The 72,089-nt window shown below is 36.1% G+C and overlaps 2 protein-coding genes across 7 annotated transcripts in view; one reads left to right on the plus strand and one right to left on the minus strand.

Annotated features, from left to right (window-relative positions):
- The window catches only part of LOC138713786 (arginine kinase), a 436,319-nt gene extending 421,640 nt beyond the window's left edge, over positions 1 to 14,679 (plus strand). For all 6 annotated transcript variants that reach the window (XM_069846207.1, XM_069846216.1, XM_069846233.1 and 3 more), the window contains 5 exons: positions 190 to 368; positions 4,633 to 4,872; positions 8,008 to 8,142; positions 10,143 to 10,340; positions 13,172 to 14,679. In XM_069846207.1, coding sequence (XP_069702308.1) covers positions 190 to 368; positions 4,633 to 4,872; positions 8,008 to 8,142; positions 10,143 to 10,340; positions 13,172 to 13,321 — 902 coding nt within the window. In that variant the 3' untranslated portion in view covers positions 13,322 to 14,679. The remainder of the gene's footprint in view (positions 1 to 189; positions 369 to 4,632; positions 4,873 to 8,007; positions 8,143 to 10,142; positions 10,341 to 13,171) is intronic.
- Positions 14,680 to 27,641: 12,962 nt separating this feature from the next.
- Positions 27,642 to 54,348, minus strand: LOC138713819 (RCC1-like G exchanging factor-like protein). The gene is made up of 9 exons (XM_069846261.1): positions 54,018 to 54,348; positions 53,616 to 53,794; positions 51,420 to 51,580; positions 49,267 to 49,369; positions 46,864 to 47,158; positions 42,900 to 43,072; positions 35,425 to 35,583; positions 29,864 to 30,123; positions 27,642 to 27,780 (listed from the first exon to the last, which is right to left on the minus strand). Exons 2-9 carry the CDS (start codon positions 53,785 to 53,787, stop codon positions 27,703 to 27,705), a joined length of 1,401 nt encoding a protein of 466 aa, XP_069702362.1. The 5' UTR covers positions 53,788 to 53,794; positions 54,018 to 54,348; the 3' UTR covers positions 27,642 to 27,702.
- Positions 54,349 to 72,089: the final 17,741 nt, after the last annotated feature.

The raw sequence follows: 72,089 nt of genomic DNA on the forward strand, positions 1-72,089 counted from the left end.
AACGCAGATTCTGCTTAGAAATCAACACGCTACCGCCAGAATTACGACAAGGGCCGAACAAGTCTTAGTAATGTGAAATTATACCAAGTTCACATTTCAGAGGGTGTGCTTCTTTTTGTAAGTTATCAGCAAGAATGGTTCGATCGCTGAATAGTGAGAGTTGAATGTGTTTTGTTTGTGTGTGCGCAGGTCTCGAGAACCACGACTCCGGCGTGGGCATCTACGCTCCAGATGCAGAGGCTTATGCCGTGTTCGCTGACCTGTTCGACCCCATCATTGAGGACTACCATGGTGGCTTCAAGAAGACCGACAAGCACCCTCCCAAGGACTGGGGTGATGTGGACACCCTGGGCAACCTGGACCCTGCTGTAAGTATGCCTGGAACACGACAGTAAATGCTACTTAAATCGTGATTATGAGTAAATGCTACTTACATCGCCTTATGAGTAAATGCTACTTAAATCGTGGTTATGAGTAAATGCTACTTAAATCGCGATTATGAGTAAATGCTACTTAAATCGCGATTATGAGTAAATGCTACTTAAATCGCGATTATGAGTAAATGCTACTTAAATCGCGATTATGAGTAAATAGTATTTATTTAGTATTTATTTATTTAACCTGGTAGAGATAAGGCCGTCAGGCCTTCTCTACCAGGGGCACGATACAAAATTTAACAAATTTCTCACATCACAGTCAACTCTGTCAAAGCGTATTCATTTCCATATCCTACGTGCAAGTGTTTTTATTGAAATTCATAACTACAGTTTCGACACAATTGAAACCTGGAAAATGAGTAGTACACCTTCATGAACGTGACGTTTAGAATATATTATTGTTTTTTAGTTCAGCAATTTAAAGACAACCTTCCTTCGTAATTACCCACTTCTATCATTTTCGCATGTTCTTATAACAAGAGTTCTTGTGCAGTCTTGGTCACTGGGTACAGATGGTTTTTAAATGTTTCTGTAAGGTCATAGTACTGCATAAAAATACCAGAACTTTCCGTTCTGCGAAGAATTATACAACTTTACCTTTGTTAGGATCAATTTTCTGCACACTTAAAGCAAAAAACTAAAATTATTTCAATCATTTATTATCATAATACACTACTCTCTTAAATTTACTGAGCATATTGGGAATTAAATCAATGGCTTTCCAAAAACACGTTTATGTTTATCTCGAAAAAGAAGCAAAAACGAGCAAAATTATATTTAACTTTTTTGTTTGAAATATCTTAAAAAATGACCCTCTGAAATTGATGATATTAGTTATGGTTCACCCTGTATAAATTGTCGAAATTTGGTGAGCTTAGCAAATGTAGATCATGATACGGATGGCTAAGAAGTGATACAGGTATCTACAAAAATTGTCACTTAGTTTAACTACATTATTATTATTATTATTATTATTATTATTATTATTATTATTATTATTATTATTATTATTATTATTATTATTATTGAAGAATTTTTCTCATGAAATTTTGGCCAGTGTATTGGACCGTGTATGGGCCCACCCAGCATTATGATGCACTTGGGGAGCTACGATAGGTAGCGAAATTCGGTTGCGAAAGCCAGCTATAACGGTTGGGAGGACCATCGTGCTAACCACACGATACCTTCATTCTGGTTGGATGATCGTCCACCTCTTCTCCGGCATGTGAGCGTGAGGCCAGCAGCCGGTTGGTCGGTCTAGGCCCTTCACGGGCTGTAGCGTCACATTATTATTATTATTATTATTATTATTATTATTATTATTATTATTATTATTATTATTATTTTCACAAAATTGGACAGTGTACGAATATTTTTTTCCTCGAGTAGAAGATCTTGCAAAGCACAAACATATATAAAAAGTTTGTGTAGTTTGAGAAAAAATTAATTTTTTCAAACTGTTTCTTGATTGAATAATTTCAAGGGAAAAATTGTTCCGGTGCCGGATATCGATCCCGGGACCTTTGACTTAGAGCACGAACTCTCTACCGCCTGAGCTACGCAGGAACTACACCCTATATCGTCTCAATTTTTCCCTTTATATGGACACACCTCAAGTGGGTTGACAAGACGCCAGAAACTCAACTTTGAGTGCACACAAACTCTGTGTGACTTGAATTGTGGTTTTCTGTTAACGTACCTACAGCGAAATATATTATGCAAATCTGGCTTTCAGGTTTGCCAGCCCATTAAGTGTGTGTCGGGTGTAGTTCCTGGGTAGCTCAGTCTGTAGAGCGTTGGTGCGCTAAGCCAAAAGTCCCGGGATCGATACCCGGTCCCCGGACAATTTTTCCCCATAAAATTATTCAAGTCTGCTTCACAGGGAGCTATACCTGAAAGCCAGATTTGCAGTTTTTTTTATTTACCTGCAAACTTACAGATACTAGGTATCACTTCTTAGTAATCGATATAGAGAGGAAGATTTCAGTTGAATTGTCAGGCATCAGTAAAGGAAGTGATTTCTCTCTGTGAGAAATCTGATCGTTTCAAGGTCACAGCTAAAGTCTCGCTTTTTTATCCCTACTAGTGGCTTGTGCAGAGAATGCTGCAAACTAAGTTCATTAGACGTTCAAATAAACTTTTTTCAGATCTATTTTCAATGAAGAATACCAGACATTCTGAAAGTTATTTGCTTCCATAATGATGAAAGATACTCTCTCTCGAGCCAATACTGAAGAGAACCACGCATATAAATATCTACACCACACCGCCATTAAATATATGAAAAAGACCCAACCCCACTTGATTAATAACTATAAAAATATTTGATTTTTAATAATATTATTATCTTACGTAAGTTTTATAGCTTTCAGTAACATATAGGCTTCTATATATACTATATAGTCGCCACTCAGTAAAATATAGAAATCAAAATCTAATTAAAGTTATTCTCCAAATCTACTTATATAACCCCAAAACGTTTCACTTTCATATCATCAATATAGCATTAATATGTATAATTAATGAAAAATACTCGCATCACGGCATTAACTACAACAACATTTTATTCCTGATAGTAATAATGTCATCAAACCACCTCAAGTTTTGTAGTTTTTAATATCCAATACACAGCTGTGTCCAGAAAATTACAAACCACAGAATCGAACCTGTAAATTACTTTTAGTAAGTTAATTTTTTAATAACCAATTTAATTTGAGCTCTAAATATGTCAGCATTGTTGCAGATCATGGCCTTCGTGTAATATTGTTTACTGTAGTGTGTGTTTTGTTTTATTGTGAAATGCAATTAGCTAGTTCTCAAAACTGACGACATGGATTTTGGAAAATAGGAAAAATATGTTGAAAAATTGACATTTCACTGAAAACTACTATTTTTCTGAAGAACTTTGAGTTCCAAGCTTCAAAATGAGGGGTCATTTATTAAAATATGTTCAGCCGTTTTCTCGTAATTTCCATTAACAGTTCAAATTATATATATATAGACTAGCCGTACCCATGCGCTCCGCTGCACCCGTTAGAAATAAATATAAAGTAATTACATAATTAAAATAGGACATTTGATCCAGGGAACATTCGTGTTTGATAGAAGGATAAATCGTTTAATATGTTACTTAATTTAAATTGCATCCAAATAATTAAAATGCGATCATTTTGGCCCAGAGACAGTCATTTGGTGCAATGACAATTCCTTTAACATGTTTCTTAATTTTTATTACATTCAACCATAGTTTAATGAAGATTGGCATCATTTAGATTTAATGTGTATATTTTATTTTACTTGTTATAGGTTTCCATTGAATTATGGTAATAACTTAATTTTAACCCTTGTTTTCTACGTATTCAGTAAATGGCGCTTGGCCCACTATGGTTGTGAACCCTTCAAATAACTTATATTATGTTACATTACATCAGAAGTTACTGTAATAACATTATAGCATTATGTCCATCTAGAGAAACTACACTTTCCAATGGTGAAATAATAATTAATTATACAAATCGGTTAATTTAGCTTCCGATATTACTTCATACAAACACAGAAACATTGTCTGTAGGCTATGTTTCATAGCTTTCGATTGTTGTGTCCAAGGCCCCTTATAGACGAAGTCATTTGTTTTTTAATTCATTACACGGCCTTAGATGGCAGTAATTTTAATTTTAAAACTCATTTATCTCATTAAATATCAGTCGTATCAAAATTTTTCAGGGAATAAAACTTATCGAAAATTATTTTTAAAGAAACTTTTGTTATGTAACATTTTTCACAAAAATCAATAATAAGCGAGATATTTCGATTTATTTAATTAAAGCCCCCTTATAACCCCCCTTTTAAATAATGTATTTTGAATGCCATATAGCCTAAAATCTAAGTTACAACGAACTTAATTTATATTCCAATTTTCATCGAAATCCGTTCAGCCATTATCGCGTGAAAAGGTAACAAACATACAGACAGACAGACATACATACAAACAAAAATTTCAAAAAAGCGATTTTCGGTTTTAGGGTGGTTAATTATATATGTTAGGACCAATTATTTTTGGAAAATCGAAAATTACCAGAAAAATTTCGGCTACAGATTTATTATGTGTTTCTATTGCTTGGAAAACAAAGAGTACCTGATGATTGTGAGAGAAGTGTGGAGTGTCTGTACTGAAGTGAGCATGTTCTGTCTGCAGGGCGAGTACATCATCTCCACACGAGTGAGGTGCGGTCGCTCCATGCAGGGCTACCCCTTCAACCCCTGCTTGACTGAGGCCCAGTACAAGGAGATGGAGGACAAGGTGTCCAGCACGCTGTCCGGCTTGGAGGCTGAGCTGAAGGGCCAGTTCTACCCCCTCACCGGCATGACCAAGGAGGTCCAGCAGAAGCTCATTGACGACCACTTCCTCTTCAAGGAGGGCGATCGCTTCTTGCAGGTACGCGGCCTCATTTAGATCTTCATAACACAAGGTTTAATTCTAAGATCTGTCCACTGCTGTGGCATCCCTGACCGTGAAACAAGCGGGCTCGGGTTCAAATCCTGGCTGGGACAGGGTTTCCCCTCAACCCATTAAGAGCAAATGCTGGGTAACTTTCGGCGTTGGATCCTTGACTCATTTCGCTGGCATTATCACCATCTCTGTCAGACGCTAGATAACCTCACAATTGAATAAGCGTCGTATATCACACAATTTTAAAATTTAGTTAGATTGCGTTTTAAAGATATCAGTGCAAATGTTTTGGCTAATATTGCATATTGCACAGTTAATTCCCGGTTTACCACGAAAATCATCTGTAGCTGCATTTAGATTGGCAACAGGCCATGATTGTTTGGCCAAACACCTGCATAGAATTGGAATATATCAGTCCCCTAACTGCCCATTGTGCAACTCAAACCAAGAAATGGATTCGGAACACCTCAAAATCTGTGCTTCAGTGGCTGGTCATGATAATATCTTTGAAAAATATTGGAGTGCAAGAGGTCAAATGACTTTATTGTCAAACGCCTGGCATTAGAAAACAACAACAACAACAACAACATATTGCATAAAATCAGTACACATTTAAAATTCCTGTATTTAATATTTTCTGTAGGTACTATAAAGATTCGATCAGTAATTAACAATATACCTGGAAATATAAAAATTGGAAATTTATCTTTTGAAGAGGTGGAGAAGTTCAAATATCTTGGAGCAACAGTAACAAATATAAAATGATACTCGGGAGGAAATTAAACACAGAATAAATATGGGAAATGCCTGTTATTATTCGGTTGAGAAGCTTTTATCATGTAGTCTGCTGTCAAAAAATCTGAAAGTTAGAATTTATAAAACAGATATATTACCGGCTGTTCTTTATGGTTGTGAAATTTGGACTCTCACTTTGAGAGAGGAACATAGATTAAGGGTGTTTGAGAATAAGTTGCTTAGGAAAATATTTGGGGCTAAGAGGGATGAAGTTACAGGAGAATGGAGAAAGTTACACAACACACAACTGCACGCATTGTATTCTTCACCTGACATAATTAGGAACATTAAATCCAGACGTTTGATATGGGCAGGGCATGTAGCACGTATGGGCTTATCAAGAAATGCATATAGAGTTAGTTGGAAGGCCGGAGGGAAAAAGACCTTTGGGGAGGCCTAGACGTAGATAGGAGGATAATATTAAAATGGATTTGAGGAAGGTGAGATATGATGATAGAGACTGGATTGATGTTGCTCAGGATAGGGACCGATGGCGGGCTTATGTGAGGGCGGCAATGAACCTCCGGGTTCCTTAAAAGCCAGTAAGTAAGTAATTAACAATATACCGAGCTAAGATGTTGGGCGTCTGGCCGCGAAACCAGGTGGCCCGGGTTCGATTCCCGGTCGGGGAAAGTTACCTGGTTGAGGTTTTTTTCCGGGGATTTCCCTCAACCCAATATGAGCAAATGCTGGGTAACTTTCGGTGTTGGACCCCGGACTCATTTCACCGGCATTATCACCTTCATCCCATTCAGACGCTAAATAACCTGAGATGTTGTTACAGCGTCGTAAAACAACCTACCAAAAAAAAGATGCTATTTTTTTATTTTATGCTATTTTATTTTATTTATAATAGCTTTAACTGCAAGGCCATATTGCGACTCTGTTATAAATGGTACGTTGAATTTCCATTTTCCTGACTTTTACTTGCTAGTCCGCAAACTTGGGTTGCCATCTAGCGGCCATATCTGAGACATGTCCACCGTTTGGCCTTGCAGAACGTACCTGTACCCTTGGAGTGAAAGTGGGAACCAATATGACATTTGCCTTACGTTAAAAATAAATAAATATATATATATATATATATACTTAATATTTTAGGAGAAAAATTCGCTCCGGCGCCGGGGATCGAACACGGGTCCTTGGTTCTATTTACCAAGCGGTCTGACCACTGAGCTACGCCGAATTCAATCCACAGCACCGGATCGAATTCTCCTCCTTCGATGTTCGATCCGGTGCTGTGGATTGAATTCGGCGTAGCTCAGTGGTCAGAGCGCTTGGTACGTAGAACGGAGGACCCGGGTTCGATCCCCGGCGCCGGAGCGAATTTTTCTCCTAAAATATTAAGTGTCAATATTACAGATAGATTCTGTAGGACAAATTAATATCTAAACATATTTATCTTCAGTGGAAACAACTATAACTTGTCGTTCTACAAAGGAATTTTACAATGTTATATTTGTTCGGATCAAATTTCTACACATTTAAAGGAAAAAACTAAAATTCTTTCAATCATTTATTATCATAATACATTGCTCTCTTAAATTGACTGAGCATATTGGGAACTAAATCAACGGCTTTCCCAAAACACGCTATGAAATGTTTCATATAAAACAATTTTTATTTAGTAAAGGAAGCAAAAATGAGCAAAATTGTATAAACTTTGTTTGAAATACAGTGGAAGCTCTTTAGTTCGACAGAAATAAAGTTCGACATCCTATAATTCGACTGCTTACGTAGGAGAATTAGACACACCCCAATACGGGCACTAAGAAATGGGTTTGCCATTTGAATGGGAATTGGTCCTGTGTCTTGTAGTGATACTTTTGTTAAAGAAAAACAGAATATTTTATTAAATAGGACATCTATATTGATCACTAATTTTAAATTAATGAACTTCTCTTTTTCTATTTGAGAATTGTGCCGTTTGTGAGACGGAACTGTCGGAACCCACTGTGGTACTAGAAGCGCATACACAAGGCTCGGGCCGGGCAGGAAATGCAAGTACAGTACTGTATTCCTTGATGGATAACCAATAAGAATTTGTATTCATTTCACCTGCCACACCCACTGTCTTTATTGGACTGAAATTTCAATTCTGTTCAGTCGAACTTAGGAGAGTCCACTGTATCTCAAAGAATAACCCCCAGAAATTAACATTACTTACCGTTTACCCTGTACAAGTAAGGCTTTTTTTATTGCTACAGTATTGCAGACAATATATTATTTAAGTTCTGTATAACGACATTAATAAGATTCTGGTAACATTTGTTGTAATCGATTTGAAGGTTCTTAATGCGTGGTTTTATTGGTTGCAATGCGCAGGCTGCCAACGCATGCCGCTTCTGGCCCACTGGACGAGGCATCTACCACAACGACGCCAAGACGTTCCTGGTCTGGTGCAATGAGGAGGATCACTTGCGAATCATCTCTATGCAGATGGGCGGCGACCTGGGACAGGTGCGTTGAACAGCCCGAGTTGAAACTGTAATGTAACAATGATTTACTCCACATGTCAGACCAAAAGAATTCTAATCAAATTTGGACTACTATTATTATGTTTTAATTTTTATTTTAATAATTTCACTTCTCTGTACTTCTGGCAGTGTATTTATTTTATTTTACACCTCTCAACTTCACACTTTCCACAACCCTTTCTGTGTAAGTTCTTCGTAATTGAAGACACTTCCTAGAATAAAAGTGTAACCAACAAATCTATAATTTTCGTTCCGGGAGAAAGGAAAATAATTTTAGAGCCGTATATCCTTAAGCCTATATTTACTATTTGACTAATCAAGAATAAAAATTTATTTAGCTGTTGAATGCAATAATTTATTGTTATAAATAAATCCTTCAAACTTACTTTTTCCTCCTAAGTCACATATTTCATTAATTTGATGTTACATCCTTTTATCGGGTAGGTCTTCAATTATATTATAGAGTTTTTACGTTGATGTGATTTAAAATTGACATGGTGTCAAGCCTCTATACCTAAGGCAACACAAAATATGACGAACGAATTAATGTCCTTGTGTGCGGTTTTAGAACCCACATTCCCGAATTCCTTGTGGGTGATGGACATCACAGTCCATAACTGCACAATGCACGGTTACTAATCGAACATCCATGGCGTCTTTCGGGAAATTAAGTGAATGTTCCTTTCATTCTGGAATGTCCGATATAATTAAATACAGAAAAAGTTAATAAAATTACAAATATTCGCAACAATCCATACCCACAAAGCTTAATTAGTACACCATTAAAATTACTGATCCTGAAATTGAACATAGCTTTTGGGTAATCACAAATTAACTAAAGATATTAACATTTTAACTAAAAATGCTAGAATTATAAAATTCATTTCAGTTGAACTTTGATGAAAAATAAAACAAAAACCTTAAAATTATGTATTATCTGTTACGTACAGCCTCTGAAATAATTGACGTCGCACAGATATTTTGCAAGTCTCAGAAAGGAGGCACTGCGCATGATCAGAGGACGAACGACCAGGTTCAAAAGCGAACCACTAATTGGGATAATATAATATTCGTTCTGCTTCATTTTATGTCGTCCCTAAGTAGCTAGAACAAGTGCCGGGGCGGGGAGGAGGGGAAATTAGCTTAAAGAAGTAGTACCACTAAGAGTAGCGTCATCAATTGTTTCTAAGACTGTACAATATATAGTTCAATAATGCCTCTGTATACTGTACGTTATTGAAATTAATAATTATAAAAATTATAAAACAGTTATATTACCGGTTGTTCTGTATGGTTGTGAAACTTGGACTCTCACTTTGAGAGAGGAACATAGGTTAAGGGTGTTTGAGAATAAGGTGCTTAGGAAAATATCTGGGGCTAAGAGGGATGAAGTTACAGGAGAATGGAGAAAGTTACACAACACAGAACTGCACGCATTGTATTCTTCACCTGACATAATTAGGAACATTAAATCCAGACGTTTGAGATGGGCAGGGCATGTAGCACGTATGGGCGAATCCAGAAATGCATATAGAGTGTTAGTTGAGAGGCCGGAGGGAAGAAGATCTTTGGGGAGGCCGAGACGTAGATGGGAGGATAATATTAACATTAATTTGAGAGAGGTGGGATATGATGATAGAGACTGGATTAATCTTACTCATGATAGGGACTGATGGCGGGCTTATGTGAGGGCGGCAATGAACCTCCGGGTTCCTTAAAAGCCATTTGTAAGTAAGTAATAGTAATGACATAAATGTCCTGGTAATTTCGGTAGCAATTTGTGAAGTAATAAAAAATATCTTTAAAAAAATGTCTGCTTAAATGTTATGTGATAGTAGTTACAGTAAAATAAACTGTGTAATGTATCTGAATATTATTGCAAAACTCTTAAAAGTATAAGAAAGTGTGTACAATGTCTGTCAGATTCATCATGACATTGGTGAAGTGTGTATATAAAGGGTTTGCTGGCGTGGCTTGTTGCAGGTGTACCGCCGTCTGGTGACGGCTGTGAATGACATCGAGAAGCGCATCCCCTTCTCGCACGACGACCGTCTGGGCTTCCTCACCTTCTGCCCCACCAACCTGGGCACCACCGTGCGTGCGTCTGTGCACATCAAGGTGCCCAAGCTGGCTGCCGACAAGGCCAAGCTGGAGGAGGTTGCTGGCAAGTACAACCTGCAGGTCAGTGCCTTTTCTCTACTCCAAATCTGATATTTTAATGCTCACAAGGTGGCAACATTGCGGGGTAATTATTTCCTTTAAGAACTTCACAAACTCCCGCCAAGGTTTGCTACTCCTTGAATATTATTTAAAACGCGCACAATGTGGCAACACTGCGGAGCAATGATTTAAGGCAACATGCTGCTGAGTTTTTGTAATTTATAAAACTTTCTCAAATTGTTATGTTTAAAAAATATGCCCAGAAAAAAGTTTTTGGCATCTTTGTAATTATTTACAAATAATTATATTTTTTAGTAAACATTTATTTGGGCCTCACATAAAGATAAAAATCAATTTCCTACAATTTTAAAATGAAGGTAAGACTCCCTATAATGAAACGGTGCATGGCTTTTTTTTTCATGGTCATTATACATTTTTATTAAAAAAAAAAATTACTTTGAATATTTGATTCTTTTAGCTTTTCGACTTCACTGCCAGACATAAAAAAAATCACAGCATTCGTAACAATAATCTTAAATGTACGGAGATGGATTACGTTTATATTAATTATTGGATTATTATTTGGAATTTTATTATGAAATTGGATTTAATTGTAATTTGGTGAATTTCATGCACAGACATGTAATTCAGCAGATACCTTCTTTCTAGAAAGTTAAAAAGTAAGAATTCTGATCTGCTGTAAAATCACTTTAAAGTTTATACTATGCATTCTGAATATAGCAACCACTTACACGGGAAAAACTGAATTTCTAGCGTAGAATAAAGAAATCTTTACACAGTGAAGTCTTCACTGCAGTATTCTTCAAGAAACTGTAGATTTTATGACACTGTATTTAAAAGTGAAGAAAATGACCAAGCCACCGGCATGGCTCAGTCAGTTAAGGCGCTTGCCTCCCGGTCTGAAGTTGCACTCGGGTGCGGGTTCGATCCCCGCTTGGGCTGATTACCTGGTTGGGTTTTTTCCGAGGTGTTCCCTAACCGTAAGGCGAATGCTAGGTAATCTTTGGCGAATCTTCATCTCGCTAAATAACCTAGTAGTTGATACAGCGTCGTTAAATAACCAACTAAAAAAAATTACCAAAATTGACCAACAATCAGTAGGTCGTCCCTTTACTTTAAGAACTTTACAAACGCCCTCCTAATTATTTTATTTCGTTCTTGTCAGAGACCAATATGATACCACATATCAGGGTATCAGTCAAGTGGGTAGAAGATTGCAAAGAAACTGATCTTCTCTCTGGATTGCGATATGATCCCAGACTAGGATTTCTTTAAGTTCACTGTAAATTTTTTCTTTTCTTTTTTGTCGTCTTTTATTTCCTTCTTTGATATTACAATCCAAAGTTCTCTCGATAAGTCTATTATCTGAAGTAGTTTTGAAATTTTTTCTTTTGCGTCTTTCCCAATTTAATAAGCTATTGAGTCCACACCTGTGGAGTAACGGTTAGCGCGTCTGGCGGCGAAACCAGGTGCCCCGAGTTCGATTCCCGGCCGAGGCAAGTTACCTGGTTGAGGTTTTTCCGGGGTTTCCCTCAACCGAATATGAGCAGAAATCCAACTTCAGATATCACAAAATGAATTATCTCAATTTATGAAAATTTGTGACTTGATCCATTTTAACTCTGAACGCCTCATACAGGGATGGGCATCGTGCCTCACTTGTGAAATAATGCCTCACTGACCTTCACAGAGCTTATCGCTCCGAGTGACATCACCTTCACAGTCCCCGTCCCTCCCTCTAGGCGTGGGCAGGTTCTATATCAGTTTCATAAGCAATATCAGTGGTGGCATAGTGGCATTATCAAAGCAGTGTGTACGCGTTAGAAAACGATTATTTCATGAGAAATGGGAGGAAGAGTTTTTTGCTGTTTAGAAGGGGAGAACATACGATGTATTTATGCTCGAAAATCCTATTAGGCATTAATAAATTTAATATACAACGACATTACTCCTTATGTCATAAATAACGTGCTGAATTAGAAGGTAAGACAAATTAAATGTTATTTTTCGTACTATTCCGAAGAAAATTTATGATCTTAACATTTGCATAGTATACTAAATACGACATTATACCTTAAACACGCTGCATTAAAAGGTAGCCTACGAGGAATTAAATGTTGTTTGTAAGTATTATTTCCAAAAGAAATTTATAAAAAAAAAATATCAAATGTGCGTAGAAAACGAAATATGATTTTCTGAAATTATTTTAGGTCGAGAACGTGCAAATCTATTAAGTAATCTTGATAAACGCCAGAATATTAAAAAAAAACAAACTTAGACAACATGATGGAATATTATTGGCTAGTTAACGAAATTTCTCGCCTGTGATTTAAATCAATTCAAAGATGGAGGAATAGCAAAGAGGTTTATGATTAAAGCTGCCGAATTAATTTGCCAAATTGAATAAAAGTTTTCGAGAGTCTCACGTTAACCAAGCGCTTTCCTAATAATCCGCCACTGACCGCCTTAGCGATTACGATAAGGTGACGGAGGTCACAGCAGTTTATATTTCCCATCCTACTCTGCAGTCTCCTCTCCTAGTAAACAAACTATTTCAAATAGAGTGCCTCACGTAACCGAAAATTCTGCCCATGTATGGCCTCATATATTCATTTTAGTGAATTATTGTATCGTGGAATTTTTTTTCTCAAAATTTGGGCCCCAACATTTATTTTTTGAAAAAGTAATCTCGAATTTAAATTTGTGCAGCAATGATATTTCTACATACTGTCACAAATAATGAGAGCTATGTATTAATTAGTAAAAAAAATCCAATTTAATGAACCTTTCCCCACAACTGTTACGTTAGCTGAAGGGCACGTGTGTTGCAGGTCCGTGGCACCCGTGGCGAGCACACAGAGGCCGAGGGCGGTGTCTACGACATCTCCAACAAGCGGCGCATGGGCCTGACAGAGTACGACGCCGTCAAGGAGATGAACGACGGCATCGCCGAGCTGATCAAGCTGGAGAGCTCGCTCTAAACTGTGGACCAACCACTCTCTAATATACTACTATACTATTCACTATAAGGCTGTCCCTTGAGTCAAGGGGGGTCACGGATACGAGAATTCATAACCATTCTGCAACCCATATCCTCTTGACGATTACTGTTTCTCTTCTTCATTTACCTATCTATATCTTTGATGCCCATTATTAAGTTAATGCCAGTATTGATTTCAAGAACGGATAAGAAAATGTGTATTGTATAAGCTGAAACTCAAAACCAATCGAGGACTAGCACACAAAGTGCGAAGATAATGCTCTAATCAGTATTGTGTAAAAAAAATCATTGTAATGTTTAACTTATGAGCAGCTGTGAGTCTTTTTTATACAGTTGGTTTATCATCTTAATACTAAAAAAAAATTACACTTAATTGGTAACCACATAAAATATACTCGGAGGGAATTTTTCCCCCACCCCAACAATGGAGATGGTTTAACTGTGGCAGCAACAATTAGAATGACTGAAGGGAATGGATGGTATGTCTTAATCTGTTACTTTTCCGCATCTTTCATTTCCATTTATTATATTTTTCCTTCGTGAAGGAGGAATCATTCTTGAAACGTCTTTGTCTGTTGCAAACATCTGATCTTTTAATTGCTAGTTTTAAAGGATGTGGGGCGCGAGATGTGTTGAAAATGTAGACAGCAATAGTTTAAAAGAAAAATAAATAAATAAATTCAGAAATCATCAAAGAGATTTCGCTGTTGCTTATGTTTAGAAGGGAGCTAGGAGGTTGCGATGGCTGCAGACACATTTCCGTCTGTTCTAGTCATAGCGATCGAGTATTCTATGTTCTTAATAGCACAGCAGCCCGTAAGGTAAAGCGTAGCTGAAGTTGTGTACCAAATAGTTCCTCTCGCTTGGATTGGGTTACCATTGCCGTCTTCTGGGCTGTCGCTACCACACAATGCAAGCTGCCATGTCGTGGGTGTAGTGATGAGTATAACTGTGGCTTCACGTCACTTAAAAACCACCTTCGCTCCCTTTTACAGTTCAGTTTTAATGCATACACGTACACAATACATAATTTGGGAAGCTTTTTTTTTTCTTCTTTATTTTTTGAAGGTTTATAAAAATATAAACACACCCGCATAAGGTGGGGTATATCTGTTCAGCTATCTTCATGCTTCTAGTCCTTTATTGTGAAAGATTATTATATGATTTATTATTTTTTTTGCCATTTCATCGAACAGAAACTTGAGATTATCATGAAAGACATGAGACTATCATAAATGCACAAAAAAAAAGAGTACCATTCCCAAAGTATGAAGCAGTTATCAGTTCCACTGTTTGAATAAACGAGGCGAATAAAATTAATAAAAAGACGTTAACATATCATGTTGTTTTTTATCTAGTTCTAGTGGAAATATCACGAAACTGTAACAAACTGAAAAATTAAAACTATGTTCGTGAAGGACTAAAAAGAATTTCAATATTGACTCCAATGTATTTCTTTAAATTCGATCAATTGGACGGAGTTACGCAATAGGAGTCCAAGCGCGTTAGAATGTAACGAAGAAAATTATTTTCATACAACCTGTTACAGTTTGGTGGTGTACAAGAAAGCCTTTACAATACCGAGCCTTCAATCCTCTTATTTCACTCCTGTGTAGCTTGTTAAAATGTCTTGTCTACAGGGTTGCCAGATTTTCTTATCAGAAATCGAGGACATGTGTTGATACTGCATACCACAGTCTAGTATATACAGTCACGAAGCTCATTACGTAGTAAATATACATCCATAGATAGTTGCTAACCACTAGGATCGCTACTATCACCTCATTACAGACAATACGAAATAGTACCTGCACAGTCTGTTGTTTTAAGTACCCCCATAAACTCCAACTTCGTGACTGTATATACTAGGCTGTGGTTTATCTTGAATTGACTACAATTTTAATTAATTACAATTCCAAAGCATCTAATTTTATATATTTTAACTAAGGGTCGTATTCATTAACTAGACTGTGGACGAAGACTTCCCAAAGTCTACTTTCATAATAAAGTTTAACTTTGTTGAAAGCCCTATTCATAGACATTATTTCTGAGAATTTTATTTTGACTTTGATAAGTCTTGATTTGACGATTTTGTTCCAATTTTGGCAATCACAATCATGGCTTCTAAACGAATTAAATTAATGAATAGCTGAAGTAGAGTAGACATTGCCACAATCAAAGCCATCTTTTGAGTGTAAAATCAGTGAAACAATTGAACATCGGCAGACGTTAAGCGATTGTTCTTGTAATGTTAAGATTGATAGTAATCTAATATATTTGTTTACATTTTGACTGAGCGTGAATGCCGTTGCGAATGATTTTGCGCCCAACACATACCAATACATAACAGAGTAACGGACGACTGCTGTATCGAACAAAGTAAATGACAGTTTATTATTTTTCCACAAAGTTACTCAAAAACCAAATTTCTTTCTCGTACAACCATGACAGTTACAGAAAAAGACATTATTTGACTTTTTTCTTCGAGTATCTATGCTTTACCATCAGTATTTTTTTGGCAGTTTATATAGTGTACACCCTGTGTTTTGCGTAGGACGTCATGTTTAGTCAACTGTCCGTAGACAGGTCTGAACTTCACAAGTGATACCAAGAAGGTACCACTTACGAGGAAACTAAGCTAGGAGATAATGGGGTAGGGTAGCCAGTTCGTTTCCCCCCTCCATTGCACACCACCGACTAGCTACATATTTCACTAGTCAGACTTCAGATGCATACAAACAATTCGTAGCTTTTCCGGAATACTGTTGCAACGGAAAGAAAACCTGTTTTGTACAGGAGAGCGTATTTTAATTTTTCCAAAACATCATTTGCTTCCCGTTAATAGCGATTCATCTGCCACCTAGCGGCAATTGGTATAACTTAGGAGATACAGCACTATTCCACATAAAAAATCTATTGTTTTTGGAGCAATTCACATGAAAATCTCAATTTTCATTTTTTTTTTAGTTACAACAGTATTCCGGAAAAGCGATGAATTGTTTTTCCTCTGCCATATATCGTCAAGTGAGATGTACTGCCTGATAGTAGATATACAGTAGTGGCAAAAAAACCGGACCGACGGAATAATCAAAAGTCCCCGAAATGAGCCACTGCGCATGACACAAGATAGCGAGTAATCTATTGAAATTGTTGTAGTTTCGACTGCTGACGTAGCCTATTTCGAAAGCCATTAGAAAATAAGCTGGTAAAATTTATGTTCTGGAAATAATAAGTTAATTAAGTAGTAAAATATCGCTGCAATCGAAAAGTATTGGGAATAAATTTGAATAAGGAACAAAAAAAAGTTTCCTTCCCAGGCAGGATTCGAACCACGAAAGTCTTAGTTGCCAGTCTATCGTGCTCTGGAGTTAAGGCTCTGAAATCAGCAACAAGATTCGGTCCGGTTTTTTTTTTTTTTTTTTTTTTTTTTTTTTTTTTTTTTTTTTTTTTGCCATTACTGTGCATATCAGCCAGAACCTCGACCAGAGAATGGACATTATATTGGATGATAAATAAGTAAATTTTATTTTGAACGAAAATAAATTTATTAGACAGTCTGAGAAAAAACAAGTTTGTGATAGTTGAAATACTAATATAAATTTTACAAATAACTTTCGATAGATTTTTTACACAATGTCTCGTATACAACAATTTCCAAGAGTTCTGGCAACAGAAGGATCAAACATAAGCCTTGGCAGTTCTAGCCGCAGTTTCTTTCTGGCGCTGGCGCTGTTGAAGCCGTTGAACTCTCTGTGTTACTGATTTTGGGCTTGCTCGATTCCTTTTGACCTGCCCATGCTTCCTGTTGAGATTTTCGAGTGGTATTGGATGGCATCTGAAAAATATACAAAATTATTTAATTTCACAATAATAATGTTGTTTAGTCAACAGTCCGAAGACAGGTCTGAACCCCACAAGTGACACGAATAAGGCATCACTTATGAGGCAACTAAAGTAGTAGGGTGGCCATTTCATTTTCCTCTCCATTGCATACATCGCTGAAGAGTAACATATTCCACTAGTCAGACTTCAGATGCATACAAAGAATATTGTTCTTCCTCTGACATATTGCCAAGTGAGATGTATTGCCTGATAATAGAATGAAGTAAATTCGTGTTTCACTAGGTAGATCTCTTTGAGTGTTTTACAGCGACACCAAACATGAATATGTTACGTCAACCGAATGCCGAGATAAACTGAGTGAAATGTTCCGTGCGGCTGAAAAAGGAATCATTTTTAGGCGTTGCCCAGGGGAAAGAGATGCGCGCTCCTCACTATATAGTAACATTACAGTATCATCGTTGTAAGTCTATTACTTTAAAAATTATAGTGGTTTTTTTCTGTACTATTATTTGCATATAGCTCTAAATTCATAGGCGTCGAAAAGAATATATTTACTTATTTTTACTTATTATTTAATCATTTTATAAGTACGGTAATGAAGAATTAGATGCAATACAGTTCGTAATCCATCACCTGCTATACAACGATTACAAATTGGACGGAGTTACGCAATAAGAGTCCAAGCGCCAAAAACCTATTTCGAGATATTATCCATTGAAATAAATTTTTTTTATATAAAACATTTTATGCAAGAAGTATTATAACGTTCATACTATTACAAAAAAAAGCACAAATAAAGGCTAACCGATTTTTAATAAGACACCAGGAATTGAATTAATATTTCAAAGCGAAATAAATAAATGTTATACAATAAAGGAATTTTAGCCACCGGCGTAGCTCAGTCGGCTAAGGCGCTTGCCTGCCGATTCGGAGTTGCGCTCGGGAGCAAGTTCGATTCCCGCTTGGGCTGATGACCTGGTTGGGTTTTTTCCGAGGTTTTCCCCCAAACCGTAAGGCGAAGGTCAAGTAATCTATGGCGAATCCTCGGCCTCATTTCGCCAAATACCATCTCGCTATCACCAAACTCATCGACGCTAAATAACCTAGTAGTTCATACAGCGTTGTTAAATAACCAAGTAGGCCCTAAAGGAATTTTTGCTTACAAATAGCATCAAAATTCAGATATCGCATTCTTGATTTTTTCCCTAGTCAAATTAGCCTGCCATCAACAGATTTCTGCAAATATCTTTTTTTTTCTTTCTTTCCTTTCCTTTTTTTTTTTTTTTTTTTCAAATTTTCGGTTGGTTTATTATTGCGTAATTCCGTCCAATTAACAATGAATATGACAACATACAGAGTGTTCTGGAAAAAAAAAAAGGTTCCAATATTTAGAGAGGAGGTAGTATGCATCAAAACAAGAAATAAAAGTCCTACAAACACGAGACTTATGAGAAATGATCAAATGTTTACCATCACTGTACGGGTTCGAATCCCGGTTGGGGTAAGTTACCTGGTTGAGGTTTTTTCCGGAGTTTTCCCTCAACCCAATATGGGCAAATGCTGGGTAACTATCGGTGTTGGACCCCGGATTCATTTCACTGGCATTATCACCTTATCTTCATTCAGACGCTAAATAACTTGAGATGCTGATACAGCGTCGTAAAATAACCTACTAAAAAACCATCACTGTAAGAGCAGCATATCTTCCACTGTGAGCTCTTTGACAAGAAACAAATGAGGAAACAAAATGAAGACGTTTGTCACTATGTATTACGCAGCATACCTTTGTTTGTGTTGTATCAAGAGGACGCTTAAATGGACGACAGCACGTTCGAGTTTGTAATCGTACTATTGTACGTAAACTGATTCTACATTGCACTGCACCAGTCAGGTTAGTTTGAATCAGACATGGGTCATAAAATGAATATTTTCTGAGAAATGAGCAAATATTAACGATCACTGAAAGAGTAGCATATCTTCCACTGTGAGCACTTTGGCAATAAACAAATGAGGAAAAACAATATAACCGTTGTCGCTACGTATTGGGGTTGTCTTATAAATTCGTTCGCTTTGTTTCAACTATTAACAACGCCTGAGAACACTGCACAGCTCAGCACAGCTACGACAGAGAAGTTGCCGAACAATCTCGGGTACCATATGGAATTTATTTACAAGACATTAAACACAAATCATTCAAAGCGAAGAGGCAGTTAAGACGTGTAAAGAAACTTTATTTTAAACTGTATGAACCATTTTTGTCGACAATATATTCCCATTTCTCTGGAAGTTTATAAATTCCGTTCCTCCAAAATTTCGCGGTTTTCTGATTGATGAACTGTTCCATGTTGAGTCTGTAGTCCTCCAAGGAAGTGAAGCGTTTGCTATTAAGGAAATTCTGCTTGGATCTTAATAGATAAAAGTTGTAAGGGGCAATGTCAGGAGAGTAGGGCGGATAGGGTAACACATCCCAGTCGAAATTAAAGAAGATTTTATTTTATAATTGATAATCAACGGTGCTTAATTATTACATTTTATTTTTATAACAATATTAATATTTAATTAATTATATACTTACTTAGTTACTTACTTACTGGATTTTAAGGAACCCGGAGGTTCATTGCCGCCCTCACATAAGCCCGCCATTGGTCCCTATCCTGTGCAAGATTAATCCATTCTCTATCATCACATCCTACCTCCCTCAAATCCATTTTAATATTACCTTCACATCTACGTCTCGGCCTCCCTAAAGGTATTTTTCCCTCCGGCCTCCCAACTAACACTCTATATGCATTTCTGGATTCACCCATACGTGCTACATGCCCTGCCCATCTCAAACGTCGGGATTTAATGTTCCTAATTATGCCAGGTGAAGAATACAATGCGTGCAGTCCTGCGTTGTGTAACTTTCTCCATTCTCCTGCAACTTCATCCCTCTTAGCCCCAAATATTTTCCTAAGCACCTTATTCTCAAACACCCTTAACCTATGTTCCTCTCTGAAAGTGAGAGTCCAAGTTTCACAGCCATAAAGAACAACCGGTAATATAACTGTTTTATAAATTCTAACTTTTCAGATTTTTTGACAGCAGACTGGATGATAAAAGCTTCTCAACCGAATAATAACAGGCATTTCCCATATTTATTCTGCGTTTAATTTCCTCCCGAGTATCATTAATGTTTGTTACTATTGCTCCCAGGTATTTGAATTTTTCCACCTCTTCAATAATAAATTTCCAATTTTTATATTTCCATTTCTCGTTACGAGACATAATCATATACTTTGTCTTTTCGGGATTTACTTCCAAACCTATCTCTTTACTTGCTTCCAGTAAAATTCCCGTGTTTTCCCTAATCGTGTGTGGATTTTCTCCTAACATATTCACGTCATCCGCATAGACAAGCAGCTGATGTAACCCGTTTAATTCCAAGTCCTCTCTGTTATCCTGGACTTTCCTAATGGCATATTCTAGAGCGAAGTTAAAAAGTAAAGGTGATAGTGCATCTCCTTGCTTTAGCCCACAGTGAATTGGAAACGCATCTGACAGAAAAATATCCGATATAATATCAAAATTGCAGCTGAGCAGAGCATAGGTTATTATGAAACTAAGGAAAAGAAACCGTGGTTTGATGAAGATTGTTGCATGGTAGTAGAAAGAAGGAAACAGGCAAAATTAATTATATTATTGATATTAATTTTCGGGATCCTCGTGGTGTCATCCTTAATTAAGACGGGACGATTTATTTTTCTTTAAGTCTCTCTCTCTCTCTCTCTCTCTCTCTCTCTCTCTCTCTCTCTCTCTCTCTCTCTCTCGTTGGGTCACCATAGAAGTTGTGGTCTATCGTTGTCGTGCTGGAAAGACGATTCCACCACTGATGGCCAATTCCGATATTTTCTCTTCGATGGCTGCCTTAAGACAATAAATTGAGAACAGTATTTGTCTCAGTTGATGGTCGCAGGCAGAAATTCGTAATACAGAATTTATTTCCAATCTGACTAAATGCATAGCATATCTTTCCTTGGAGGAAGCCCTGGTTGGGAACTGATAGTGATGGATTCCCGTTCTTGCGTCATGATTTTCTCCTTCGGACATTGTCTACACTGCACTTTTCATCTCCTGTCACCAGCCGTTTCAGAAAAGTATCATTTTATTGCGTCTTATTAAGAAACCACGGCTGTAAACGAGCTAAACCAAACATTTCGCGGATTCAGCAGTAGGCAGGCAGTGACGTAGGCAGAGGAGGGCTGACCAGGTCAAAGCCCCCACACTCATTTTTCAAGAAATATTCTAAATTTCATCAGATTTAAAACGTAAAGAAATAATCCACCATGCGATACTGAAAGAAAAAAATATTTTTTCTTTGATTTTGTTTATTTTAAGATGCTTTATCAACTGCTATGGTTATCTGCCGTCTAAGTGAGATGAAGGTGATAATGCCAGCGAAATGAGTCCAGGGTCCAGCGCCGAAAGTTACCCAGCATTTGATCTTAATGGGTTGAGGGAAACCCCCGGAAAAAACCTCAACCAGGTAACTTGCCCCGACCGGGATTCGAACCCGGGCCACCTGGTTTCGCGGCCATACGCGCTGACCGTTACTCCACAGGTGTGGACGTGAAAGACTGACAGTGCAGTTGTGAATGTTTCTAATCTTCTGTAGTGCCTAAAAACTATAATATTTAAATCGTTCATTATGAACGGAAATCAAATGGGCACCTTCTGTGGTGTTCCTGTTGCACCAACCCAATCAATTTTGAATAGAACATCTAAGGCTGAACAGTCGTACAAAAACGAGTTATAATTTATTGCAGTTTTTATGTTAATTTGCCTCTCTCAAAACAATTTTTGTTTTTTTTTTTTCTTTCATTAATTTAACATCACACAGAATGAAATGTACCTAATTTTTATGTTTTCTTATGTTAATTTATACTCGACCATGCCGAAATGTAGTAATTATACACCTGGTAGCAGTCCTTTAATGCATGTCATTGAAGTACACCTACTCATTAAAGTTCAGGTCTTCAGCCAATGATAACTCAGCTTACATGTGTTCAGCCAATGACAAGTCAGCTTTGTACCGTTATAAAACCGCAAGTATCGATTATTCTCGGATATGCAATCGAAAGAGAATTAGCGAAAAGTCACGGAGGCTGGAAATCCAATACTGTCGCAGAAGGTTATGTTCTGTTACTATAATAATTAGCGTTAATTGTAAATAATATTCAAATAAATTCAATTTGTCATCTCGTTTTTCAATGTCGAATTCAAAAATCAAGGTTATAATATTATAATATTATCAAGTTTAACGGGACTACGCCAAGGTCAATGACATTATTGTTCCTCGGAAAAAATCAATACTTTCGCGTCTGCGCACTTCTCACAATTCACGACCTAGAACAAGGTCACTTCCGATCTTGTCAGATACAAATAAAATGTATACATCTGAATGCCGGCAATTTCAAGTTAGAAATATGGTCGAGCATAAAAAGTCGTATGAAACTCGCCTATAATGGTAATTAAGAAGCTCGTATGAAAATTATGAAACTCGCTTGCGCTCGTTTCATAAATATCCATACTCGATTCTTAATTACTATCATTATAGGCTCGTTGCATAATGTACTATTATCAAAGAAATAAGTATCTAGAAGATGTATTAAAGTTACATTATATTACTGACAACTTTGACAGATGTATACCATATTTTGGAACAGAATTAATGACATCTTTCTATACCATATTTTGAAACGGTCGCACAAGAAAGCTCTGTTTTCTGCGGTTTGTCTCTTTGGCACTTTCAGCCATTTTTATGTCCAGTATTCAATTTGTTCTTAATTTTTTATAGTGTTGAACAATAATTATTATGTCTTTTAAAGAGCTTGCTTGTAATTTATGTGAAAATTTGTCAAGTGGTATTCCAAAACTTGGCCCCGATCTTAAATTCCTGGCTATGCTATCTGATTGCAAGTTATCCCAGCTTAAAATGAGATTGTACTGGGCTTTATGTTACTAGAATAATTTTATGGTTTAAATAATTTAGTGTCACACTGAATGAAGTAAAGGTAAATAGACGTAATTCTTTGAATTAATGTAGGCAAATATGCTATTTTTAAGGGTATAGTGCTCTACAATTATTGATTAATAACTACACATCCTACATACAACACAGGTTTCAGAAGTGCCTTGGTTAAGATGGGAGAAGTGGTAGATGTTATTCCTGGCCCAGCAGACAACTTTGGATCGATCTGCTTTCTCGAAAAATACGGACTCTGTTTGCTCAACATGTTACGCAAGAGTCTGGCATTCATCTCCCTGACTCTTGGCCATCCTCTTCCAAACAGTTACACAACCTGTGATGATTTCCGTTGTATTTATAGCTCGACTTGGCAATAACTTCTGAAGAACAAACAACATTTTGTGCACTAGAACTGATCTGTTTGCACTCGATACACAAGATATGAACTGAATTAGCTGGGACTTGCTTCATACCTCAGGCCGCTTGGGTAAGGGTGCAGATAGATGGGTCACTATGCTTTTTATTATATGAATGTATTGTGATGCCATGAAACAACGATTTAGAGATTTTTGCGGAAATACACGTGTTTTTGGCTTTGATACTGAAAAAGTTAAATAAATGGTTTGACATAAATAAATATGGGTTATGTAATTTACTTATTCTAATTTATTTATGAATTCATGATAAAATTGTGGACTGTTTCAACAAAACTCAATGCTATTTTTTTTTGGGGGGGGGGGATATTTTGAAGGACTGTGGTTCTCTGTAAACAGTCTCACATGATGATATATCCAGAAAATGACAAAACTCAACATTTTCTGTTAAAACAATGGCCTAAATATCACAAAACTTAACATCTCCATTACTCTCAGATTGTTTTCAGGTACATGTGGTTTTCAGAATGAAAATTATGCAATTATGGCTGTGTTTGTTGATTGTCTGGAAGGTTCTACAGTTAAAAATAAAAATTCAACATTTTTCCCCTATCTGTAGCCATAGCTATATACCTCCAGATCTCGTATAGCACAGTATCAGAATAACCCTATAGGTGTATCACAATAGCCAACAAGGAAGGCTATTATGATAGGCTAGTTTTGTTTTAGTTTTATCCATTATTACAAATAAAAGATAAATTTAACTTAAAATCCTCCATATATGTCTAAAGTAGCACATGAAAATTTTTTCAAGTTTGTTTATACTTAAAGATTTTTGTGTTTTTCCAAAGCATCTGGTATGTAGTTACCAAAATGTACCTTCCCCTAGGTATAGTTCCAGAACTTGCCTTCTCCAATTTAAAAATTTAAATGAAAACCTTAGTGAAGAAAGAAACTTAATGAGCTTCTATTCCTGACCTATATACTATAAAATATAAAAAATTATTATTTTAAATAACAAATGGGAAAAATGGTTTTCTTGATTTGTGAAAAAACATCAAAAGTGGATAAGATATGTTTTGGAACTATAGAACTCATATACGATAATTCTTGTTAAAAACAGATATCGTGAATAAGTCAGGATTTCGTATTTTATCACTACCATAAAATTACGTATCAATGGCCAGCAGCCATTAAAATACTTACTGCAATTTATTTTTTTTACACATTTGGCATTTTCGAAGTGCCTCTACATATAAAATATATGTATCAGACAGGATCTTGCAGTTGTGTGATGAACCAATGTTACATTGATATAAATATTAGAAAGAAAGTTCAATTGAAATGAGTGGATACGTTGAGTTTTGTAAAAATCTAAATTTTTTCTCCAAATAAAGAAAATTCGTAATTAGTTGTACTTGACATCAATCAGTACGTTTACGACAGACAAATAATACCTCCAAGCTTTCGACGGCTAGCTCTGCCATCTTCTTCAGGGACTTCGTCCCTGAAGAAGATGGCAGAGCTAGCCGTCGAAAGCTTGGAAGCTAATCTCCAACTCACCTGGCTGAGAACCCGAGAAGAGTTATTCTACATCAAACGCCGGGAAAGCCTCAAGTCATACAAAAAATGCCTGTTTTTTATTTACATATTTTATAATAAAGAACTTTGAACTAACTAAAAAACTTTCCTGTAAAACTGACAAAATGGCATTAGTCGAATTTTGTCCTCAATGCTGGGGAAGAAACTGTTGAATGATTAAAACGCAAGCAAATGTTTTACCACACACAACGAGTAAAGGATATGTTGTTCCCACAACTGTTACTGATTTCCTACCAAGCAGAACTGTGCAGTTGCTATAAATTGCGGTTGTCATAGAGACGTACACATGTTTGGCTGCAAAACAGGAATAACTAACCATCTCCCGAAATCTAGGTGATCAAAACTGAAAATGTAAACTGATTGCATTTCAAACATATTGGAAAATTGTCATGAATGAATCCAGAGACGTCATAAATAAGATAATAAAAATTAACAATTGAGTAGTAGTACTAACGAAAAAAATGTGAGAATCGTATTTTTAATATGTCGTTAACTAATGCTGAGTTCTTGGCAATGAAGCCATTAACTCTCTTGTTCTCCAATATTTCTCACACACAGTGGGTTTAGAGGAAAGGGCTGGACATAGCTGAAGATGATTCTGATCCATTTCTTCCTGAAGACTGCACAATTGACAAAGTGGTGAAGAAATAATTCCAATTTTGTTCAAGTGTTTTGACAAACAATTATGCCCTCTTAGTAATGGAAAAGATGTAACTGTACTTTTCCTTGAATGCTCAGCAATGATATTTTATTGTACATTGAAACACTCCCATCTTTTATTATTCGAAATTGTATGATATTATATTATATTGATACTAACCATACACATGTGCTTTGTTGTGCTTGCTACAAATAAATAGGCCTATAATTTTTTCTCAGCATGGCTCAGTAACTTATGGTACGAAATGGATTAAGCATTTTTTACTTACTTACTTACTGGCTTTTAAGGAACCCGCAGGTTCATTGCCGCCCTCACATAAGCCCGCCATCGGTCCCTATCCTGAGCAAGATTAATCCAGTCTCTATCATCACACCCCACCTCCCTCAAATCCATTTTAATATTATCTTCCCATCTATGCCTCGCCCTCCCCAAAGGTCTTTTTCCCTCCGGCCTCCCAACTAACACTCTATATGCATTTCTGGATTCGCCCATACGTGCAACATGCCCTGCCCATCTCAAACGTCTGGATTTAATGTTCCTAATTATGTCAGGTGAAGAATACAATACGTGCAGCTCTGCGTTGTGTAACTTTCTCCATTCTCCTATAACTTCATCCCGCTTAGCTCTAAATATTTTCCTAAGGACCTTATTCTCAAACACCATTAACCTCTGTTCCTCTCTCAAAGTGAGAGTTCAAGTTTCACAACCATACACAACAACCAGTAATATAACTGTTTTATAAATTCTAACTTTCAGCTTTTTTTAAAGCAAACTAGATGATAAAAGCTTCTCAACCGAATAATAACAGGCATTTACCATATTTATTCTGCGTTTAATTTCTTCCCGAGTGTCATTTATATTTGTTACTGTTGCTCCAAGATATTTGAATTTTTCAACCTCTTCAAAGGATAAATCTCAAATTTTTATATTTCCATTTCGTACAATATTCTGGTCACGAGACATAATCATATACTTTGTCTTTTCGGGATTTACTTCCAAACCGATCGCTTTACTTGCTTCAAGTAAAATTCCCGTGTTTTCCATAATCGTTTGTGGATTTTCTCCTAACATATTCACGTCATCTGCATAGACAAGCAGCTGATGTAACCCGTTCAATTCCTAACCCTGCCTGTTATCCTGGACTTTCCTAATGGCATATTCTAGAGCGAAGTTAAAAAGCAACGGTGATAGTGCATCTCCTTGCTTTAGCCCGCAGTGTGGAAAAGCATCAGATAGATCATCCCCCTTAGCCACAAATAATTTCGTAAGCATCTTATTCTCAAACACCCTTAACCTCTGTTCCTCTCTCAAAGAAAGAGTCCAAGTTTCACAACCATACAGAAGAACCGGTAATATAACTGTTTTATAAATTCTAACTTTCAGTTTTTTACAGCAGACTGGATGATAAAAGCTTCTCAACCGAATAATAACAGGCATTTCCCATATTTATTCTGTGTTTAATTTCCTGTTGAGTGTCATTTATATTTGTTACTGTTGCTCCCAGGTATTTGAATTTTTACACATTTTCAAAGGATAAATTTCCAATTTTCTTCTTACTACTTCCATTTCGATAATAATCACTTAATTCTCTGTCATTGTTTCGATTACATTTTCGTACGTGGTATTTATGTCGAGGGGGCAGCACTTTTTTAAAGGTCCTGGGCAGCAAAAATGTTAAATACAGCCCTGAGTTGTGGTGTTAGTGGTAATGGTATTAGGGACACTGCAGTGATAGCATGGATGGGATGGTGATTGTGGTTATAATGACAGTGATAGATTATGTTAAGGAGTATACTAAACTCTCAACACACAATCCAATTGTGAGTATAGTAATTTATTAATAATTATTACAGCTATATAGTTTGGCTTCACCTTCAGACAAATGGGAGGCAGAGAGCCACAGTATGATCAACACCACAGCTCACCTTCTTCACCCTGGCTCCTACCGCAACCTGAAACAATTACATACAGAAATATAAATTTTTATTAAAAGCAATCTCCTGACTTTACAGGCTGCCACTGAAGAGAATGTAAAAAGAATAAGTTTCAATAAAAGAAGGAAAAGGAAACCATAATTAAATCTTTAAAGGAAATTGAAATATGACTAAATTAAGCATTGGTTTGTTCGTCCAAGTGAAATTCGTAATGACAAGATTCTATCTAAAACTGGTTTAACAATGTGTACACATCTTCCAGGGCCCAATATTCTAGGACTTATGAATCCAAATATCTTGGAGTTATTTTCGACAGTAAGTTAACATCTAACAACCATTTGAAATACATTTCTGAAAAAGCTCGTAAAAGATTCTCCCTTCTGAAAAGACTAGCAGGAAAGAAATGGGGATGCTCTAGGAATACTTTGAACACTACATACAAAATGTTTATACAGCCAGTGCTGACATACTGCGGAGAAATTTTAATTACTTCACCTTTCATAAACGAAATAGAATATGTTCAAAACTAAGTTCTTAAACTCATTACTGGTGGAATCAAAACAACTCCAATAGATTCTATGAGATTCCTCACTAATATTAACAGCATCAAAATGACAATAGAAGAAAAAGCACTGATTCAATATGAAAAACTTATCAGATTACCAGGAAACAATTGGCATTCATACAGTCCTCTCTGTAGATTGAAAACTCAGAAAAGTTTTATGTCCATGGTTCAAGAATTAAAACAGAAAATCAACGTCCCGAATTTAAAAGAAAACTTACAAATTAAACCAAACCCTTTAACTCTATTAAATATAGAATATAATCTAAATCTAACACAAGAAATACTGAAGTAAACACTGAAATAATGAAACAGTTGTCTTTAGAGACAATTAATATTAGGTACCCTCCACAAAACTGGCTTCATTTATACACCAACGGATCCTTGATCTCCAGAGAACAAGGTGCGGTGCAGGTGTTACGTGCTGTCTCTTCTCGCTTTATAGATCTCTTGGATATGGAACAACAAGTTTTGATGGTGAAATCATTGCAATAAGTGAAAGTCTCAGGAATCTTCTATGCCACATCAATAAATTTAAGAATGTAGTTATATTGTCAGACTCCAAAGCAGCTATTCTATCAATAGTCTCTAAACACATACCTTCATCTCAAACATCAGAAATAACTAAAATGCTCTCTCAATTAATATCACTCAATAAAAGAATTGTATTCCAATGGATACCATCCCATTGTGGAATCCTGGGAAACGAGAATGCGGATGCTTTAGCCGAAAGTTACCCAGCATTTGCTCGTATTGGGTTGAGGGAAAACCCCGAAAAAAACCTCAACTAGGTAACTTGCCCCGACTGGGATTCGAACCCAGGCCACCTGGTTTCGCGGCCAGACGCGCTGACCATTACTCCACAGGTGTGTACAATATGATACATTCCACACAAAGCACTTCACTAATGTCTTCCTTAGTTCTTTTTCCAGAGGTCCACTGGAGATGCTCCTTTTTCTATTAAAAGTTTGCTTTGCCATTGCTATCCTCATTGAATGCTTGTTTTTAATACCCCATATAAGTTTATTCATTTCCTCAGTAATATATTAAGAATGTATTTCACGATAATAATAATAATAATAATAATAATAATAATAATAATTAAAAAAAGATAAAGGTATCCCCGTAACATGCCATGAAGGCACTTGGGGGGCATGGAGGTAGAGCCCCATGCTTTCCATGACCTCGGCACTAGAATGAGGTGGTGTGGTTGGCACCACGCTCTGGCCGCCTTTTACCCCCGGGAAAGACCCGGTACTCAATTTTATAGGAGGCTGAGTGAACCTCGGGGCCGTTCTGAAAGTTTGGCAACGAGAAAAAATCCTGTCAGCACCTGGGATCGAACCCCGAACCTTCCAGTCCGTAGCCGCTGCTCTACCAACTGAGCTACCCGGCCACCTCATAATAATAATAATAATAATAATAATAATAATAATAATAATAATAATAACATTAATATAAACAGTTGTTTTTTGTTTAAATAATTATCTGTTTGATGTCTACTTATTCACTCATTCATATCACGTATACTGTAGGTACCTTCAGAGGGAAGTACTGGTCATTAACATGTCCAATTCCCAGACAGCCTCCTTTGTTGTGACCCCACATGTACAGATCACCATAATTGCTGATGGCACCAAGATGGCTGATGCCCGCACTGACTGCAGTGACTCGGGATTCAGGCTGGAATTCATTGCGGCCAAACAGCGTGGCTGGAATCTGTGTGGGTTCCTTGGAATGGTCAACTACTGGACCTTTACCCAAGATGCCATAGCCCCACACAAACACGTCGCCGTCCTCTGGAAACAAATGTAAGCTGGCATGAGGTAAAAGTATGTTGGCATGTCATGTTGTTATGTTATGTTTTATTTAACGACGCTCGCAACTGCAGAGGTTATATCAGCGTCGCCGGATGTGCCGGAATTTTGTCCCGCAGGAGTTCTTTTACATGCCAGTAAACCTACTGACATGAGCCTGTCGCATTTAAGCACACTTAAATGCCATCGACCTGGCCCGGGATCGAACCCGCAACCGTGGGCATAGAAGGCCAGCACTATACCAACTCGCCAACCAGGTTGTTGGCATGTCTCTAACTATAAAACGATGATATTTACCCAGAGCCAGATTGATGGAGACTGTACACTACTGATAGTTACAAATTAAAGCTCAAGGAAACACTAAAGCAGGATTTTATTGTAAGGAATTTGCACATTACATTGAGGTTCTGTCTGATATGTACATCTACTATCAAGCAGTACATCTCACTTGACTATACCTTCTTGCCTTGTTATAGCTTGATCATGGTACAGTATACCGGAATATGATTATTTAATAACAGTACATTATGCAACGAGCAATGGTAGTAATTAAGACGCGAGTATGTTTGTTTATGAAAATAGCGCAAGCGAGTTTCATAATTTTCATACAAGCGTCTTAATTACCATTATAGGCAAATTTCATACGACTTTTTATGCTCAACCATATCTCTAACTTGAAATTATTCATAAGTATTCATGTTATGGTTATCTAAGTGAAGAGCGGAACTGACCTTCTAAATTGTGAGATGTGCGCAGACGCGAAATTGATTTTTTCTGAGGGACGAACGTCATTGACCTTGATATAATCTAGAACATAACATGAACATTAATATTGATAGAACCTGGAAATTGATTTAGAATTGAAAAACGAGATGACAGATTGAATTTATTTGAATATTATTTACAATTAATGCTAATTATTATAGTAACAGAACATAACCTTCTGTGACAGTATTGGATTTCCAGCCTCCGTGATGTTTCGCTAATTGTATTTCGATTGCATATCCGAGAATAATCTATACTTGCGGTTTTATAATGATACAATGGTGATTTCTCATTGGCTGAACAACTGAACTATAATGAATAGGTGTACTTTAATGAGGTGCATTAAAGGATTACTACCAGGTGTATAACTACTACATTTCGGCATGGTGGAGCATAAAGGTATTTCTGAGGGCATGTTTCTTACAGTGTTACATCCACAACCGTGATGTTTCGGACCGAGTTGTATAGGGCTTGAACTGTAGGTCTACTACAAATTATAACAGGGCATAACTTAAAATAATCTCCTTCTTTTTCTCTCTCGTGTAGAAACACATGCATGCATCAATAAAACTACGTAACAGTGCTAACAGAAACTTTTTTACATGAAGTTTACCTTCCTGAAGATATCTTATGAAATGTAAACTCTAATTATTTTATTTAATCTCGTCTTTAAGTTTACACATTATACCGGGATCACTTTTCTTTTTTCTGCATTGTTGTGCAGTATGTTATTCATATTTCTCCAAGTGGCGGCCTGAATACCTGCAGACTTCTAACACATGAGTACAGGCTGTTACAAAAGAAACATTACAGTGCTTCCATTCCTCAAATAAGGCATAGAAATTCTTATACTTACTTACAGGCTTTTAAGGAACCCGGAGGTTCAATGCCGCCCTCACATAAGCCCGCCATTGGTCCCTATCCTGAGCAAGATTAATCCAGTCTCTACCATCATATCCCACCTCCTTCAAATCCATTTTAATATTATCCTCCCATCTCCGTCTCGGCCTCCCCAAAGGTCTTTTTCCCTCTGGCCTCCCAACTAACACTCTGTATGCATTTCTGGATTCGCCCATACGTGCTACATGCCCTGCCCATCTCAAACGTCTGGATTTAATGTTCCTAATTATGTCAGGTGAAGAATACAATGCGTGCAGTTCTGTGTTGTGTAACTTTCTCCATTCTCCTGTAACTTCATCTCTCTTAGCCCCAAATATTTTCCTACGAACCTTATTCTCAAACACCCTTAACCTATGTTCCTCTCTCAAAGTGAGAGTCCAAGTTTCACAACCATACAGAACAAATATAAATTCTTATACATTAAAAAATTTGAAATAAATATTATAGTCCAGACACATGATCTAAAGACATTGATTCATCAATTTAAGCACAGAAACTTAACCATAAACAAAAGTAAGAAAGATTTTTTGAATTCAATATTTTCTAACGTTAATAGAAGAAAAAGAGTTCAGAAAAGTTTGGGGAGGTAGTGTCTCCCTATAACTCCGCCTATGCTATATTTGAAGTATGTAATATCAAAAGTAACCTGAAACAATAATTATGTTGCCATTACTTTTTGAATGCCCTAATGTTATTACTTTATTGCTTAAAGATGTTAGGTTATGTGTTAAGCTAGGGAGTAAGATCAGGTTTATAATTTCTTAATAACCAATGACCTGTTTAAAGATTTTAAAAACAATATGTCTGTGCTACAACTATAAACCCTTTAAAATGAAACACACAGGTGTAATAAAACGTGGTGAACTGAACATAGGAGGGATTCTACAGGTAGTTTCTGAATTAGAATAATTTCGAGGGAAAAATTGTTCCGGAGCCGGGTATCGAACCCGGGACCTTTGCCTCGAAATTATTCAAATCAACTTTACAGGGAGTTATACCTTAAAGCTTGATTTGCAGTTTCTGAATTAATTTCTAAATTTATAAGATTAAAATTTTGGTACATGACGTCACCTCTGGGAACAGAAACATTTAGGCTCCACTTGCAATAGAATTTAGGCAAGTGAAATTTCCGTCACACTAATATTTACAATTTCACTGCACAGCCAATGACAAGAAACAAATTTCATATCTCAAAGCAACAATACCATTCAGTTTAATTTTTTTATGGTTAAGTTAATTGCAGCAGTCAAGTTTCTCAAAAGAAAAATCTGAAGGACATTAATATTTCTATTCAAGATCAATACTTACGTAAATGGGAAACTACTAAATTTCTGGGTGTTACATTTGACGATTGTTTGTCTTGGAGACCCCATTGCACAAGTTTAATTTCTAAACTCAACAGTATTTTGCAAATCTAGTCTTTCAGGTAAGGCTCCATGTAAAGCAGATTTGAATAATTTCAAGGGAAAAATTGTTCTGGGGCCGGGTATCGATCCCGGGACCTCTGGTTGAACGTACCAGCGCTCTGCCACTGAGCTACCTGGGAACTCCACCCGACACCGTCTCAACTCTTCCCTTTATATCCACACAACTCGCGTGGACTGACAAAACGCCAGAGACCCACATCGAGTGCACACAATCTCTGTGTGACTTGGAATTGTGGTTTTCTGTTAACATACACAGTGATGTATATTCAAATCTGCTTTACAGGGAGCCTTACCTGAAAGACTAGATTTGCATAATATATACGTCACTGTGTACGTTAACAGAAAACCACAATTCCAAGTCACACAGAGTTTGTGTGCACTCGATGTGGGTCTCTGGCGTTTCGTCAGCCCACACGAGTTGTGTGGATATAAAGGGAAGAGTTGAGACAGTGTCGGGTGGAGTTCCCGGGTAGCTCAGTGGCAGAGTGCTGGTACATTCAACCAGAGGTCCTGGGATCGATACCCGGCCCCAGAACAATTTTTCCCTTGAAATTATTCAACAGTATTTGTTATCAAATCAGAATTTTGAGGACGATAATAAATCACGATGTATTAATGTCTTTTTATTTTGCACACGTTGAGTCAAGGCTTTCATATGGTATTGTCAGATGCATAGCGGGCGTTGACAGTAGGACCTCTTATAGGGAATATTTTTTACAGTATAATATTCTCACTGTTTATGGTATATATATTTTTAATGTTTTACAACTAATTTATAAAAATCTGTCTGATTTTCACCAAAATAGTGACTTTCCTACTTATGATACTCGTAACAAAAATATTTTAACTATTCCAGTACACCATCTTACAAATATTAGCAGAACCTATTTGGTCTTTGGTATCAAAATCTACAATAGTTTGCCTGAGGACATCAAATTTACAAAAAATACTCACAAATTCAGGAATTATATAAAAATGAAATTAATAAATTTGTGTCCCTACAATCTAGAGGATACACGCATGGGCCCTTGAAATGAATAATGTATTTTATATTTGACATATTTTTAATTTAATGTAATGTACATATTTGACCATGTCTATGCATATATTATGCCTTCGACAATAAAAGTTCTATCTATCTATCTTACCGCAGTTTATGGTATGGAAAATATTTTATTTCAGAGGAAAATAGGGAGGTAATGATATACCCTATAACGTCTTCCCTAAAAAAATCTTGTTGCCTTCCATAAGCAAAGGTTGAAATGAAGCTCCTGCCATAGAGATAGCAATAACAAACTTGATTACTGGTACCAGAATACATAACTTCAACAAGCTTAGTAAATGCTAAGGCAATAACAGAAACAGTTGCATCAAATAATACACATTTAGAGATATGGAAGCTAAAGTTGAGAAATTACAAGAGGAAGTAGGAAATGTTGGATTAAAGATAAACTCCTCTAAGACAAAACAGTTGAGGGTAAATTGTAATAATAAAAATAAATTGACAGTAAATGACATAGAAATAGAAGAAGTGGGTACTTTTCTATACCTGGGAAGTGTGGTTACAAAAACAGGTGGAGCGGAAGAAGATGTGAAAAGACGTATTCGGCTAGCAAATGGAGCATTTGTACAGCTATATCCCATATGGCGGAATAACAACATCTCATTGAAGACAAAGCTCAGACTGTTTAAAATCAGTCCTCCTCTATGGAAAATTACGGATGTAATAAATAAAAAGATACAGACGTTCGTCAACAGATGTCTGAGACGTATTCTAAATATAAGATGGCCGGAAATAATAGCAAATGAAGAACTGTGGAGAAGAACTAACCAATTACAAATATGTTACCAAATAAAACAAAGAAAATGGAATTGGACAGGCCACACACTGAGAAAGCCAGATGGAGCTATTGAGAAGACTGCAATTGATTGGAATCCACAAGGAGTAAGGAAGAGAGGACGGCCTAGAAAAACATGGAAACGATCAATAGAGGAGGAAGTAGAGAGATGTGGGAAAAGCTGGAAAGAGGTGAAACGGATGGCTGATGACAGAGTACGCTGGAGGAACTTCACTGCTGACCTATGTTCCACCTAAGAATAACAGGATATAAGTCAGTAAGTCAAGTCAAATAATACACAACTTTCCTGTGAGAACATTCAGTTGAGAGTACAGACACTTTAGAATACGTACCATTGCAGATAATGCAAAATGATCCCCCTGCAGCCACATCCACAATTTTGCCAAGACTCCGGCATTTCTTCAACTGTCTGGCTACATTTATCTGTTGAGATTCCTCATGGAGCAGCTGGCTGTATTCAGAGTTGCCCCATCCGAAGACTTCACCCTTATCTGCGAAATAAAGTAAGTAGTCTAGATACTATGGATGGAACTATTTAATGAATTTTGCTGTTTCAAATGGCTTCATATTACAGAAACAGAACTCTCTTGGGAAAGTGTTGAGAAATGTTTACTTTTTTTTTATGGAGCAAGGTGTATCCAAACTGATGACAGTGAATATTTTTAAAAGACATGTTGGTTCAGAAAAGTGTGAATACAATTAATAATTATATATGATAAATAAATTTTCAGTCATATAAACTTTTCAGTTTGTGAGGTCAGATAATCTGCGTGCTCTCCTACCAACAGCATTTGCATCACAGCTTTCTCCATCCCTTTTAAATTTATACATTATATATAACATTTTAACATAGTTAATATCAAATTGCATAAATTTAATTTTAATGATATGACCTAATGAGAATCTTAGCCTTTAATTGTGTAAGGTTAATATCATGCAGTGCCTTTCCTTGTTTTATATACATACGAGAATCTAGCATCAGTGTTCAGCTTTACCATGTACAGTTTACTCAAGAGGCACGAAACTTACATACTTGTAAATGCCAGCATGTGCATTACTTACTATATTATTAATTGTTAGATCAACTATCACCTAATTTAAAATTGTTTGCTTCTCATGCACCTGATGATGACTTTTTAAAGTCGAAAATATTAGTGACTTTGTATTAAATATTGTGATGTAACAGATTATCTGACCTCACAAACTGAAAAGTATATATGACTGAAAATTTATTTATTTATTATATATAATTATTAAGTGAATATTTGGATCAATTTTACAGTTTGAAGAAATTTGTCACTTCAAATGATGGGAAAGCAGAGTCAAGCCTAGAAAAATAGTGTGATCATATTGAACTTTACAAAAGTGAAGAATGGTATACAGAGATTGTGAAGATGGCTCAATTCCTTTTTGCAATACCAAGCCACTGTGCCAGCATTGATAGGCTCTTTTCTCTAATACAAGTACTGTAGAAAAAGGAAAGAAACAGACTTACCATCGATTCTATGAAAAGACTTGCCTTAGTGAAATTTAATTTTAGACATTTTACATGTGCGTGTATGTTTGAGTATTTGTATAGTAACAAGGAACTGTTAAAGAAAACAGTTGCAAAATGATATAAATGGGGAAGTTAGTACATGGAATTCGTTAGTGGGAGGGATATGTAAGCATTTTCAGATTTCCGAGTATGGTAACCTTAACAATATACATTGCACTTATGTTTTCTTTAAGTTAAAAATTTAAATCTAATCCTCCTCAACTTGATGGGGTTGCTAAAGACAAATAATGTTAAACAGTAACATTTAAGGTCTGACATTAAAATGTCTTACAAGAAATTTGCTTACAATAAACTGAAATTTACAGTAGATAATGTTCTATAATAATGAAAATTTGCAGTAAAATAAAAAAATACAGATAAAAAAATAAAATAGAATGAGAAAATTCATCTATAATTTGAATTGAAGTGCATTTTATTTTTTATTTTATTGGGTTATTTTACGACGCTGTATCAACATCTAGGTTATTTAGCGTTTGAATGAAATGAAGGTGATAATGCCGGTGAAATGAGTCCTGGGTCCAGCACCGAAAGTTACCCAGCATTTGCTCGTATTAGGTTGAGAGAAAACCCCGGAAAAACCCTCAACCAGGTAACTTGCCCCAACCGGGATTCGAACCCGGGCCACCTGGTTTCATGGCCAGACGCGCTGACCGTTACTCCACAGGTGTAAGTGCAAGTTTCGCTGTAAAATCTGCAGAGAACTCTTCAAAGCTATCATAGAAATGTCCTTAATTGTTGTTGTTGTTGTTGGGACTCCAAATTTATGACAGAATAACACAAATTCTTTTGTTACAGTCCCTCTAGTGTCCACCATTAATTAATCCGATGACTTCTATATCCCTGAGTTTATATGATGTTTTGTAATAACCGATTATCGGTTCATAAATTGCCCTTTTCTCTAGATTAACCTCCTCGGGTTGATTCTGATGCATCTCGAATCTGATGGTCGAATCCAGAATATAACCTTTTGTCTCTCCAGGTTTAAATGTTATAATATCAATACGCCGATGACTTCCGGTATTCACTATTCCATGGACTTCTTCATAGGTAGTGTAGCCATTGGACATTGCGATTACAGACCAGATCTTGTACAGTGGAAATAGTGGCGAAACTATAAAGACATTCAAAAGCAAAGCCAGAGACAAAATAAAGCAAAATAAGAAAACAATAATTTTTAAATGTTAAAACTTTACATACTTTGGATCTGAAAGAACCATAGTTATGATAAAAACAAATTCAAATTTTAAAAAATGACAGGAAATTGAAAGCAACTCTGTAATTATGTGAAACGCTTATGTATTCGGTTGAGTATTATTGTGTTATTGATTCTTATTTATAAGGATTGTGAATATAACATGGCCAACATCTTCAGCTCTCTCGCCAAGGTAGTACACTACATTACCGACTTTCTCCTTATAACATCTGGTGTATAGACTCCATATAGGCAGAGCTACAGGGTGCTGAGAACCTCCTAATGAACGTGTGGACCACTCAATAAACGTAAATTGTAAGAAATGCGTCGAAAATGTACCAAACTTAAACAAAAACATTTCGTAAATAACCCTTTTTAAAATTAACATGGGATTATGCAGGAAGTCTAACTCTGCATTCCATTGGGAGCTCGTATGCTTTTTAACAAACTCAGTTTTTCGTCTTCTTTTTTTTTATTCCATAGATCTTAGATGTGGAACAAGTCAAGGGTTATACAATTATTTGGCGAATTAAGGTGAAGTATAGATTAAGTCAATGATGAATTTAAGAACATGGTTCCTTTCCAGTGGCGTCTTTTATTGTAATGATTCTTACCTACTAGTCTAAATAATTGTCAAAAAGTCTGATGTTCTTGTTTTGTATATTTGATTTCTCTTAAGGGGTTAGGTACAGCTTACAGCAGTAAAATTTTGGAAATATTCAACTTTTTTTTTTCCTCCATTACTGTATCTTGTACAATAATGAAAATTGGTACGTGTAAAACACTGTCCTTCTGCTATATGAAAAAAAATATTTTTACGATTTCAAAAAAAATTATTTACTTTTTTTTTTTTTTTTTTTTTTTCAGTTCACTGTGCAGTGATGAAGCGTTTCCCACATAACTCTAAAATTATCCAACATTCTGTGATGAAATTTTTTGTGTGTATTTATGCATGTTATATCTACAATATGATGCAAGATCACTTCTCTACCTTTGATAGATTGTCTGATAAAAAATAAATTCATTTTAAAAAATGGTGAAATATCAGTATTTTCTTCTAACACAAAATAAAAAAAAATATTATTTATTAAGGAATGTAGTTGAAAGAGCATAATATTGTAAACATGAGTTTCAGCAATAAAATAAAAGAGAGAGGACATGAAAAAGTTAACAAGTTTATGAGTTATGAGGGAAACAATCACTGCACAGTGAACTGCCACCATTATGAGTTTTAAACAAATATATATATAAATATATTTTTTTTAATAGTAAAAATATTTTTTTCTTATAGCAGAAGGACAGTGTTTTACACATACTAATTTTCATTATTGTACAAGATACAGTAATGGAGAAAAAACATGTTGAATATTTCCAAAAAATTTACTGCTGTAAGCTGTACCTAACCCCTTAATCTTAATTTTTTTAATCTATGTTTAACTCAAAGTATCTATCCAAACAATTTAAAGAATACAACAATCATTTCAATTTATAAATCAGGAGACAAAAACAACACGAATAATTGAAGACATCCCCAGAAAAAGATGTAATATCAAATTCTTGTAATATGTGACTTAGTTGGAAAAAGTAATTTTAAAACATTTATTTATAACAATAAATTATTGAATTCAATGGCTCAATAAACTTGTATCCTTGTTTAGTCAATATGACAGGAAATACAAACCTAATGAAATATGCCCCTGAAATAACATTCCTTTATCCTGAAACATGATATGTTATTCAGTAATGAATGTGTGTGTGTGTGTGTGTGTGTGTGTGTGTGTGTGTGTGTGTGTGTGTGTGTGTGTGTGTGTGTGTGTGTGTGTGTGTGTGTGTGTGTGTGTGTGTGTGTGTGTGTGTCTAATGCTCAATATTTAACAGTGAAGTCATTCTCCTTCTTGCTTCCCAATATTTAGATGCAAGGTCCATAATATTTTCCAGAGATTCACAGATTTTTAGATGTTTCATGTCCATGGCATCTTCTTTATTGCACAATAAACATTTAGCAGAATCCAATAAGCCGATTCGATGTAGATGTTTTGTAAGACAGTCATGACCAGTAATCAGTCTGAACATGGCCACAGCAGATTTTCGTGGTAGATCAGGAATGGATTTTAAATCTTGTAGTGAATTTTGATGTTCACTTGGAGAATTAGTGTGGTGATTGCTGTTAATTTTTCTTTTGATAACTCGTTTTATGAACTCATATGAAAAACTGTAGTTTTTCTTTAGGTTTATTTTAGTTCCTGTCTTGGCAAATGTTGTTGGTGTTGTTTTATAATGCCAGGCGTCTGACAATAAAGTCATTTGACCTCTTGCACTCCAATATTTTTCAAAGATATTATCATGGTCAGCCACTGAAGCACAGATTTTGAGGTGTTCCGAATCCATTTCTTGGTTTGAGTTGCACAATGGGCAGTTAGGGGACTGATATATTCCAATTCTATGCAGGTGTTTGGCCAAACAATCATGGCCTGTTGCCAATCTAAATGCAGCTACAGACGATGTATCAGCTTTCTCATTATCATATATTCTACAATGGGCTGGGATCCATTGGAGAACTAAAGTCTTATTTAAGTTTTGAATCTGCCTTAACATACAATGGATTTCCTTAATTGTTTCTGATTTAGCAAAAGTAGTTGTACTAACTGCCTGGATTGCAGCTTTGGAACCAATGTGTCTTTCAAAACAATAAGCCACCAACGATGCCATGTTTCAAGTAACCCATAGGTCTACAATAATAAATTAACTAGATGCTGGCAACAAATGTTTAGATATACTTTCTTTACTCATGTAGAGATTGATAATGTTATTGTATAGCCTATTTTAAAGATAATACTTTTTTTCTTACTATGTTTGACATAAAAACAAACAAATACAATACAAAATATGTAATCAATCAATCAATCAATCAATCAATCAATCAATCAATCTTCTTAATGTATCCAGTTGTTTGCTGACAACATAAAGTCCACTATAGTCCACTGTAGTCTATTCAGTTGTTGTTTTTCACGAGAAATGAGGGGTATTTTGATCGGTGTTCATTGTAGATGCCTGTTACTAGTAGCCAGAGTTGGGGTGTAGTCAATATATACTGCAGGGCTGTGTCTTCTGCAACTGGTACTGATGATTTTAATTTACTTCTTTTGTGGTTTACGGATGGACAGTATAGAAGAATGTGTTCCAGATCTTCATCATGATTATTACACCACAGACAAGTAGGATTATCAGAAATGTGAAATTGGTGTAGGTACAATTGAGTGACAATGTGACCTGTTCTGGCTCTTGCTAAAAATGTTGGAACATGTCTGGGCAAGTTTTTGTACATTTCCAGGTCATTTGGTTTCTTTTGTACAGACTGTAAAATTTTTCCTTTGTCAGAAGAGAGCCAATTGTTGATCCATAGGTTTGTAAAATGAGACTTTGCTGAAGCAAAAGCATTGGATAGAGATATCACTTGAAGAGGTCTTGGTTGCAAATATGTTGTCTGTTTTGCAATATTACCGACTTTCTTGTTTCCAGGAATACCACAATGACTAGGTATCCATTGAAATGTCGACCTGGTTAGCGAGTTGGTATAGCGCTGGCCTTCTATGCCCAAGGTTGCGGGTTCGATCCCGGGCCAGGTCAATGGCATTTAAGTGTGCTTAAATGTGACAGGCTCATGTCAGTAGATTTACTGGCATGTAAAAGAACTCCTGCGGGGCAAAATTCCGGCACATCCGGCGACTGATATAACCTGTGCAGTTGCAAGCGTCGTTAAATAAAAAACATAACATCCATTGAAATGTTATTTCCTTTTGGAGTTCTTTTAGTTTACTTAGTTGTTTCTGAATTGGAATAATTCTATGTGCATATAGGTTTGGTACATATTTGATTATATTAAATATAGCCCCCTTGGAGTCGGTAGGTATGCAAATAGATTTTTCAGAAATTTGAGTAACACACTGAAGAGCAGCATCAATAGCTAGCAATTCAGTGTCAAGACTGCAGGAGGATGAACATGGTATGGAATAACTTTCTTGATATTTTGGAATATAATACCCTGCTCCTGATGTCCCATTATTAGGATTTAGAGATCCATTTGTATAAATTTGAAGGTGATCCTTATATGTGCTGCAGAGTAGTTCCATGGCATCTAACTTAAGAATATATGCAGGATAATTTTTGGAATGATTTCCTGGAATTTGTATGCTATGTTCTGGAATCACCCATTTCCATGGAGGAATTTCGTTAACAACTGCAGTTTTAGCAATGGGTGTGTCTGTGATATACATTGGTATTTCTTCTTTGTTTATTTTATAGAAATTACACAGGATATTATCTAACAGTTTGAAGAACATCTGAGATCTGGATGAGGCTTGCAATTTTAAATGTATTTTTAGATCCTTTTTTAATACATATGTCTGATTGGTTGAATATTACATTCGATTTCTAAGGCAACAGTTGATGTGGTTTTTGGTATTCCTAGACATAATCTTAAGCCTGAATTTTGAAGAACAGTTTTTTTTTTTGTAGATGAGTTGCTAATGACATGTTTCAAGTAACCCATACAGTAATAAATTAACTAGATGCTGCCAACAAATGTTTAGATATACTTTCTTTACGTCATGTAGAGGTTGATAATATTACTGTACTATAGCCTACTTCAAATATAGCATTTTTTTCTTACTATGTTTGACATAAAAACGAACAAATACAATATGAAATATGTAAAAATACAGGAAATTTTTCAATGTGGTCCTACTGTAGTTCCAGGTCACAAAAGTTGCTGCACAAGGGGCATCCGCTAATAAAATTCTCCAGCTCCGTCAATTCAGGCTTTTTATGGCAAAATTTGGCACAAAGCTATGGGGCTTACACGAGTAAATGCAGTATTTGATTCACCCCATAAAGTTTTATCATAGTTTAAAAATAGTTTGCTGAAAATGCACCATCTTATGTAAGATTTTAAAACTGAAATATGTATTAAAATATTATTAAGATTTCTTTGAATGTTATAACTGTTCAATAAAAGTAACTTAATTAATAAATATGGCAGTTACTGCACATTAATTTACCATTGAGAGCCAGGACACAGTCTGCTGTACAGGAGACTTTGACAATATTTTCTCCAACAACATCGCCCGTTACTCTGGTTGGCTGCCATTCTGTTTTGAAGTGCCCTAGTCCTGTCTGGCCGTCCGCACCCCATCCACAGGCATACACTTCTCCATTCTCAGTCACAAATAAACTGAAGACATATCAAAGCATGATGAATAAAAGAGTAACATACATTTTAAAAAGGTCTGGCGAAGCACCTGCATAGAATTGGAATATATCAATCCCCTAACTGCCCATTGTGTATATAGAATAATATAGGTGGAAATAATAAATATAGTGATAAATGACAGTCATGGTGGTACTGAATGCAGAAATGTCAAGGGCCACCATGATTTATAGTAGGACTGATGACAATAAATATTGATACTGATAGCTGTAACTACCAAAGGAAACGTTTCTGGACATGTTTCTGAAAATTCTTCATATTGATCACTTCTATAGGCTGACCAGACGTCCACGATTTCCAGAGACAGTCCCCCAGTTTTGAGTTACTGTCCCCGTTTTTGTCCTCGGAAATTAATTTTGTGTCCAGAAGCTAAGATTTTGTTTCAGTAACATTTTATTGGAATTTCTGCGATTCATGCACATTTCTGAACCGTTCTCAGTACAAGACAGAAGAACCAGCCAGCACAGTATGAGATATTCTGCACTTTTTGAGAAGAACATAGCATCTTTGTCTTTGGTCATCTTAGCATCTCTTGGAAACGTTACAACAGCCACTGCATCTATTTTTAAGTGGTTAAAAAAATGAGGAGGTTTGTGACAAAACAACAGGTGAAAAGTGGTATGATGTTTTTCAAAATTTAAAAAAATCCATTCCATTTTAAAATCTTCATAAAATAGTGTCATTAATCATGTGTCTTCCAGTCAGTAATTCACCAGTTGAAAGACTTTTCTCCACAATGAACTCAATCTGGACTGATGAAAAGTCTAAGAATGAAATTTGAAATAGTTACAGCCTTTTACAAGTGAAAAAAAACTTTCAATTCTCATTTGAAGAACTTACAAGGAGAGGACACACTCTGTATATCACCGAATTAAATCAGATTTTGTGACATGAAAGTACAAGACGTACTGTTTAAAGCCATACCTGATATGGGTGGCCAATAACCCCTCCTTTTGGAAATATTGGCTATTGTTTGTGACATACTTCCGTTAGGTGCCTAATAGGAAAGCAGAAGACTGTGTAACGGCGTAGCTCATGTGGTTGCAGGCTGGGTTGTTATCCAGGCAACCCAAGTTCGAATCCCAATGCTTTCTCATTTTTTAAAGCTTAATATTATTATTATTATTATTATTATTATTATTATTATTATTATTATTATTATTATTACTTACTTACTTACTTACTGGCTTTTAAGGAACCCGGAGGTTCATTGCCGCCCTCACATAAGTCTGCCATCGGTCCCTATCCTGAGCAAGATTAATCCAGTCTCTATCATCATATCCCACCTCCCTCAAATACATTTTAATATCTTCCCATCTACGTCTCGGCCTTCCCAAAGGTCTTTTCCCCTCTGGCCTCCCAACTAACACTCTATATGCATTTCTGGATTCGCCCATACGTGCTACATGCCCAGCCCATCTCAAACGTGTGGATTTAATGTTCCTAATTATGTCAGGTGAAGGATACAATGCGTGCAGCTCTGCGTTGTGTAACTTTCTCCATTCTCCTGTAACTTCATCCCTCTTAGCCCCAAATATTTTCCTAAGAACCTTATTCTCAAAAACCCTCAATCTCTGTTCCTCTCTCAAAGTGAGAGTCCAAGTTTCACAGCCATACAGAACAACCGGTAATATAACTGTTTTATAAATTCTAACTTTCAGATTTTTTGACAGCAGACTAGATGACAAAAGCGATATTATTATTATTATTATTATTATTATTATTATTATCATTATTATTATTATTATTTTAATTCACTTTCAGTTGTCAGTTCCTATATTCAAAGCCATGTTGAAATATGCGCGGTAGGCCTATGCATCAAAATTGATAAACGAACGAGAAGTGTTTGTGAATGTGAAGGATATCTGTTTCGCAGCAGAAATGCGGAAAAATGTGTGTGACTGTGGACAACCTTCTTTCATTTGCTGTGCATGGTGCAGGAAATATGTATGTTTTGTGTGTTTTTATGACATCATAATGAATCGGGTACAAAATAAAATAGAACAGACACATCTTACCTTCCTACGTGAGCAGTATTTCATTATTTATCTTTTACAATACAATGTTAGTTAATTAGTAATTTCTTTAAAATATGATGAAGTATTCAATACATTGAGAAGTATGATATAGGTATGTTAATAGATAACTGTGATCACAATATTAATCATTATTAAAAGAAAAAAAATATAGGACCAGTTATGATTCGAACTCAGGTTGCCTGGATAACAACTCAGCAACAAACCATATGGGCTACGCTGTTACACAGTCTGATGCTTCCCTATTGAGCACCTAACGGAAGTATGTCACAAACAATAGCCAATATTTTCAAAACGAGGGGTCATTGGCCACCCATACCAGGTATGACTTTAAACAGTACATCTTGTACTTTCATCTCACACAATCTTATTCCATTCGGTGATATACAGAGCGTGTCCTCTTCTTGTTACTGTGAAGCTGTATGGGAATGAACAGATCCTTAAAAAGATACATTCTTCAGACAAGTACTTGTAAAATGTGCGTGTTAGAATTCAGTGTGTACAATATTATGTGAAAGACTTCCATGCATGCGTCAGTACTGAAATTGAATTCTTAGTGGCTATAATTATGTTTAAGAGATAGGTGTGTTTATTCATTTAATTTTAAAAAGTTAAGATGCTCTACAAATTTAGTGTGCAAAGTTCTATCATTGTATTTACTGTTACATGTAGGTATTGTCTGAAACATTTCAACTGAGAGTGACTAGGTAGGCATTTGAGGTTTTTCTTGAAATTGCTAATGTCCCCTGCTGGATCATAAAGAATCTGGTCAGCCTACACTTCTACCACCTCTAAAAGTCTGTAACAAAGTCATTATATAAGCACCAGTGGCGTAGCATGAAATTTTGAGCAGGGGAAGCTAACTCAAATTCTCTTCCATGTACATATTGGAAAAATGTAGTCTTAAAGTAAATAGTAGTCAATGTCAAGTCAGGAGTCCGAAGATTGGTTGGAACATCGTAAGTAACACCAATAAGGCATGACCTCAAATGATACGTAGTAAAATATGATTTCACGGTTTACACATATCTCTAACAAATAGACACATATACGTATAATTTAACACTAGCTCACTCTCTGTCATATTTAGAGAAATCACAATATTAACGGTCAATAAATACAGTATTAGTAATTAATTACGTAAGTATGAGTCTGTCTTGGTTGTGTCCTTCATTGATAGCAAGGGAGTCGGTCGTTTGTTTTTTAAGTCATACTTTTGTTCATAAGTCAGTTTTGATAATGGAATTGTCCTAAAATTTCAAGTAAATTAGTGTCAGCAACAGTTATTTCACTCATTATTTATTATATCAGCCACAATGCACACTAACACTTCAACTAAACACAACTCACGAAAGGGATAACTCGGAAACTAAATTCTTTTCAATGTTAAAGCTAGCTTCTTGCGAGCCTTGCGACCAGGGTAGTTTTGTTAGAAAGTGATGGAAAATCTGCGGGGTGGGATACACAGAAGAATGAGGGGATTGGAAGGTGGTGTGTGCAGGCTTCATGTTTACTGCTGCATCACGAATCATCCTGAGCTGCCGCATCACAATATTTAACACGTAAATATAAATTGTATTAAAATTAATAAATAATTTTGTTCATAAACTGCAGGTTTGTCATGAAATTATTATTAACTGGGGAAGTTGAGCTTTTTAGCTTACATTGACGCTATGCCACTGATAAGCACTACAAAGAACTGGAATTTCTGCTCTTCACCTGTGGTCTTGTCCGCATTCGATACTCCTGATGTTCACTCCATTCATATCCGGTATGTTGTGGATGATTTGGCTGCCTGAATACTTCTCCTCCTCCACGATTGGTCTGCCACACTGGCCGTAAACATTGCTGCCTAGGGAGAACGCGCCCTCCTTGTCTGTCAGCACCAGCAGGTGAGCGCGCCCTGCTGCCACGTGCTTCACTCTGGTGTCCGCTGTATTCCTTAGAGGCAACTCTATGGGGGCTGGAGACAAGATCAGCTGCAGTGGGTGATCTCGACGAGGAGCGTGGTAACCTGTTGGAAACACAATCATCAGAGTTGTTATCATTTTGAGTTTTACTAGTAATCAAGCCAGGGTTCGAATACTTCCAGGATCTATTACTTAATAAAAGTCCAAAATTAAGCGAAATATATCCGGGAAATTGATAGAAACCCACGAAATTATTTCATAATTCACGGTATTTAAAAAAAAAAAAAGGTTTTTATGAAGAATTCGCACGAAAAATGACGCCCTCTTGCAATTAAAAAGTGAAAATTGTCTTTGTTATGAAATATAAATGAACATTTCTACATATTTAAATGTTCAGCATTACATGTGTGTGACATCTGGCAATGATGTAAGCATAGTTTCAGGGACTACTTCCAGGGAGCAGTCTAAGCAGATAAAGATCATTTCTTTCTCCCACAACAATTACCTTCGTTAGATCAAGAAGGCTGTGCCTTCACCCCTTACAGTCCAATTAAATTTAATTATGAATTTAATTAACAATGCAAATTTTCTGTTAGTTAAAAGGGATAGTTTCAATAATCATTTTACTTTATTACATTTTTTTTCTCAAATATTTATTGAAATTAAACCATTTTAATCATTGAAATCAGGGTAAAATAATGATCATAAAATCACACCCCTAGTCATCTTGCTGTAACCAATTTCATAAATGCTAGATAACTCACAATCAATCAATCAATCTTCTTAATGTATCCAGCTGTTTGCTGACAACATAAAGTCCACTGTAGTCTATTCAGTTGTTGTTTTTCACGAGAAATGAGGGGTATTTTGATCGGTGTTCATTATAGATGCCTGTTGCTAGTAGCCAGAGTTGGGGTGTAGTCAATATATACTGCAGGGCAGTGTCTTCTGCAACTGGTACTGATGATTTTAATTTACTTCTTTTGTGGTTTATGGATGGACAGTATAGAAGAATGTGTTCCAGATCTTCATCATGATTATTACACCACAGACAAGTAGGATTATCAGAAATGTGAATTCGGTGTAGGTACAATTGAGTGACAATGTGATCTGTTCCGGCTCTTGTTAAAAATGTTTGAACATGTCTGGGCAAGTTTTTGTACATTTCCAGGTCATTTGGTTTCTTTTTTACAGACTGTAAAATCTTTCCTTTGTCAGAAGGGAGCCAATTGTTGATCAATAGGTTTGTAAAATGAGACTTTGCTGAAGGAAAAGCACTGGATAGAGATATCACTTGAAGAGGTCTTGGTTGCAAATATGTTGCCTGTTTCGCAACGTTATCGACTTTCTCGTTTCCAGGTACACCACAATGACTAGGCATCCATTGAAATGTTATTTCCTTTTGGAGTTCTTTCAGTTTACTTAGTTGTTTCTGAAGTGGAATAATTCTATGTGCATATAGGTTTGGTACATATTTAATTATATTAAATATAGCCCCCTTGGAGTCGGTAAGTATGCAAATAGATTTTTCAGAAATTTGAGTAACACACTGAACAGCAGCATCAATAGCTAGCAATTCAGTGTCAAGGCTGCAGGAGGATGAACATGGTATGGAATAACTTTCTAGATATTTTGGAATATAATACCCTGCTCCTGATGTCCCATTATTAGGATTTAGAGATCCATCTGTATAAACTTGAAGGTAATCCTTATATGTGCTGCAGAGTAGTTCCATAGCATCTAACTTAAGGATGTATGGAGGATCATTTTTGGAATGATTTCCTGGAATTTTGTATGCTATGTTCTGGAGTCGCCCACTTCCATGGAGGAATTTCGTTCACAACTGGAGTGTATCTGTGATATAGATTGGTATTTCTTCTTTGTTTATTTTATAGAAATTACACAAAGATATTATCTGACAGTTTGAAGAACATCTGAGATCTGGATGAGGCTTGCAATTTTAAATGTATTTTTTGTTTTAGTTAGAAAAATATCAGCAAATTATTTCCTTTAAATTGTGTAAACAAAATTATAAACTAATATGATAATTATAAATTTGTTGATGTCAAATGAGAGGCCCAAATACCACTTATTTGTGTACAAAAAATGAGAAAGATCCACTGAATAATCTCTGAGATATTTAAAATTTTGTGAAAGTTTTACAATGTGCAGCACCACTACTGTATGATCGCTCTTAAATTGAGTAACTCACCTATTTGAGAATCTGTATTGATACCACATCCGAAGACTTTATATTTATCTTTGGTATGCACAGCTAGTGCTGTAAACCCGTATCCTGAAGCAACATCGACAATCTAAAACACAGAAATAATTACAATAGTTGATACATGGAGTGAAATAAAAATTTAATGTTTCATCTTTCAGAGCATCCTCTAGTTTCTGTGACCATTAACATTATAAAAAATATTGAACACTTGAATTGACAAATATTCCAAGTCCATTGAAGTAAATTTTTCAGGAGAGCAAAAGAACTGTATAGACTTGCAATATAATAGTATTGAAATAAATATTTGTATGATTAAAAAACACATGCTTAGAGTACGATTTGGGATATTCTTTTTTACAGGATGGCAGCCTATAAAAAACACAACAAATGTCAGGTAAAAAAAATCAAATTCGGTAAATTTTGGGCTTGAAATGTTTAACAATTTACGTTTTCAATTACTTAAGATTAATATTGAAGTATGGTCTCTAGTAGTTATGAGATTAGTATAATCCATTAACCCATGTCAGTATTTACAAAATGCAAAATAAATCTGTTCCTATCTGATAGGAATACATATAGAATTTGCCAGTCTAAAATAGTATCTGCAATTTACAGAAAACACAATGTAAAATATTAAAATCATTAAAAGAAAATCTTCAACTTCTTCATGCACACTGTTGCTATGACGACCCAAACAAAGCCACCTTTACTGTTTCGGTGCCTTGAGCTTTGCAGTATCTGCTCAGAGAAGTGAGTTATATCTGACATCACTGTTGGAAATCACTAGTCTATCCAATTCAAGTTGTTATATTCTTCTGATCAGAGATTTTGTTGCTATTCCCTTAGATCAGTGATTGCCCCTGACTCCACTCAAGCGTAACCATGGCATCATACCCCCCCCCCCCCACCCTCTGTTTACAGCCTTCACTTCGATATAAGTAAAGACATTTATCAGCAGTGGACGTACGCATGTAATGTTACAAGTGTGTAGGATAATATGTTTCGATGTCTTTTCGAAAACAGATAATAAGTAAAAACTTAATTTTAAGGAGTATTTATTTTGTGCAGATGGCAAAAATATGAGATACTTAATTTGTTGTAAAATTTTAAATGGCATATAAAAGAACAATGTATGTCGTCACTATTTTTCTTGTTATGAAGACTACCACGCCCTTACCTGTAAATTGAATATTTCATTAATAAACAAACACTAAAATGCATCGGCTTCTATGTCTTAATCGGAGTAAAATACTTCGACTTTCTTTTTTTAATTTACAACTTCTTGACCAGCCTGGTACGTTTTTCTAATTTCAAATATCTGCTGATGTAAAGTACACGTTCTTTTTATGGTAAATAAGAAAATAAATTTATTTTAGTTTATTAACAACTCAAAAATAATGAATAGGAAGATAATTTTTTTTAGTAGGTTATTTTACGACGCTTTATCAACAGCTCAGGTTATTTAGCGTCTGAATGAGATGAAGGTGATAATGCCGGTGAAATGAGTCCGGGGTCCAGCACCGAAAGTTACCCAGCATTTGCTCATATTGTGTTGAGGGAAAACCCCGGAAAAACCTCAACCAGGTAACTTGCCCCGACCGGGAATCGAACCCGGGCCACCTGGTTTCGCAGCTAGACGTGCTAACCGTTACTCCACAGGTGTGGACATAGGAGGATAAAAATTAACGTGGAAAAAGTGTGTATAGTTAATAAGTTTTTTGGTCACAGTCCGTCTCTGTACTGTTATTCACTGCACTACCTGAGGAGATACCCACTCCATCCCTCTCCCTGCGATAGTGGTGTGCGGGTTGCATTTCTATTACGTCACAATTTCGTGGTGTTTGGCAACCACTGCCTTAGATAGAGATTTCAGGTAGTACAAAAAATGATTAACTTATGATTTTTACTGTGGTTAAGTTGTACTTGGAAAATATGCATTAGGTAACATAGTAAAAATATCATTAACACTTTCAAAGTGTCAAAATGATGCGATGTTTTTGGGATTCTGCACCATGCCATTGATGCAAAAAATTTTTTTCTCATATGAGGACAATACTGGACAGATGGTCATGTTACAGTAGGGTCAATTTTACAGGCTTCACTGTATTTAATTTCACAAAGAGGGCAATGGGTTGTACCTTATGCTGTTCTGCGAAATGTGTTCTAACTGGCTTCTGGAGGTAGCTGATAGGTTTTCTGCTTTTCTTCAACTGCAAGTTCACACCAAGGGCTCCATGCTCTGCCACTCCCCACACATACACGCGCCACTTTGGTTCAGAAGTGCTAGCATACTGAAACACTGACACCAATACATTACGTATTGTGTTACATTCAGAAATCATTTATTCTTTGTTTTATTTTATTTACAGTACTTACTTACTTATTCATTTACTTATTTTACTGTATTTGTTTATTAATATATGTTTGCTTATGTATTTTCTAATTCATTCACTTGTTTCTTTGTTTACGGTATTCATTTGCTTATTTATTTTATACACATATTTATTTATTCATTCATTTATTTCCTTAGTTATTTATTTACTTATTTATGAATTTTTATAATATTTATTTGCTTATTTATAAATAATTTGTTTATTCATTCCCTAATACTCATATGCTAATTGTTTATTTTTATGATTAATTTCTTTATTATTTTCCTTAATCTGTTATTTGCTTGCATATTTACTTAATTTGGTGTTAATGCAATTGTTTGTTTTAATATTAATTTGTTTATTATTTTTCTTATTTATTTATTTTATTTATTTCCTTAGATATTTATTTACTTTGCTACTAATGCAATTGTTCACTTTTACTATTCATTTGTTTATTATTTTCCTTATTTATTTACTTCCTTACATATTTATTTATTTTGCTATTAAAGCAATTATTTATTTTTATAAATCATTTATTATTTTCCTTATTTATTTAGTTATTTGACACATGTATTTATGTGTTATTAATAAAAGTGTTTATTTTCATTATTCGTTTATTATTATCCTTATTATTGTAATTATTTGCTTACACATTTATGTACCTATTTTGCTATTAATGTAATTGTTTATGTTTAATAGGCCTATTCATTTGCTTATTAAATTCCTTATTTATTTAGTTATTTTCTAACGAATTTATTTATTTTGCTATTAAAGTAATTTTATTCTTTTTTTTTATTAATAATTCATTATTTCCTTATTTATTTAGTTAGTTATCTGCATATAAATTTATTTATTTTGCTATTCAAGCATTTACAGTATTTATTTTTATTCATTTATTTATTTACTTACTGTATTTGCTTATATATTTGTTTATTTTGCTATTAATGTATTTGCTTATTTTCATTATTTATTTGTATATTCATTTGCCTATTTATTTTCTTTTAGTTTATTCACACACACTTTAACATCTAGGTTATACTGTATATTTTGTGTGTTTGTGTAGGCTATAAGTTATTGTTCTGATTATGTTTCTGTAATCGTGTGTTTTATTATGTGACATATTCATTTCAACAGATTTAAATTCCATTAACGATTATGATGATGGTGATTAAGGTGATGAATCATGGTATGTATATTTCCAATCCGGCCTTTGCCTTTGTGACTGGGGAAAACCATGAAAAATCTCAGATCGGCCAGCTGCTGGGTTTATTTTATTATTTCATTATTTATTTATTTTGCTATTAAATTAATAGTTCTTTATTTTTATTATTTATTTGTTCACTCAGTTATATTTTAATCATCCTATTTATGTAAATATTTATTTGCTAATTTTATTCATGTTTTTTTTATTATTTATTTCCTTATTTATTTAATTGTATTCTTATTAATATATGTTTATTTGGTTCGTACGTAATTCGTTTATTAATTTATATATTTCCTTATTTATTTATTTGCTTAGCCTATATATCTATTTTGTTATTAATGTATTTGTATTATTTATTTGCTTACAATTAATTTGTTTATTCGTTTATTTACGCATTTCCTTATGTATTTATTTTATTAATGCCCTTTTTATTATTTGTTTCATTTATTAATTCATTTACTTATTTGTTCATCTTCTATTTATATTTTTATACATTTTCTTGTTATTTATTCAGAACACACCATTTCATTACTATTATAGCTTACTACTTTCAAAGTCAGAAAACAAAAGATTTACCAAGTGCTGTAATTTTGCTTTGTATTGTATCCTGCCCAAAAAATTAAATTGTTTTCAATTTCTTCGGTGATTATGTCCATTTCAAAATATTTTGAAAAATTCTGTAATGTGAAAACTGCTTCCTACAGATTAATATCTGAATAATGCAACACTAATGCTTCAATTCATATTGAAAATTCTACCAGGTAGTTTTTCTGCTTCCTCTGGATTAATTGGGTATTTTCTTTTCACATAATGCCGTACAAACATCTGAAGATTTGTCCATTTCTTGTCTGCACTGCTGTTGAATATATCAATCTTCAATAACCGCCTACTTTGACACCACGACAAGTTAAGCTTCTTTATGGCAGCCATAATCAATCTAGAACAGGAAGAATAAAAATAATAATTATATTATGGGAAAAAAAATTAATTGCCAATCAAATTTTCATCCCATGTCAGCTATCTTAACTTTAACAATGTAATTTTGCAACAAACAAGAGTATGTTATGTGATTAGCTACAGCCGTCTTGTATAATCAAATTCATCATGAACTTTTAATTAGCTTTAATAATATGACAACAGAAATTTAATAACACGAATACCTGAAAGAAAAACCGGTTAAGTTTCGACAGGAAGAATCTATGTAGAATAACAAAATCCCTTTATATAGTTATAGTAAGAGCCATCTTGAAACAATTTAGCTAACTGAAGTCGTCGATTGTTGACTGAGTTTTTTTAATTTATTTTCGTAGCAATCGTGCAGCAATTATTCAGAAAGACGTAATTTCTGCCACAGACTATAATAATTATCAAACATAACACCCTCGGGACAGTATCGCTGGTGCCAGCTGTGCGAACATTTACTTGAACTGTAACTTTTGATTTAGATTAATGCAAGGGTTTAATGCAGATAGTTCAAAATTTTGTATATTTTATTTTATTAATTCTCAGAAAACTGAATTGTACACTGGTTAAGATAAAGGTGGAAATTAATTACTGTTGTAAGACATTGATTTGACAATGGTTGTTTTGTACTGCAGCCTGGCGGATAACGATTGAATTACGGCCTTTCATCACGATGTGCGAGATGACGTCGGAAGTTTTCCGTATGGATGGGAGATTGGTGATGTCGAAAAAATGAAATGGCAGGTATATCCAAATACATCGGTTTGTATTTATTGGTTTAATGGCTCTAACGTATTTGAAATTGTCGTACGTGACATTTATTAGCAATATTATATTACATTTAAGTTATAATTACAATTATTACGCATTGAGACTCAAAGCACGGTTTCATAGCCACGAGTCGTTACTGGTTAGTGATGTTAAGCTTGAGAAAGTATTAATGTGAATTATAGGACATTATATATGAAGCTAGGTATGATTTTGTGAGTATGGTTTAATATAAGTACATCTAAGTAAGTCTGAACTTGACATTTTGCGTGAACTATAACATGCAACTATCAATGTCATATTAGGTACTGTCATGTTCCAATGGTAGGACTGGTCAGAAGAAAGACAATGGTATGCTTCCGTGGCCATTTATTGCTTTATTTCAACAAAAATTGGGAGATCCGTTGAGATATAAGTTACAGTCTCAGTGGCTGATCATGACAATATCTGAAAAATATTGGAGTGCAAGAGGTCAAATGACTTTGTCAAATGCCTGGCGTTAGAAAACATTTAACTTGCGCCTTGTCAGAGGTCTAGAGGATAAATACGGTTACCTTCCTTCCCCCTTTCCCTCAAAATTCCCACACAAAAATTATCGGTACCGGTACTGAAAATGATCTTTTCGTGCTTATATAAACCATACTACTTTTAATGAATTCAAATTTCATTCGGTTCCAAAATCATTGGCAGGACTCCTTTTTATTATCTATTTTGCAGGTCGACCTCACTTCACTTGGGTGCAGCGGTCAGGAGAAACTCGAGTACAACCTGGATGTCAGCCTGCTGATGTCCTGTACAACTTTGGCTGCGACTGGTGGAGTCCTGCATCTAGAACACATTTTTGTGAGAGTGAGTATTGTGGCCTACTAGAATGTAATTGAAGTAATTAGGATATATCTACACATAGGCCTACATAAACTGGCATTTCTGTATAAGGCAGGATAAATTTTGGCCTTAAATTACATAAGACTTATTCAGCTTACCACTAGCATTAGAATTTTCCTTCATGATGAAAGAAAAATGCTTCTTTGGTATTCCTACACAAGAGCGCTATGGGAGTTAGACTTAATTTGTCTAGGCTGTTTGACTTCTAGTCGAATTATACGTACTGACAATTTAAGAAAAATTGAAGGACGACGTCAGTGTGGGATCGAAAATCCATTAATTTCGTCGGCCTGGTTGGCGTAGTTGCTGTAGCGCTGACCTTCTATGACCGAAGTTGCACGTTCGTTCCCGGGCCAGATTGGTGGCATTTTTTAAGTGTGCTTAATTGCGATAGGCTCATGTCAGTAGATTTACTGACATGGAAAAGAACTTCTGCGGGATAAAATTCTGGCACTCCGGCAATACTGATAACTAGACATCGGATTTTTAGGCACTAAAAATTGCAGTTTTAGGCGCCTAAAATAAGCTCAAAATTTGTAAAATTAGGCTCTATTTTAATAAAAATAGGCATTTTAGGCACATCAAGGTATCATACTTATTTCTTTCACTGAAATTTTTAGTTATACACTAAAATACGCACAAAAAAGTATGTTTAAACATTAAAAAAGAATACTATATTATATTTATAAACAGAGCTGCACAAATTTAATATATTGAAACTAATGAAATAATGATTATTGATATCAAGATTACTCATTTTAAGTTATTGAAATTCAGTTCCATGCTCAGACTTTATTATAATTATCTGCACAGCACACCACCAGAATTTTTTCTAAATTCTCCACAGTTAACCTTTGCCTTTTGTCACTGAGAATCATTTTGAAAGCAGAAAAACTTCTTTCAATCGAAACTGATGTGAGAGGCGAAAATTTTAAATTAGGTACAATAGAAACATCAATACTTACTGGAACATTTACACTTTCCCCCGATATCAGTCTTGATACTTTTTCCAACATTGAAAATCCTACATTCATATTTAATACGTTGTCCCACTTATTTTTAACTTTTTTCCCAGTTTCGCCCAAAGCAGAATGTATGTTCACTTGAGCTTCCTTTACTATTGCTATTTGGCTACAAAGAGATTGTTTTTCACGTTCTAATTGTTCAATGCTTGCAGGTATGAAAGAAAAGTTTGATGTTATGTAGGCAATATCGTTTTTCACTCGTGAGTCATTCAGACAATCTTTCACTGCTTTCACACACGCTGCACTATCAGTTTCAGGTAATTTATCAATAACTGTGACCACTTCTTTAAAATACTTAGAATAATACACCACTGACTGAATCCAGGTTCCCCATCGTGTAACAACCGGCTGAGGTGGGAGTGGGATATCTGGAAAGTTCTCTCTGAATATTGAAATCCTGGATGGGGCTTTACAAAAACATTTTTTTGTGTTAAAAATAAACGAATTGACAAGAGGAAATTCATTCCGGATTGTTTCAGAAACCCTGTGAAGGCCATGTGCTAGACAGGTTACATGCGTGAGGTTAGGATAAAATGTTTTAAGAAGTGGACCTGCAGCAACCATGTATGAGGCAGCATCAGTATAAAACAACAGAACTTTAGAATCGTCTATATTACCTGAGTATAAAGACTGTAGGCCTTTATTTACAAAATAAGCAATGGCTTGGCTTCACTTTCGAAAGTTCCTTAACACATACGAGGTGTGGAATCGAAGGTCCATCAGGACTAAGTTTTCCTACTACCATATTTGCTATATACCTATTCATAGGATCTGAGGTTTCATCCACAGAGACCCATATGTAAGAATCACCTATATCCTCCCGAATGGAAGCTAAAGTTTCATTGTATATTCTGTCTAAGTAATTTTTTCTTAGGGTCGACTCAGATGGGATATTTTGTTTGCAGTATTTTTGTAAAAACTGTCTTAAAACCGGATTTTCAATTGCACTCCAGGGAATGTTAGCAGCAACAAACGCTCTGGTTAAATCAGCATAGAAATTGCTGCTGAGATTGGATTAAGTAGGCTGTGTTAGTAAAGTTTGTTGCAGTTGATTTTTCTGCTGAGCTTTAGCCTTATGAGCCGCTCCTTGCACATGCTGCTTTAGGTGGCACTTGTTTTCTTGCGAAATCTAAAAATGTAAAGTAAACTGAATTAAAATAAAATCCTAATTGTTGTATTGCCGTATTTCTATCACAAAGTTAGTGGGTTCGAACAATCAAAATTTTAATGACCTGCAAATACTTTAACTATCGGAATTTAAAAGGTTAAAGTGTAGTGGTCTTAAAAAGAATTATACCTCAGGATAGCTCAGTCAATGTATAAATATTATAGGCCTACTCATTAAAATTAATAGAATTTATATATTTCAACTATTGTTACATACCTGTTTGCTACAAATCTTGCAGAATATTATTTTTCCATCATAAGTGAATTCTGAATATTCTGTTAGCCATTGCCGGATCAATGTAGATTTTGCACTTATATTTTTCGGCATTATCGCGTTAAACTTCACAGGAAAACGTCCTACCGCTCAAAACTTCTCAACACAAATAAGGTGATGGAAAGAGCAACTGTTAACGAGCATTCAAATGAACCGTTGTTATTGAGATTCAATTGGACAAAAATACAAATTTCCACTTATTGTTGCATTTCCTGGTAGTGTTAACACTAGGAGGGCCATTCTTTTAAATATTTTGTAACGGTTTACCCTACTAATTCGCAGTTTTACGACTTTTCATAAATATTTCAAAAACACTCTTGCTCCAAAAATTGTGATTTTATGACACTCTGAAGGGCAGTACAGCTAATCGGTTTCAGACCGAAAACAGTCATTTTTATAGTATATTATATCTCTGAATCGGTAGCAGCACATGTTGTGATTGTTGCCTGCTTCAAAACTAAGGTTGGTTCTTTGTCGGCATTTATGCCTCGAAACATGTTAAATTCGGTGAAATCTATTGCGAGTGTCGTGAGATTCAAAACATTTAGTTTCCTTTATCAGTGGTTTCATGGCCGGTGTGAAGCAAACTTTCCACTTTTTAAATGCCTTAAATTTCGCAGTGAATGCATGTATAAATTATAAAAAGTAAGAGTAAAATGCGAAACTTTACAGTGAGTTAGGCATTTTTAGGCGAATATTAACAAATTAGACTCTAATAACCGTTTTAGGGCATTTTAGGGCACTATAAAACTCTTTGAATACCTTTCAATTTCCATGAAACACAAATATTAATAATTATTTTTACTTTTCTCCTAAAGAAACAAAATAGGCATTTGCCCTAGAATCCGATGTCTGCTGATAACCTCGGCAGTTATGAGCGTCATTAAATAAAACCTTTTTTCCCCCACTAATTTTGTCGTCTTACTTGACACACACAACCTCATGTGGCACCCTGAGTATGCCGTGTCTGCAACTGAACGACTCTTGAAATGCATAATTTCCAATTGCACGTTGCAGCATTGCTAACATAAGAATTCATCCTGCAATCCTTTAAGAATTCCCCTGGACTTTAAATACATTTAGGGAACCCTACATTTATAGCTACGAATAGTGATAAATGCTGGGTAACTTTCAGCACTGTACTCTGGACTCATTTCACCCAGAAGCTAGGTAACTACCACAGTTGATAAAGTGTCTTAAAATAAATAATTTACAAAAATTTAGAACAAATGATTTATTGTAGCGACATGAAAAAAATTGAAGTCTTAGAAAATTTTGAACTCTAAGAAAACTCAGATACTACATAAAAATTTTTAGTTGCCATGGCAACCTGGTTCCTGGGATTTGTCTACCCCTGCCTGTTATTAATTTAAAAAAATCCGAGGTTTGGTAGTTTCCAATTTTACCCTCAAGCCATTAAGAACAAATGGGGTAACTTTCTGCACTGGACCCTGGACTCATTTCGCTTGCATTCCACACCTGTGGAGTAACGGTCAGCACGTCTGGCCGCAAAACCAGGTGGCCTGGGTTTGAATCCCGGTCGGGGCAAGTTACCTGGTTGAGGTTTTTTCCGGGCTTTTCCCTCAACTCAATACGAGCAAATACTGGGTAACTTTAGGTGCTGGACCCTGGACTCATTTCACTGGCATTATCACCTTCATTTCATTCAGACGCTAAATAACGTAGATGTTGATATAGTATCGTAAAATAACCCAATAAAAAAATAAAATAAAAAAAACCTATATCACCTTCATTTCACCCAGATGCTACATCACCACAGTCGATTAAGCATTGTAAAATAAACCATTTAATTTTTTTTTAAGTTGTGTATTGTAGTGACATGAAAGAAATTGAAGTCTTACAAAATTCTGAACTTGGTAAAAAAATTCAGATGCTATATAAGAATTTTTAGGTGCCATGGCAATCGGTGCCTGGAATTTGTCTATGCTTGTCTGTGATTAAGTTTTAATAAACCAATATTTGTGACTTTCCAATTTTCATTGAATATATCACAGGAAAACTTTTGAAGTACTGGTCAGTTAACATTTTCTTCTCAAACCAATAGCATGTCTGCACAGTTGGAATTAAAGAGCATGTTGACTAGGAGTTGTTTCATTGATGGCGTGTCTATGTAGATTAACAAGTTCTACTTTCCCCTTATATTCTTGTAGGTCACATTCTCCTCTTTTCTTTTAAAATTTTCTGAAAAGTGATGATTCACAAAGTGAGATTGTTGCTTTTTGGCTTGAAGGTCACATTGCGGTGAAACGAGCTTTGAGTGACTTCCGCTGAATTTGGAATAGACGCCGACTGACTTGAACTGCCAACATAGAGAACAAAAAATCAGTACCTGTTCAAGAGCGTCACACTCAATCGCCTTCACCTTCATCTTGATATTAAAAGCCTAAACTAACCTAACCTGTCACAAATCCTAAACTGACCTAACCTAACTTGTCACAGATTCGCCTATACAAGGCATAACAAAAGCCTAAACTATCTTAACCTAACCTAACCTAACCTGTCACAGTTTCGAATGTGCAAAGCATAATAAAAGCCTAAACTAACCTAACCTGTCACTAAAATCCTAAACTAACTTAACCTATCATAGATTTGCCTATACAAGGCATAACAAAATCCTAAACTACCGTAACCTAACCTGTCACAGGTAAGTACGTAAGACATAATAAAAGTCTAAACTAACTTAACCTGTCATAACACGCAATTTTCTTACCCCTACACGAGGTATAAGGTATGAAAATGGCCGAATTTCTACCCTGCTGGAACATTGCAAACTAGCGTGAAACGTTTGTAATGTCTCGTAAGTTATGTTGGTACGACATGTAAGACAGCTGAAGATGCATATATCCGCAATAGGAAAAGAAGTCACTCAACGCTCGTTTAACCCACATTGCTATCAATGAGTTCCAAATAGTTTCCGTGACTCATTTTATTTTTCATGTTGCAGGTCGCTCTCTCATCTTTCAACAGCAGACTAATTGATGTACAACCTGGGTGTGAGCGGCTGCGTGCTGGTGCCTGTACAGGCATTTGACTGCCTGACCAACATTGTGCAGTGCATCATGTGAACCACGGCTATTGCTGGTCTGGCAGAATGGCACAGTATAGCACACAATGCTGTGAGTATCATATTCGGCTGTGTTTAGGACATACTTGCATATTTTTCGATACCCGGTAATTTTAACTTGAGAATCATCTGAACCCTATATTAAATATTGCATCTGGCACACTAATTTGAAAATCTATGGATTTATGGGAAACATGCTATCTGTATTCATTGCTGTCTAAACCTTCACAGGACGAGAAGAGTGACTCCAACATCCACAGACTTGGTGCAGATGCAGGCTTGCTGTACAAGGACACAAGTACAGCGCTGAGGACCAGTCCTTCGCATTTCCATGGCCGTGGTGTGGAATGCTCTGCTAGGAAGTGACTTCTGACGTGACGACACCTGTGTGTGCAGCACATCTGACCCTGGGCGCCGTGATGCAGCAGCCTGCAGTGTTGGTGACCAGCATGCAGATGTGCTGTGCCTGGACCACGTGCCTGGAGATGCAGCTGGTAGAGGCCACACTCTCAAGGATGCACAGGTGAGAATCAGGAGCTTTTCATACATGTTGACTAGAGATAGTAAATTTTTGCAATCATGATAAATATGAAATATGCCCAAATGCTGTCAAAATAAGTAATTTTATGTTTAAAGCAATAGTGGCCGGCGATAAAGTCATACTTAAATATAAAAATCGTTGTTGTTTTCTAATGCCAGGCGTTTGACAATAAAGTCATTTGACCTCTTTCACGCCAATATTTTTCAAAGATATTATCATGGCCAGTCACTGAAGCACAGATTTTCATATTGGAGTGAAAATGGCAAGTTGTAGCCGATTTAAGTGAACACCATATTTTAACGTTTTGGTGGCTACTTCATTCATACACAACCTCCAGAATGTCTGGAGGACCACACCTGCTGTTGGTTGACGGGTCCATTGGACCTAGCTGGGAGATCTTGTTGATCACCAACTTTCCCTCCTTAAGCCACTGGAGGACGATTTTAGTGCCATAGCAGGTCAGCACTGGGAACAGAAAAGTAGAAAGAGGAGGAAGGAAAGGGAAATGAACCCCTAGGCCTCGAATGCTCTAATGCCGTCGAGGTCGAAGAAAGTAAGAGTTCAGTCAGAGGACTGGATAGGAAAGGGTAAAGAGGGAATTAGGTATTGAATAGAGGGAAATTATACCAAATTCAGTCATTAACTCATCAAGCTGACCAGTGCTAACTGATGAGTAGCCCCTCCCTTGTAAAATTATGCTTACTAACAGCTGCACCACGGGAAGGTAGGGATGGGACATTGGGTATTTGTCCAGGTTGGTTCCTTAAAGCCTTCAATGGGAAGGATTAATGGCTCTCCCCCCTGTATCCGACAGATACCCTTTTGCAGGCATATAAAAATCGTGATAGTTTAATTAGCTACCTCCCATTCAAAAGTTTATTATTGATGATACTTTATTATGATTGACATTATTACCGTATTATTATTAATGAAAAATGTCGCTCACCAAATATGTTGCTATGCTATGAGTTTGTTGTCAGTAAGTGTTTAATTTTGATGAAGCAACGCATATTATGCTCAGCTGAAGATGTGTGAAATTCCCCTGGAAATATTTTCAGATCGCTGAAGCCGTCCGTACGCCATACTGCTCTCTCTCTCTCTCTCTCTATTTTTTTTATAAGCACGACCAATAGAAAAGTTTATTTCGCACCACATTACCAAAGACCCATTTATGTTGTTTACATCAGGACATACTTGCATATTTTTCGATATTTCAACTCGCAAACATCTGAATCCTGCCTTAAATATTGCATCTGGTACACTAATTTGAAAATCTATGGATTTATGGGAAACATGCTATCTGTATTCATTGCTGTCTAAACCTTCACAGGACGAGAAGAGTGACTCCAACATCCACAGACTTGGTGCAGATGCAGGCTTGCTGTACAAGGACACAAGTACAGTGGTGAGGACCAGTCCTTCGCATTTCCATGGCCTGGTGTGGAATGCTCTGCTAGGAAGCGACTTCTGACGTGACGACACCTGTGTGTGCAGCACATCTGACCCTGGGCGCCGTGAAGCAGCAGCCTGCAGTGTTGGTGACCAGCAGTAGATGTGCTGTGCCTGGACCACGTGGGGATGCCGCTGGTACAGCCCACACTGTATAGGGTGCACAGGTGAGTTTCAGGAGCTTTTCATACATGAGTAGCTTAATATCAAAGATGGACATATGTGATCTCCATAATTTTGATCTAGAGGCAATTTTTTAATTCACAGTGTTCTTTGTAATATTTAACACACTATATTTTATAAATGTAGTGTTAGAGTTTGCATATGGTTTCACTATAACTGGAAAGAGCATGAAAAATTGTACAAAAACCACAGCTATCTAAATTTCGATTGAGGTCAGATGTCCGTCTTTGATATTAAGCTACTCACATGTTGTTTAGAGATGGTAAATTTTTGCAATCATGATAAATGTGAAATATGCCCTAATGCTGTGAAAATAAGTAATTTTATGTTCAAAGCAATAGTGGCCGGTGACTGAAATCCTCAGTGAGGCCTGATGTAATTACAGTAGAACCCCGAATATCCGACACCCTATTACTTATTAACCTATCGGCGGATTATCCGACTGTCTCTCCCTCTTTTTTTTTTTTTTTTTTTTTTTTTTTTTTTTTTTTTTTTTTTTAGAACAAAATATGAAGTCCTTTACAGTTACTTGTCGGAGAGGGTGTTTTTCCCAACTTGTAAATTAGTCATTATCTGCTTTCAATTTAAAGATCCCAAGAACTTCCATACAATTGTATAATACGCGTACCATTCAGTCCTTGTCCTACTGTTGATGTACTGCAGGCGTCTCAAGGCCATCGCATAAAAGTTGGTATAGAGAGCAAGTATAAATAACATAGTCAGCTGAAGAGATAAGCACAGTACCCGGAGATAGCCGATCGCTGATTAATGTTACAAGCATGAGCGAGCTAAGTTGTAACTGTCGCGGGAGAAATGCCACAAAGCTGCACTTTTGAGTTGTACTGTCACTATAGACGGTTGTTTTCGGAAGGAATTTCTTAAGTAGTTTGCAGTAATAATAATAATAATAACAATAATACATTTATTTTCTAATTATATACTATCTATGAGTAAAAAGAAGACATCTGAAGCATGAAGAACCATACATGTTACGTAATTATTTAAGCACCAGGAACTGGCCACCTAACTCCATTATCTCCTGGCCTAGTTGACTCATAAGTGGTGCCTTGTTGGTATCACTTGTGAGGTTCAGATCTGTCTTCGAACAGTTGACCAAACAATAACAATATTTCATTTCTAATAAAGGTTTTTAGTATCGCTCTTTTTTTAAGTTTATACTATATTTAATAAAATAAAATTCAATTAAATAATAATAATAATAAAATTACAATAAAAACTTGTTGGTTGTTAAAGTAAGTATTCTTACGTTACGCTAATATTAATATATTAATTACAATAATAGTTAAATAATATATTTCCTAATGTTTTCAATAATTAAAAAGAACCTAAACACCTTAAAAATTCACAAGCAATTATTTTAAATCAGAACTATTCAAATCTTAAATCTGATCTGAAATTCTTTTCTCAAGTCCTTCAGTATTTCATTATATTTGTTACACTGGTCTTGATTCAAATCAGGTAACAATTTTAGATTAATAAAGTGGTAACAGTTACCCACTGAAACTTGCGTCTCCCACAATTTCACTTTCCCTATGAAAGCTTTTATTTCTTCATACATTTGCGGTAATAAGAACATTCTTTGGACACAATGACTGACTGTTACATCGTAGCGGTTGCAGATGTCTATTCAAACGTCGCGGTCAATGACGTCATCCGGAGATACACGAACTTCTCCTGCATCTTGTTCCACTCTTACATTGAAAAAGAGAAAGAGGAGGAAGTGCTCTGAGAAGGCCCTATTGAGACGTCTGATGTACTGTATAACTTATATTATGTAAAATGTTTTCCATGGGTGTCGAAAGAAACGAAAAAAGCGCAAATGATTTAGAGATAGGGAAAGCAGAAACTTTATTTCATGTCGAATCAGAATATGAGACTGGTGTTACATCTGTGTGTGATTTAATAAAAAAAAACAAGAGTAAAGTGTATAAAGTACAAGTACCTATGTACATCTACAACATGGGACCTCTATTTCTATATATTCATACAGTAGACAACCATCACAAGGAGTTCCCTTGACCCTTAAAACCAGACTTAAATGAGTTAACTTGTGATACTGTAACTAGCATGTTAAACACAAGAACATGGAGAAAATTTGGCCATGTGTTATGCACTTAATTTATGAAAATCTTTTATGGTATCAGTACGGATTATCCGATTTTTTTCGATTAACTGTTCATTTCACACCTTTCATTACCACTGATAATCGAGGTTTTACTGTAGTTTAAGTAGCTATCTTCCATTTAAAAGTTTATTATTGATGTTACTTTATCATGATTGACATTATTACCATATTATTACTTACTTACTGGCTTCTAAGGAACCCAGAGGTTCATTGCCACCCTAAAATAAGCCCGCCATTGGTCCCTATCCTGAGCAAGGTTAATCCAGTCTCAACCATCATATCCCACCTCCCTCAAATCTATTTTAATATTATCTTCCCACCTACGTCTCCGCCTCCCCAAAGGTCTTTTTCCCTCCGGCCCCCCAACTAACACTCTATATGCATTTCTGGATTCGCCCATACTACATGTCCTGTCCATCTCAAACGTCTGGATTATTATTATTATTATTATTATTATTATTATTATTATTAATGAAAAATGTCACTACCAAATAAGTTGCTATGCTTTGAGTTTATCAGTAAGTGTTTGATTTTGATGAAGCAATGCATATTATGCTCAGCTGAAGAAGCATGTGTTCAAATTCCCTTGGAAATATTTTTCAGATCGCTGAAGCCATCCATAGGCCATACTGCTCTCTCTCTCTCTCTCTTTTTTTTTTTTTACAAGCGCGATCAATAGAAAAGTTTATTTTGCACCACATTACCAAAGACTCATTTATGTTGCTTACACCAGGATGTATTGAAAGCTCGTGTTTTAACATTATCTTTCTGAAAAATCGTCAGTGATGGCGTAGGTCTGTCTTAATTTAAAACTAACCTTCTTTCAATATTATTTCCTCTTGAAAAGAAAACTCTAACGATGAATTTATTACAATTACCATTATTTTTCGCATCTCTTTCGATTTCTATTTTCCTGAAACACACAACCACACCGGACTACATGACGATTCACCGCTTATTCTCACCCTGACATTGACAAAATACCGGGTTCTGAAGGGAAAAGTGAAGGCTGATGGGTGGGCAAATACCTGCAAGGCTACAAGAAATGTGCCTCAGTTTCAGTTTTCAGAGTGCAATCTTTTAAAACCCGTGGAAACATACAAAATGTGGGAGCCAGACCCGGCCAAAACATTTCGGGCCTCAGGAACAAATTTTACTGCAAGACAGGTCTATATACATCGCAAAGTCTTCTACTTCTACAACTCTATACACTTCATTCAAATAACTGATATAATATGTTATATACGACTAAACTAGCACTACAATTTAGAGCTGAAAGAAGCATAGTGACTGAGGCCAGGCCTCACTTGCCTCAGCCAATCAGCCGCCACTGGTTTAAAGACTTACTAAGTATATTGTTTTTAAATCTGCGATAAAATGCAAAATGTGTTTCTGCAAAATAAGAGCAAAATGAAGTTTTATGAGAAATGATAACAATTGGTTGTGTCAACTTTATCAGCTTCCATGTAACACGAGACTATGCAAGCAGGGCCAAATTGCGTGATTCGTAGTGGAAGAGGAAAGAGGAACTGATATTAGTAGGGGAGATGCTGGATCTGTACTACAAAAAATTACTATGGCGTTATTGAATTTGAAACATTTTTTTTATTGACAAAAACATGTAATACGGTACATGTGATACATTGGAGTCACTAGTATCCGACTATTGGACAAGTCTGCAGAAAAATGATTGGTCTAGGCCTAAAAAAGTGTTTGAATACTTGTAAACAACGACCACCACTTACCATATTTCACTGCATAATCGTCGGATTTTATATTACTTCTTTTTGGCATGAAAATATACTGTGTTACCATAATGTGAAGAATAAATTAAAATACTACGATTTACCTGTACAGGCTTGGACTGTTCAGGTCAACTGGACAGGCTGCCTGACAGTCTTAGCTCGCGATTTTTCGACTGCATAAGAAGGGAAATGGATAAACTCTGTTGCCAAGGCTAGAACAAGAGGCTAGCTGTCGATTTTTGACATAAAATACATCTTTCCGAACACCCAGTATGGGCACTCATTACGGAATCTGTAGTGAAACTAAAAATGACAGAATTTGAAATACTACTGTAACAAGACTGAGCTTAAAATAAGGGTACTTCAGCTGGGGTTCATTTCAGCCAATGTTTTTCTCTCTTTTCTGTCATATCAATTGAAGGTATAACGTAGTAAAGTAGGTGGTGTATGAGCAATAAGCATTTGAATAAATTAAGAGAGATTGTACCTGCTGGAAGTCCTGTGTTAGAGTTAAAGTATGCAAGAAAGAACCTTGTAACTGAATGAAAGAAGTCCAAAATTTGCCTTTCATTCCTCCACGTCAAGAGAAATCCAAAATTTACTTGTAATTTCTCGTCCACTTCGAAATTTAGAAGTAGCACAATGCCCCCCCCCCCCACCTTATCAGTGGTCAAAATGCACGTGGTCTTGTACCATGTTCTACTTCCAAACCATAACATATCTCCTCTACCTTCACTTATATCCTACCAGTTTCTCCTTGTTTGCCTCTTCTAACATGTCTGACTTTTTAGTGTTGAATGTGTTGCTATGATATTACATTGTCCTGACTCGTGTGTGATGGAAAATGTTTCTTTTTTGCAGTCAGAAGAAAATGAACGGGTCATTGATCATACTTGGCAGGAAGGGGTGTGCAGCTGGTGTCAACTGGACTGGATTTGAAATAGAGGTCTTCACAAATTACAGCAACAAGGCAAGTGTCTTTGTTGAAATATTAAGATCACGTGTCACACATGACTTATTTAAAAAAAAAAAAAAAAAAATTATTATTACCCAATTGAAATTGTTTGTACTGCTTATGATTTTGGTACAAATTTTTGACACATAACTACGTCCCACTGTTGACAGTGGGAAGTTAAGGACAACATTGAGGAATACAAGCACAACAATAGAAATATAAGGAAAACAAGGGCAAGAAGAAGAGACCAAACAAAGAGGACAAGGGAAACACGAAAACAAGCCTAATACAAGCAAAACACATGCAAGACGAGAAGAACGAGGGCAAGACAGAGGATAAAGGGAACACGAAAATAAGACTAATACAAGGAAAACTCATACAAGGCAAGGTGGACGAGGGCAAGACAGTGCAAGACAAGAGAGAGGGCAAGACAGAGGACAAGGAGGACACGAAAACAAGACTAATACAAGGAAAACTCATGCAAGGCAAGGTGGACGAGGGCAAGACAGAGGACAAGGGGGACACGAAAACAAGACTAATACAAGGAAAACTAATGCAAGGCAAGGTGGACGAGGGCAAAACAGTGCAAGACAAGAGAGAGGGCAAGACAGAGGACAAGGGGGACACGAAAACAAGACTAATACAAGGAAAACTAATGCAAGGCAAGGTGGACGAGGGCAAAACAGTGCAAGACAAGAGAGAGGGCAAGACAGAGGACAAGGGGGACACGAAAACAAGACTAATACAAGGAAAACTAATGCAAGGCAAGGTGGACGAGGGCAAAACAGTGCAAGACAAGAGAGAGGGCAAGACAGAGGACAAGGGGGACACGAAAACAAGACTAATACAAGGCAAACTAATGCAAGGCAAGGTGGACGAGGGCAAGACAGAGGATAAGGGGAACACGAAAACAAGACTAATACAAGGAAAACTCATACAAGGCAAGGTGGACGAGGGCAAGACAGTGCAAGACAAGAGAGAGGGCAAGACAGAGGACAAGGAGGACACGAAAACAAGACTAATACAAGGAAAACTCATGCAAGGCAAGGTGGACGAGGGCAAGACAGAGGACAAGGGGGACACGAAAACAAGACTAATACAAGGAAAACTAATGCAAGGCAAGGTGGACGAGGGCAAAACAGTGCAAGACAAGAGAGAGGGCAAGACAGAGGACAAGGGGGACACGAAAACAAGACTAATACAAGGATAACTCATACAAGGCAAGGTGGACGAGGGCAAGACAGTGCAAGACAAGAGAGAGGGCAAGATAGAGGACAAGGGGGACACGAAAACAAGACTAATACAAGGAAAACTAATGCAAGGCAAGGTGGACGAGGGCAAGACAGTGCAAGACGACAAGAGCGAGGGCAAGACAGAGAACAAAGAGGACAAGAAAACAAGACTAATACAAGGAAAACTCATGCAAGGCAAGGTGGACGAGGGCAAGACAGAGGACAGGGGGGACACGAAAACAAGACAAATACAAGGAAAACTGATGCAAGGCAAGGTGGACGAGGGCAAGACAGTGCAAGACGACAAGAGCTAGGGCAAGACAGAGGACAAGGGGGACACGAAAACGACTAATACAAGGAAAACTAATGCAAGGCAAGGTGGACGAGGGCAAAACAGTGCAAGACGACAAGTGCGAGGGCAAGACAGAGGACAAGGGGTACACGAAAACAAGACTAATACAAGGAAAACTAATGCAAGGCAAGGTGGACGAGGGCAAGACAGTGCAAGACGACAAGAGCGAGGGCAAGACAGAGGACAGGGGGGACACGAAAACAAGACTAGTGCAAGGCAAGGTGGACGAGGGCAAGACAAAGAGAACAAGGGGAACAAGAGAAATATAAGGAAAACAAGGGTGAGACTAGGAAAACGAGTTGAGACAAAGAAAAGGAGATCAGGGGTGACTAAGAAAATAAGGCGAAGACAAATAATATTGCATTCCCTTTCAAATTTTGTCATATTGCTTTCATAGATAATTTTTCTCACTGTTTTGAGATATGAAATTGTAATAAATAAATAGTAAATTATCAAGGGTTTGGTACTTATTAAAATATTTTTACAGCAATATTTACTAGGAAATAGTGTATCTTTCAGATCACAATTTTCGAGTTACAACAGTATTTTACTGGGAGTGCGATATGCTCATCGACAAGTGATTGCAGCCATATGTAAATATATGCAGCATAGTAAACTATACACCTGTCGACTTCTTGTACTCTGTTGAGGCTTAGACAAATTCGAGGAGAATGTTTAAAGTAGAGCAAGGTAGTTTGCCATAAAATTCTATACAGTGTGTGGACAAGAGAACTGTGTGGATGGGAAGGGTTTTAATAGTGCTGGTGATTGTGATAATAGTACTAACAGTGATGGACACATCAGCATTGCATCTGTTGCCATTTTCAAAATCTACTGTATGCATATTTCTATTTCATTTCACTACACATTTAAAAATATCCTGACAAATTGATTGTACTACAGTAGAATCCTGCTATTCCGAAATTCTGGATAATCCAAACATGCCCCCCCCCCCCAAAAAAAAAAAAGAAAGACAAGAGGATGGAAAAGAAGTATTTGAACTAAAATCCAATTCTATTCAATGCTGTAGTATTTAGAAACTGAATATGTGATATACAGTACAACTTTATCACTAGTGAATTAGTTTTATCAAATATTTTCGGTCTTTCCGGCCAGTTAATTTCAATTGTTGTCACCAATGCAGAGTGAGTTTCTATGCCTCGTTGATGGGTAACTTGGAGTTAGTCTTAAGAGTGGTGTGGGGTGGTAGGCATACTGTAGTGGGAGGTGTACTGAACTGCGAGAATTCTCTCTACCGTGTTTACATCTTCAACTCCTTAGAGCTTCATTACTTTCTTTAATGCCATATGAGACGACCCAGTCTCTCGACTGAGCTGATGTGATGTCTGTGGCCTCTCTGTCATATGTCCTTGTATTATGTCCATGGCAATGTCTGTAAGTTTAGAGTGTCCAGTCTTCTTTTTCTGGGTAACTGAGCCAGTCGCGTGAAAGAGGGTGATGTATCTATGACAAGCAAAATATGGTACCGTATTCAATAAAAATATCTAGATAAATACTGTATGTAATATCTACCTGTCTGATCGGTAAATGAGCAAAGGAAAGACTAAAACCCAGTGCTGTCATGGTAATTTTTCTCCTGGCCATATGCCTCACCCCTTGTTTTGTTCCTTGGAAATATATTTTACTATCCTCTATCTCTCTGACAGTCATTTAATGATTTTTGTTAGTATTAAAGAAGTAAAGAAATTGTTTTGCTTCACATTTTTTATTGTAAAACAAGATCGATTTAAAGAATACACAATGTAGCCCCACTGTAGATGCACACTTGTCTTGATGAATCTTGGAGTGTGTATTTGCAGCACTTCTTGTTTTTCAACCATTACTTTATATAATTCTGGATTCCAGTGCTGCAGAGGTGGACAATTTTTGCTTACGAACATCAAACACAATACATTAGGAACAGCAAGATCTGTACACATCTCTGCATACAAAACTTAGGGACCAATATGCCGTATGGCTCTGTACAGACATTTTCTTTTCCCTGTTTGATTACTTAAAAAAAAGTGTAGGTTCCCATATGCTGTATGGCCTCCAAGACAGCACTGCTAAAACTGTAAGAAAGAGAGAGATTTGATCATTAACAGATCACTGAAAAGGAGAATAAAGAAAGCCATTATGAAGAAAGAATCTAGTATGACAATTATAAGCTGATTACCGACACATCCAATTAACCTCTTAACTGTCCTTGTAATGTTGTCTCTGGGTACCTGCTGAAATTCTGGGCAAGAGAGGCAAAATTCATTCACACAGCGACTCACATCATAATGATATTCTCCCTAGATTTTTCTTCCAGATTGGAAATAAGCTTCAACCATGAAAATACAGTGCTCGGTGGTGATTTCAGTCTTGCTGGCAATGAACAAAGTGACTGACAAAATTGGTTGTTAGTTTTTTAACTACTCGCTTGGTTGCAAAGTGCTCTCGATTGAAGTCTCGAAGGT

Source organism: Periplaneta americana, chromosome 2 (genome assembly GCF_040183065.1).
Source record: "Periplaneta americana isolate PAMFEO1 chromosome 2, P.americana_PAMFEO1_priV1, whole genome shotgun sequence".
NCBI classification, from domain to species: Eukaryota; Metazoa; Arthropoda; class Insecta; order Blattodea; family Blattidae; genus Periplaneta; species Periplaneta americana.

Excerpts from the sequence above, each read along its gene's own strand:
- LOC138713819 (XM_069846261.1), bottom strand. The coding sequence starts at position 53,787 with ATGGCTGCCATAAAGAAGCTTAACTTGTCGTGGTGTCAAAGTAGGCGG. Across the intron at positions 49,370-51,419 it reads ATTTCGCAGAACAGCATAAG|ATTGTCGATGTTGCTTCAGG; the intron begins GTACAACCCATT and ends TCTGTGTTTTAG. Across the intron at positions 43,073-46,863 it reads GAATGCGGACAAGACCACAG|TTTATTTGTGACTGAGAATG; the intron begins GTGAAGAGCAGA and ends ATATGTCTTCAG.